We start from the raw sequence: 72,089 nt of genomic DNA, 5'->3' as shown, positions 1-72,089 counted from the left end.
ACACTGCGCCAGCTCATTTGAATAGCCAAAACATGCAATCAACAAACGCAGGATTAAAAAATAAATCGCTCACTAACCTTTTGAAAATCTTCATCAGATGACAGTAATATGACATGTTACACAGTACATATTTTTTTTTTTCAATAATATGCCATTTATATCCATAAATGTCCATTTACAGTGAGTTCACGTTCAGAAATTACTCAAAAATGCCCGCAGGAAATCTATGTAGCGCGGCAAGATAACGTAAATAGACATCATAAACTTTGACTAAATATACATGTTCTACATATAGTTAGAAAGATACACTGCTTCTTTATGCAACCGCTTTGTTAGATTTATTTTTAAGGTTACAGAAATCGCACACTATTCAATATGCTGAGACAGCGCTCAGTTCCAAGCTACATTTCTACGTAATGTTGGAGTCAACAGAAACACAGATTTAAGCATAAATATTCCCTTACCTTCGATGGTCTTCGTTCAGAATGTTCTGGAAGGCTTCATACTTACCCAATACATCGTTTGGTTTCAAGTCTTGCGTCTTTGTATTAGCTACTGCTAATAACATCAGCTGAAATGCACCCAAAACGTCCTCTGGTCCGGAAAAGTTGCGCATCAAAACTTCAAAATTACATATTATATGTCGACTAAACAGGTCAAACTAAGTGCAGAAGCAAGCTTTATGATGTTTTAGACACGCAAAACAAACTTCAATTCAATCGGCCATCGTCTGCCCTTCTCTTGAGTGCTGGAACAAAGGAATGGCTGGGACCATTTCGCGCCCCTACGCACAGCCTATTCTCTCGTGGCACGCACTAATTTCACTCCCATAGGGTCAATTCTCGCGGGATTTGAACGATTCAAAGCTCTACTGAAAGAGGACATCTAGCGGAAGAGATAGAAGTGTCCCCAGAATCATAACTGGTTGGGAAGGGTGGGGGCCATGACGTCAAAGTTGCTCCAACTTTCATGGCCACAAAAACTAGTTTGGAAGAATGCCTGCCCTGTGAGTTCTGCTATACTTACAGACATAATTCCAACGGTTTTAGAATCTTTAGAGTGTTTTCTATCCAATAATAATTTTTATTTGCATATATTAGCAATTTTTGACAGATTTTTTTCTTCAGTTTACTAGGGGTACCCAATCTCTCCAAAGGGGGCATATGTCTGCCATATCCTTAACAGGTTTTAACACAATTTGAATAGACAGAGAAGATCGTCTTCTTCAATGAGCGAGCACCATAAGCTGTTCATGAGATTCATGAAAATAAATGGCATCTCTCTGTTTCCCATTTCAAGCACTCTGTTCTGCAGCTTACAGATCCCCCCCATTACTACTATGATGCAGTGGTTCAATGGTGGCACCCATTTCCAAATCGTCCCCCAGTCCCTAACTCCAAGGCACTTGTGTATACCTGGACAATTTTTTTATAGGTACAGTTGAAGTCGGAAGTTGGCATACACTTAGGTTGGAGTCATTAAAACTCGTTTTTCAACCACTCCACACATTTCTTGTTAACAAACTACAGTTCTGGCAAGTTGGTTAGGACATCTACTTTGTGCATGACACAAGTCATTTTTCCAACAATTGTTTACAGACAGATTATTTAACTTATAATTCACTGTATCACAATTCCAGTGGGTCAGGAGTTTACATACACTAAGGTGACTGTGCCTTTAAACAGCTTGGAAAATTCCAGAAAATTATGTCATGGCTTTAGAAGCTTCTGATAGGCTAATTGACATAATTTGAGTAAATTGGAGGTGTACCTGTGGATGTATTTCAAGGCCTACCTTCAAACTCAGTACCTCTTTGCTTGACATCATGGAAAATCAAAAGAAATCAGCCAAGACCTCAGAAAAAAAGTTGCATACCTCCACATGTCTGGTTCATCCTTGGGAGCAATTTTCAAACGGCTGAAGGTACCACGTTCATCTGTACAAACAACAGAACACAAGTATAAACACCATGGGATCACGCAGCCGTCATACCGCTCAGGAAGGAGACGCGTTCTGTCTCCTAGAGATGATTGTACTTTGGTGCAAAAAGTGCAAATAAATCACAGAACAACAGCAAAGGACCTTGTTAAGATGCTGGGGGAAAAAGGTTAAAAAGTATCTATATTTGCAACTGTTTGCAACTGCACATGGGGAAAAAGATCGTACTTTTTGGAGAAATGTCCTCTGGTCTGATGAAACAAAAATTGTTTGGTCATAATGACCATCGTTATGTTTGAGGAAAAAGGGGGAGGCTTGCAAGCCGAAGAACACCATCCCATCCGTGAAGCACGGGGGTGGCAGCATCATGTTGTGGGGGGTGCTTTGCTGCAGGAGGGACTGGTGCACTTCACAAACATCTCAAGACATCAGTCAGGAAGTTAAAACTTGGTCGCAAATGGGTCATCCAAATGGACATTGACCCCAAGCATACTTCCAAAGTTGTGGCAAAATGGCTTAAGGACAACAAAGTCAAGGTATTGGAGTGGCCATCACAAAGCCCTGACCTCAATCCCATAGAACATTTATGGGCAGAACTGAAAAAGCGTGTGCGAGCAAGTAGGCCTACAAACCTGACTCAGTTACACCAGCTCTGTCAGGAGGAATGGGTCAAAATTCACCCAATTTATTGTGGAAGCTTATGGAAGGCTACCCAAAATGTTTGACCCAAGTTAAACAATTTAAAGGCAATACTACCAAATACTAATTGAGTGTTTGTAAACGTCTGACCCACTGGGAATGTAATGAAAGATTTAAAAGCTGAACTAAATAATTATCTTTACTATTATTCTGACATTTCACATTCTTAAAAATAAAGTGGTGATCCTAACTTTGTCCCTAGGAGAGGTGGGTGTGGAGTCAGGCGCAGAAGAGAGTGAATTGCAAGAAAGGGCGTTTATTTACAAGTCCAAAGAACAGGAACAGGACCACAACATTAGCCACAAAACGACAGGAACGCAGTCCAGAAAAAACTCCTGTTCAACAGAACAAACCAAAACGCAACCCAAACAAATGACAGCTACACGATCAATCCCGCACAAAACCAAGAGGGTAGAGCGAGATTAAATACCCCACTAATAACCTAAACTAGACACAGTTGAACAACAAGACAGACAAAACCAAACGAAAAAGAAAAGGGATCAGTGGCAGCTAGTAGACCGGCGACGACAACCGCTGTGCGTTGCCCGGACAGGGAGAGAAGCCACCGTCTTTGGAAGTTGTGACAGTACCCCCTTGACGCATGGCTCCCGCAGCGCGCCGACGCCGGCCTCGAGGACGACCCGGAGGGCGAGGCGCAGGGCGATCCGGATGGAGGCGGTGGAACTCACCCAGCAGAAATGGGTACAAGATGTCCCCCACCGGCACCCAGCACCTCTCCTCCGGACCGTACCCCTCCCAATCCACGAGGTACTGCAGGCCCCTCAGCCGACGCCTATAGTCCAGGATGGAACGCACAGTGTACGCCGGGCCCCCCTCGATGTCCAGGGGGCCCGGGACGTCCCGCACCTCAACGTCCTGCAGTGGACCAGCTACCACCGACCTGAGGAGAGACACATGAAACAAGGTGTTAATACGATAGTAAGGGGGAGCTGTAACCTATAACACACCTCGTTTATTCTCCTCAGGACTTTAAATGGCACAAACCGCGGCCCCAGCTTCCGGCAGGGCAGGCGGAATTCCTAACTTAAGCGCAAACCCGCAGTCCATAAAACTCCCCGCTGCGCCTGAATCTACTAGCGCCTTATGCTGGGAATGAGGGGAAAACTCAGGAAAGGAAATCAACACATACATATGGCCAACAGGGAGCTCTGGGTGAGCCTGGTGCTGACTCACCTGAGGTGTCCGAGCAGTGCTCTGCCTGCCCTCTTGACTCCCAGACGAGCTCCTCCAGCACCGGTCAGAAGTGTGCCCTCTCCAACCACAACTGGTGCAGGAGGAGGCTCCTCCTCCGGTCGCCCTAGCTGCAGCCCCCCCTAACTACATGGGTGTCGGAGCGGGAGGGCTGGGAGGTGGAACGAACAGAAGCTAGTAGACCGGCAACGCCGAGCGCCGCCCGAACAGGGAGAGGAGCCACCTTCAGTGGAAGTAGTGAAAAACTGACCTAAGACAGGGCATTTTTACTAGGATTAAATGTCAGGAATTGTGAAAACTGAGTTTAAATGTATTTGGCTAAGGTGTGTGTACACTTCGGACTTCAACTGTGCATTAATAATATGTTAATAGTTTCAAATGAACCCCTAATATACTAGTTGGAGTTGTTGTTCACCATATTGCTTCCATCTCATAACCTATAGTTCAGGTGCCTAGAATAGATAGGGATCGATTTAGAAATGGTGGTCGTCAACTTTGATCGAAGAAAACGTCCGTCTGTTTAAAGCATGCACCACATTTATTTGCATTTAAATGCTTCTCTGTTTCTGTAGCATACTGGTCCACTGAATAACATAGAACTGTGCTTAATAGTCATCCCCCTATAGAATGAACCCTCTGAATAACATAGAACTGTGCTTAATATTCATCCCCCTATAGAATGAACCCTCTGAATAACATAGAACTGTGCTTAATAGTCATCCCCCTATAGAATGAACCCTCTGAATAACATAGAACTGTGCTTAATAGACATCCCCCTATAGAATGAACCCTCTGAATAACATAGAACTGTGCTTAATAGTCATCCCCCTATAGAATGAACCCTCTGAATAACATAGAACTGTGCTTAATAGTCATCCCCCTATAGCAGGGGTGTCAAACTCAAATACCCAGTGGGCCAAAATGTAAAACCTGAACAAAGTCACGGGCCAACATTGAACAAATTAACCTTTTAATATGGACCCAAACAAGTTTTGCTTTAACATTGAATATGGAACAAGCATCGCTTATTACCATACAATATATAATTTAATAGTGGAGACATGCAAAATCGAATTTCAAATGAAAAAACACATCAATGGCATTCATTTATTAAATAAAATTTAAATAAAAATTGTATGCCTCTTTTCTATTTGCAGCCTTCTGATTTAAATACCAAAATAAACTTTTTCCACTTGCTAATAATTTTACAAATAAAATGATAATAAATCAATCAACCATTCAAGCCCATGCCTTGTAGCAAGAAAAAGTGCATAAAGAAAACGTTAATTATTGCACACTGGTCTAATCTGATGTGCCCAAGCCAGATACCTGGCATCTCTTCTTGGATGCTAGTTCATCCATGTCTGGGCTCAAGCTCTGAGCTGAAGAAATCCTCAGTATCGAGCGAAGATGTTCATCAGTCAGACGTCTCCTGTGAGTTGTTTTGGTCATCTTCATCGAGGAGAAAAGTTGCTTGCATAGATAAGTGCTGCCGAACATGGAGAGCATCTGAGCAGCTTGGGTGCGGAGCTGAGGCATTGTGTCAGGGATGAACCGTGGAAACTGTGCGGCGCCCACAGCATCATACTTTGACTTCAGCGTGTCGTTGCACTGGAGTTCAATCAGCTCCATTTGGATGTTGGTTGGTGCATTTTCCACATCAACTGCGAAGGGATTACTAAGCAGTTCAAACTTGCATTTCTGGGCATCGAAGTCGGCAAATCGCCGGCTAAACTCAGTGGCGAGAACACTGAGTTTTTCAGCAAACTGTGCGCATGGGAACAAGGCGGTAGAGATCTGCGCTTTTATGGATTGGCAGCAGGGAAAATGGCAAGGGTTTCCTTGCAGCATCTGATTCTCCCACAGGCACAGTTTAGTTTTGAAGGCCCTCACTGCAGCGTACATGTCTGTGATGATGCGCCCCCGCCCCTGAAGCTGCAGGTTCAGCGCATCGAGATGGCTCGAGATGTCACAGAGAAAGGCCAGCTCACACAGGAACTTTTGCTCCCGGAGCTCTGCTGTATCCTTCCCTTTGGTTTCCAGGAATTGACATATTTCCTCACGCAGCTCGAAACATCTGTTCAGTACTTTTCCTCTGCTTAGCCATCTCACCTCTGTGTGATACGGCACGTCTGCGTATTCCGAACCACACTCCTCCAGAAAAGATTTAAACTGGCGGTGATTTAGACCTTTGGCTCTTATAAAGTTAACTACCTGTGTTACTGTGGTCATAACATGTTCCATCTTTAGGGCTTTGGCACACAGTGCTTCCTGATGTATGATGCAGTGGTAAACAGTTAGCTCACCTGCACAGTTCTCTTCCCGCATCTTCTCCCGAACCATGCCCACCAGTCCACTCTTTTTACCGCACATCGCTGGCGCACCATCTGTCGTTAATCCAACGAGTTTATCCCACGGCAGCTTTATTTCAGTTACACATTTGGAAACCTCCTCAAAGATTTCCTTTCCTGTGGTTGTGCCATGCATTGATTTGAATCCTAATAGCTCCTCCGTAACACACAGATTTGAGTCCACTCCACGGATGAAGACTGACAGCTGAGCAGTATCAGATGCGTCGCAGCTCTCATCCACAGCGAGGGAGAACGCAACAAAATCTTTTCCCTTTTCCATCAGCTGGTCATACAGATTGGTGGCAAGATCACATGTGCGATCAGCTACTGTGTTCCTGCTCAGGCTCACGTTTGAAAATGCTTGTTTTTTCTCTGGGCATACGAGGTCACAAACCTTCATCATGCACTTTTTCATGAACTCTCCCTCATTAAAGGGCCGGGGTGATTTTGCGATCTCTGCTGCCACTATATAACTAGCCTTTACAGCAGCCTCGCTTTGTGATGTGGCTTTTTTAAACATATTCTGTTGTGAAACCAAACTTCTTTTCATCTCCTCTACTTTCTGGCTCCTTTGAGTCATGTCCAGGTCCTTGTATTTGTCATGGTGTTTCGTTTCATAGTGTCGTCTAATGTTGTACTCCTTACTTACAGCCACGTTGACTCCACAAACAAGACAAACAGGTTTGTCTTTTACATATGTAAACAGATATTCTGCCTCCCACTTGTCCAGAAAGCTCCTGTTTTCTGCCTTTCTTTTCGCCATTTTTGGGAAGGGTTAGCTCGCTGACAGTTGTAGCGTCTATGTTGCTATGACTACTGTCACAGAGGAGAGAGCGTTTCTGGGTCCTGTCCTGATTGGCGCGCGAAAACAGCAGAGCATTATGGGATTCGTAGTATTAGTGGTGAATGCGCTGTATAATACCGGCGGGCCAGCTCTAGTAGTAATTTGGTATTGTCTCGCGGGCCAAATATAATTACCCCGCGGGCCAAATTTGGCCCACGGGCCAGAGTTTGACACCCACGCCCTATAGAATGAACCCTCTGTATAACATAGAACTGTGCTTAATAGTCATCCCCCTATAGAATGAACCCTCTGAATAACATAGAACTGTGCTTAATAGTCATCCACCTATAGAATGAACCCTCTGAATAACATAGAACTGTGAGAGGACGGGAGGGCAGGTGAGGGTAGGGTTAGGGCAAGTGAGGGGAGGGGAGAGGAGGGGAGGTGAGGGGAGGGCAGGTGAGGGTAGGGTTAGGGCAAGTGAGGGGAGGACAGGTGAGGTAAGGGGGGGGTTAGGGCAGGTGAGGGGAGCGGAGTTCGGGCGGTTGAGGGTAGGGTAGGATAGGTGAGGGGAGGGCAGGTGAGGGTAGAGTTAGGGCAGGTGAGGGGAGGGTTATGGCAGAGGAGGTAAGGGGAGGGTTAGGGCATGGTAAGGGCATGGTGAGGGGAGTTAGGGCAGGTGAGGTGAGGGGAGGGCAGGGCAGGTAAGGGGAGGGTTAGTGCAGGTGAAGGGAGTGGGGGCATAATGAGGGGAGTTAGATTAGGTGAGGAGAGTAGGGTAGGTGAGGGGAGGGCATCGTGAGGGAAGTTTGGGCAGGTGGGGCAGGGGAGGGGAGGGGAGTGTTAGGGCATGGGGATGTTCTGGTCTCCATCCCAGATACCTCTGCTATGGTCTGAATGGATCCTCTTTAAGCCGTCTGCATGCTTCCTATCCAAAACAGTTTGTGCATTATGATGATATTTTGTCACGTTTTTGTTCGTTTTGTTGTTCAGCAAGGGTTTTCTCGACTGTTTGTAGAACGATATTTTATCCTGAGGCATGCCGAAGTTCGTTGATTGGTCAACAGTAGGGATTCTTCAATTAAGTGTTTGTTGTCATTCAACGCATTTTTTCACTTGAGAAATACTGCACCAAACATCAAATTTAGATGTAAAATTACGTGACTAAGCAGCTAAAATGTCAAAATTAATAACAGATTCATTTAGACTATTTTGAGGAAGCATATACTGGCTGTAGCGTCTCAAGAGGGACAAACAGTACTATTGCCGCTTTTTTCTAGTTTTTCAAGCGAACGTTTAAGGGCGTATGCGAGGCACAGACGTTCACTTCGCCTAGCCGAGTTCTGCTAGGAGCAAACCGAACCTAGTATGCAGACGCCACCATGTCCCTAATTGTCTCCTGGCTAGGGGAGGAGGGGTGGGGGGTGCATGAGTAAATTAAATTAGCACATCAAAAACAAATGAAAATGTGTGTGTACATGTGCGTGTGTGCATGTGTGTGTGGGGGGAGGCACACACACACAACTTATAAGGTACAGCCACTGTTAATCATAGCCACATAGACATAATGGTTAATTGCTGGGGGAAAGCTTCTGGGTTTAGCTTAACAATAACATCACTAAACCCCATTCAACACAGGCTGCTGAGAGCTTTTACATGTAAAGTGTTCTGAACAGACGGACATATTGACACACGTAGCAGGCACACACACACACACACACACACACACACACACACACACACACACACACACACACACACACACACACACACACGAACACAAACAATGTAAACCATTGTATCACTGGTACACAGTACACTGAGAAGCACAAGGATGAAAAGAGCAAATATTGTCAAATGGAACAGACCCTCAAATGGAACCTGATTTACATGTCATGCATAAACATCAACATTTTAGAAAGGTCATTGAGGTGTATTTCCTTAGCCACTCCCCTTCCACTCCTCAGATTCCCTTCTCATGTCCTCTATGTGTTATAGGGGTCTGTATGCACCCCGCTAATCAGGGTTTGGCCATAACCCCCCCCCCCCCCATACACACACACACACACACACACACACACACACATACACACACACACACACACACAGTGATAAAGTTGCGTAGCATAAGCCCACTGTGACAGGCCGGTCTTGTTCCTGGTCCTGTAGTCACAGCGTCTGCATTCTGAGCAGCGCTGGTCTTAGAGACAGAGTGAATAGAGCTGCAGGGACCTGCCCCATGGAGATAAGGTTATCTATTCAACCATGGGGACAATATTTAAACCTCACATACAAACACATTTACAAACAAACACACATGCACACACACACACGCATACACACACAGAGACACACATGCACACAGAAAGACAGAAAGACAGACACACACACACACCGGGTGACACAGAGACACACAGGCACACAGAAAGACACACACACACACACACACACTGACTCTCCTCAATGTGCCCCTCAACAACAAGCGTTAGTGATCCCTTGACTTGACAATGATATTAGGCACACTGTCAAACAGTAACAACAAGAAGCTGGTCTCCTTTTTTTGAGACGGGAACATAACAACTGGTACAGGCTGGTACAGAGCTGATGAACCATAGTGTTCATCAGCTCTCAGGATGAATATGGAAACAAGTAGCGTCACAATTCTGTCTCTGTGCATTGTCCCTGCTTTTTCTAGGAATCTGAGTTATTTGGTCGATCCCAAAAGATCTTTACTCCTGACCTCCAACCCCATGGAGGGAGAACCAATGGGATAATCCTCATTTTTATCCCCTTTTGCTGCCTTTTTCAATTAAAAAGAGATTTGAAGGGAGAAAATCATGTTTGTATTTATTACACAGATGTAATATCCTTGAAACCTGTTACTCTTAGTTCAAACCAACCTGGTTTGAGAGAATTTTCTCTGGATAGAGACTTGATCAAGACAAATGCTTCAGACCCTTAATCTTTCAAGTAAAAGGGGCATGTCAAGAGACAGCAAAATGAGACAACTGGAAATAGAAAATAACATTAATGCCGTTCTTCATACTCCAACCCCACAATATGCTCCTGTACTACCTTGAACAAGTACACTTCAGCACATGGCGTATCCAACCTCTAACAGGTGAATGAAACACTCTGTGCCCGTGGCATGCCCATGCTTGCCCGGCATCCCCCCAATCTTTGACCCTCTCTTCCCTCTCACTCTCTATTCCACCAACTCATACTCTCTCTCTTGTGATGTTGAGAGACCAGGTTAGTCTAAGAGACCAGGCTTGTCTGAGAGACCAGGTTAGTCTGAGAGACTAGGTTAGTCTGAGAGACAAGGTTAGTCTGAGAGACCAGGTTAGTCTGAAAGACCAGGCTAGTCTCAGAGACCAGGCTAGTCTGAGAGACCAGGTTAGTCTGAGAGACCAGGTTAGTCTGAGAGACGAGGCTAGTCTGAGAGAACAGGTTAGTCTGAGAGACCAGACTAATCTGAAAGACCAGGTTAGTCTAAGAGACCAGGCTTGTCTGAGAGACCAGGTTAGTCTGAGAGACCAGACTAATCTGAAAGACCAGTTTAGTCTGAGAGACCAGGTTAGTCTGAGAGACCAGGCTAGTCTGAGAGACCAGGCTAGTCTGAGAGACCAGGTTAGTCTAAGAGACCAGGCTTGTCTGAGAGACCAGGTTAGTCTGGGAGATCAGGTTAGTCTGAGAGACCAGGCTAGTCTGAGAGACCAGGTTAGTCTGAGAGACCAGGTTAGTCTGAGAGACGAGGCTAGTCTGAGAGAACAGGTTAGTCTGAGAGACCAGACTAATCTGAAAGACCAGGTTAGTCTAAGAGACCAGGCTTGTCTGAGAGACCAGGTTAGTCTGAGAGACCAGACTAATCTGAAAGACCAGTTTAGTCTGAGAGACCAGGTTAGTCTGAGAGACCAGGCTAGTCTGAGAGACCAGGCTAGTCTGAGAGACCAGGTTAGTCTAAGAGACCAGGCTTGTCTGAGAGACCAGGTTAGTCTGGGAGATCAGGTTAGTCTGAGAGACCAGGCTAGTCTGAGAGACCAGGTTAGTCTGAGAGACCAGGTTAGTCTGAGAGACGAGGCTAGTCTGAGAGAACAGGTTAGTCTGAGAGACCAGACTAATCTGAAAGACCAGGTTAGTCTAAGAGACCAGGCTTGTCTGAGAGACCAGGTTAGTCTGAGAGACCAGACTAATCTGAAAGACCAGTTTAGTCTGAGAGACCAGGTTAGTCTGAGAGACCAGGCTAGTCTGAGAGACCAGGCTAGTCTGAGAGACCAGGTTAGTCTAAGAGACCAGGCTTGTCTGAGAGACCAGGTTAGTCTGGGAGATCAGGTTAGTCTGAGAGACCAGGCTTGTCTGAGAGACCAGGCTAGTCTGAGAGACCAGGTTAGTCTGAAAGACCAGGCTAGTCTGAGAGACCAGGCTAGTCTGAGAGACCAGGTTAGTCTGAATGATGAGGCTAGTCTGAGAGACGAGTCTGAGAGACCAGGTTAGTCTAAGAGACCAGGCTTGTCTGAGAGACGAGTCTGAGAGACCAGGTTAGTCTAAGAGACCAGGCTTGTCTGAGAGACCAGGTTAGTCTGAGAGACCAGGCTAATCTGAAAGACCAGGTTAGTCTGAGAGAGCAGGTTAGTCTGGGAGACCAGATTAGTCTGAGAGACCAGGCTAATCTGAAAGACCAGGTTAGTCTGAGAGACCAGGTTAGTCTGAGAGACCAGGTTAGTCTGAGAGACCAGGCTAGTCTGAGAGACCAGGCTAGTCTGAGAGACCAGGTTAGTCTAAGAGACCAGGCTTGTCTGAGAGACGAGTCTGAGAGACCAGGTTAGTCTAAGAGACCAGGCTTGTCTGAGAGACCAGGTTAGTCTGAGAGACCAGGCTAATCTGAAAGACCAGGTTAGTCTGAGAGAGCAGGTTAGTCTGGGAGACCAGGTTAGTCTGAGAGACCAGGCTAATCTGAAAGACCAGGTTAGTCTGAGAGACCAGGTTAGTCTGAAAGACCAGGTTAGTCTGGGAGACCAGGTTAGTCTGGGAGACCAGGCTAGTCTGGGCCTGACTATGAGTGAGATATATTGTCTTCCCAACTATGAACAAGCTGTTCTTGACCCTTATTGACCAATGGATTGCATCTTTGACTTTCATATGCAGTATGGCAAACGAATGAGATAAAACATCTAAATTGCCATTTATTGCATTGAGGCATGATTGCATTTTGAACAATTTATGAATTACACCAGAATTACATTGAAGACATTGTATCAAGTTTGAGCTGAACTTCACGATTGACTCAAGAAGTACAAGCATTTCATTGGTTCATCAGTTTTCCCAAACAAGATACCTTTTAAAATAAATCATCCTTTTAAAAACATACAAAATTATAGTAACTTGAAGTAATCAATCAGAAATCAATATCACTAAAAGGAAGCCGATCACCCCAGAGAGAGAATTTAGATTTCCTCAGTATATCAATGGGTAGCCTAAACCTGAACATACTCATCGACAGAGTTCAATCAAATGCAAGATTGGCAGAATAAACCATGGAAAACTTGAACAAAAGCATCTGTGCCTGCCAAGGCTGTGGTATTGTTGTCAAACAATGGAGTGTTCAATCTGTGTCATTGCATGTTTTATGGAACAAGGGCAAATAGCATTCTGACGGACAGTAGAGCATTAGAAATTGAAATGTTTTCTATCCTCAAACATACCCATTGTCTCTCATGCTTGGATATTCTGATTGAGGCATTTCAGTTCATTTATGTCCCTCTCTCCACTTTGCCATGGCCTAGGACTCAAAAGACTAGTGCCCAGCCAGACTCTTATCATAGACTCTAATGGATATATATTAAATTGACTACTTGAAAAGCATATTGAAATCTGATCTCTAGGTCCGACTACGACCCAACACCATAAGTGCATCTCAACTTCATTGACTCCTCTAGTCCTCCAGTCTGTGATCAAACCAGAAACATAGATCATCTTAAAGTCCTAAACATACAGTATAGATCTCTCAAAACATGATGACTTTATGATGCTAATGTAGCAAAATAACAGTCTGTATGTAGGTCTCCTGGCCCACTGGTGATGCCTGACTTTCCTGTCCCAGCATTCACTGTAAGAAAGCCGTGGCTAGGGCCTGAATCCCTTGGTTAATGGCTGGCGCAACAGTAGTTGGTCTGTCACAGGTAGGCCTCAGCCCTCTCCCAGGGTTGTATCTCTGAGAAGAATCCTTCACACAGCCCAAAGCCCTGATCCAGAGGGATAGCCTGAGCCTCCTCCTTCATCTCCTCCCAGGGATGCACCTCCTGCTGCTCTGGAAACAGAGTCACCTCCTCGAACTGGTGCAGGTGGCTCTGTAACAACTGATCCTGGCTCAGCTGTTGCTGTTGAACATGATGGTCCCCCATGTTACTGCTGTCATATCCCACTGAGCCACTCAGCTCCATGTAGTCGTAAGAGTAGTGGGTCTGCTGGGTCTGGTTGTCCCCCTCTCCACACCACCTTCCCAGCCCAGCGGAGTGCCTCCCCTGCAGGGTCAGGTCCAGAGAGCAGCCCAGGGAACTCAGAGCAGTGTCGATGTCCAGTTCTTCGAACATACTGCAGTTACCACTGAGGACGTCATCAAACACAGACACCAGGTCAAAATCTCCCCTCAGAACTATATCTGCGTTGTGGGCCTCCATGGCTAACAGCGGGGATTTGTGGGTCCGCGCCATCTTGCCGTGTTGCCTTGGAGAAGGTTGTTTTCGCTTACCGCTGGCTCCAGCTCCTAGGTAGTGGTAGCCATCTTGGCTCCCCTGAGTGCCTCTATGGTAGTCAGTTTCCTGGTTGTGTAGGAGCTTGCTCTGCCTGTTGGTGTTGTAAAGGTTGGAGGACATTCTCCTTCTCTTGAAGACTCCGTTAACGAACATGTCAGCGTACTGAGGGTCGATCTGCCAGAAGCCTCCTTTCCCTGGTTCATCCTTCTGCCGCGGCACCTTCATGAAACACTTGTTGAGCGAGAGGTTATGGCGGATAGAGTTCTGTTAGGGGAGGGGAGAGGAGAAGGGGAGGGGGAGTGGAGAATGGGAGAATGGGAGGGGGTGGGGAGAAGGGGAGGGGAGATGGGAAGGTGAAGGGGAGAAGGGGAGGGGAGAAGGAGAGGGGGAGTGGATAAGGGGAGGGGAGAAGGGGGGAGTGGAGGGGGGGAAGAGGGGAGGGGTAGTGGAGAAAGGGAGGTGCAGGGAAGAGGGGGAGGGGAGAAGAAACAAATGTGTTAAATCCATGTTGCATGTGATGTAAATAATAATCTAATTTGATATAGTGTGTGCATGTGTGTTCATATGCGTGTGTGTGTCAAATAGAGAGAAAAAAAGAGAGGGCCTTCTAAGGGGGAGGAGGAGTTATTGTTGTTGTTTGTGTAGGAAATGTACCTAATGAGGCTTTCTAGTGTAGAGCTCTGTGCATTTCAAACATGATCAACTATGCTTAGCTGCCAAGGGAGATCTCATAGGGATACTCATTAACACACACACACACACACACACACACACACACACACACACACACACACACACACACAACCCCCTCCCTAGAGCAGTAAAGCACTTGTGTCTGACCCCCTGAGATAGAAGCCTGACAGATATCTCTCGGAGGGTAGAAATAGCAGAGATGTCCTCTTATTTGAGACACCTTGGTTTATAAATTATAAATGTAAATTAAAATGAATATCACTAGGATCTAATAAAATACAGTATAAGTTACTGTTGGTGATTATAAGTTTCTGGATGATTATAATAAATAACAGGAACAATGTGTTTTAAATTGATTTTTGTGTATTAATATTCTTACAACAAAACAACAGGTTTAGTATGCATATTGCAACCCTTCTGCTAGCCCTTATCTGGTCTCTCTCTTCTCTCTTCTCTCCCTGTCGCCATTTAGCTCATCAATAATAGAGTGACAGAGGAGAGCCTGGTAATTTACCTGCCAGCTAGGATCTGCGTGTCTGTAGTAGCAGAAGTTGTCTGTGATCCAGTTATAGATGGTGGACAGAGTCACCTTGGGCTTCTTGCTGGCCTGCATGGCCATACAGATGAGAGAGGCGTAGGAATACGGCGGTTTGACTTTGGGGTTCGTTTTATAGTCAATCTCCTCCGGTGGGATGATCTGCGCCTTGATGTGGTGTTCGTGGTGAGGATAATTCACCAAACGCACATCGGTGGAGTTACTGCCAGAGGTAACCGGGCTCCCGAGGCAGCGAGGCATCCCGCAGGCGGCGGTGTCCCCCGCTGGAGGGCTGGACGGGGAGTCGGTTCCACGGGGGTACAGGCGCTGGTGGTAGGAAAGCAGGTGATGTGATGGGCAACCGGAGCCAGTGCCGGTGGGTCTTTCCTGGTTAGCGCTGAGGATGGAGAAGTTCTGCAACCAGTGGAGGCTGGTCAGGCTGTCGTCCAGGTGCACTGAGCCGGCTGCGCTGTCCTGAAGCTCCGGCTGGAGGTTCAGCCATTTCTCCTTAAACTTGGAGGCGATCTCCGGACTCATCAGGACAGGCATTCTAAGCGTGACGCACGGGACGTTCAATCGCGAAGATGTGGAAATTTTGAAGGACTGTTCAATGAGATGTCCTGCAGCAAAACAAATATTGAAATCGACCGAAACCACATAAAAACAGATCGCATTTGAGCCACTACCCCCATTACTGTAGCCTATTAAAAACACACTATATAAAAAAGCCTATGTGTCTCAAAAGTCGAATTCGAGTCACTACTCCCATTACAATAGTCTATTAAAAACATTCTAAATAAAAAAAAACATTTTTTTCTCAACATGCCAACATGTCAAAACATGAAAATTAAACAAGTGATTATAACACAGTAGCCTATATACCCTTACCTCAAAAACAGGTCAGCGATAATGCTCGGGAACAGTGTACACCTGTTGCAGTGGTCGGTGATCGGTCGGTCCCTGTGCTCTATTCTCCTAGGACTCCGGAGAAGCAGCATCTATCTTCTGCGCAACAAGTGCAGAGGGGGAGGGCTCACCTTAGTATGATCCAGCAGTTTATATAGAAATGTAGAAGATGATTTAATCAATTTCAGTCGTTTTTAATAATCCATAATATTTCAATCCCGGCCAATTGCTCACCAGAATGATACATGAAAAGGTCTGGGTGCTGGAAGGTTCTTGGATGCTCATAATAAAGGTGGAGAGACTTCCCACGAGCCCTTTAAACGTCTTAGAGGTCTCTGATTGGTTGTCTGCTCTCCAGGTTTCACTTGTCTTGACAGACAAAGCTGGTGTGCATGAGGATATGAGGAGCGCGCTCAACTGCTCAACCAGGAATGTATCATTATACCGACATTAGGCTGGCCTATGTTAAGATTACATTGCGGAATACAAGGATAACCACAAAATCAACAACAATTGACATCTCTTTCTAAAGGCTATTGTTGTCCCGAGCCCAATCCTGATCCAAGACCTGTTGAGAGCAATATGGCGCGACAATGCCCCCACGGAGCGCTGAAATGTCGCGCCACAAGTCCCGCGCGTGTGCTACACTTTACTCTCAGCATTCCATACCTTTTGTCAACATTTAGCTAACCCCTTATTAACTGTAGGCTATCAAATAGCATCATCCAACTGCAGAGAGGGGAAATATGAGAGGGAATTCCTACACAATAGCGCCATAGGCTATAGTAGACCTTAGGCCTACTATAACATATTACGGTATCTGAATTATTTCATTTTAAATAATGTAATGTATATTCAATTTGTCACCAACTATAATGCTTGTGAAATAGAATACAACATGACTCAAGTTGCACAACTTCACTCCTAGGGAATTAGCGTAATATTGGGGGATGACCTAACAAATGTGCCTACTCCAACAAATTATTGCAATTTTGAGGGATTTTGGACATCTCGTTTTTCTATTTACTACAATCCACAGTTTAAATGACACAAAAAAAACCTGCCTCCATCTGTTGCCAATGGAAAGCTATCTCAGCTCCTCACATAGGGATGCACTGCCGCTCTGTGGAGATATAGTGTACTGCATCTTAATTTGAGTCAATTTGCGACAGCAGGAAAATAATCCTCCAGCAACAAGACATGTGAATTATTATGTGGATTATAATTCATATACATTTTTGTAGTGAATGGTACATTTTTCATATCGGAAAATCAAGTCTGAAATTTCAAAGTGAAAAAACTCAAATGCCAACAAATATAAATGTCCTGTATTTCAGGAAAGTTCTCCTGCTACAGGGTGATCACATTAAGATCCTACACACTGTACCTAGAGAGCTGAATCAATTTGTACTGATATGAGAAAACTGGACAGGTGAAAGCAACCAACAGCAGGTTGGTGCATGTAGATCAATGCAAATGAAGGATAGGGCATGAGCAGAGCAAACCACATAAGACATTGAGATGCTGCCCATGGTGGTTTTAGCATCTTCAAACAGATGGCCCCAGACCTGAGCCAGTAATAGATCAAACATTTTCTAGAGGTTCGCAAAGATTAAGGATCCTAACCTGACCTCACTCTCCCTCACACACAGTGACCTGTCCTGCAATATTTTCCCTTTCACAAGCCTCATTTAACCTCTGTTGCAGTTGCTCTGAATCCATAGTCGTGGGAGGTAGGGGTGCTGAGGGTATTAATATATGAATATGATAAAAATAAAATAAAAATCTCACAAAAGTAGTGCACTGGGTCTTTACTAGTATTAACGGACCGATATAGCAGGCATCTCTGATTTGGCAAGAAAGGTGGTTGTATGATGAAGAACAGTATCTTGCAGGATTCAATAGTTGGAATTGTAAGAGTTGTTGCCCTGACCCCTTCTCTTCTAAATCCATTCTAATAGGATCCAGAAAGAACAAAACCCTGTCTGTCCTCAAATATTTACATCAAAAGGTGTAAAGTTATGGGCAAAGACACAAAACATCCACATCAAATTAAATATTTTTCTTGATCAAATAACAATAATCCACCACTTTTTGTGCAGTATTATTTTACCATTCTTACAAACCACTTAATGTAAATGTACATTACTGTATTGTACATAGGCTGGTCATCTAGGTTTATACCTGTAGACTTTCTGTCACCAAAAACAATGCACAATATAGTAAGTGAGTACATTGAGACATCAAGTGGTTTGCAATGATGTGATGATGTGGTGCAGTTGGTAGACCATGGTACTTGCAATGCTCGGGATGTGGGTTTGATTCCCATTGGGGATCAGTACGAAAAAGTACTTATTTCTATGAGAAAACTGAAATGTTCTATTCATTCCTTTTCCATTTTAGTAGACACCCTTATCCAGAGAAACCTACAGTACTGAGCACATACATTTTCAAAGTGGAAAACATATATCAACCAAGTATTTTTATATCCACAAGTATTATCAGATAATTATCAGACTCAAGTTACAAATGCTTGTAAACACTCAAATACATTTAGGTTTTTAAAAATCACAAATGTAGTGCATCCCCCAATACATTTTTCTAATTAACTGCCAACATGCCTACATTCCATTCAAAGAATGCAGTCAAGCCACAGCCGGTCACTGGCTGAAATCAGTTGATGATAGGACTTAGACAAGTTGTAAATGCAACAGGTACTGACATTGTTTCATATAATAGCACTCATAGTTTTCCCCCACTTTTATTTTTTATTTTGACATTTATGGTCTGTTTACATACATTTTAGAGGCTATTTATCCAGAAAATTGGTATAAAACCTGTATAAACTATATTTATAATTATATGACAATATTCTAGGTTTACAAACATGTTATTACGCAATTTCTGATATATTACATAACTTACGCTACTTTTATTTTCCTGCTTTAAGTAAAATCAGGATTATGCCTCTACTGCCATTCATTCTAATTAGACTGGTTAGGATTTCTCCCTGACCAATATGGCTGCCATTTTCACCCATTCTGGAACTTTTAGGGTTTATGACATAGTCCCTCTAGTAATTTAATAGAATCTCTATTGTGCTTGCCCTGTAACTTGAGGGGTGGTGGTTGGAGCGCCGAGCTGGCTGTTCCCTCTCAGTTGTTACATTGGTGGCAGTAGTGGGAAAATACTGCAGTCTCTCAATCATTACACTGTTAATAGTGGGCATACTAAAGAGCCTTTGGTCCATGCGCTTGTAGAAGAGCAGGTTCACAAACAGTAGGCCTAGTTGCCTGAACAGATCTGGGGCAAAGCAGAGCTGTGAATGCTGGGACAAAGAAGAAGTGGGTCATTTTATGAGAGTGTAGCATGAATGACTGCATGTAAAAACTTAGATAAGCCAGTCCAGCTGTTGCGGGCTACTGTCTGTCACAGGAGGCACCAAATTGTTTCAAAATCCCACTGGGCACAGATGTCAATTCAACGTCTACTCCACGTTGGTTCAATGTCATTTACTTGAAATGACGTGCAATTCACGTTGATTCAACCAGTGTGTGCCCAGTGGGATGTTTCCAGGTTTGTTTCTGGTCAATCACGAAGGGCCCTGGTGAAACAGGGTAAGTGTTTGACCAGCTGTTCTTATGGTTGCTAGAGGCAACAGCAGTGTTTGTCAAGAGAGGCCTATGGCATACAGTACGTCTACAGACGGGGGTCTGTTGTAATAGGGGATGTCTTGTAAGCTATCAGTATTCACCTGTTTTGCATGACGTCTAGCCCACTTTACATGAGGACACTGAAATCAGGCCACGGTATATGGTCTAGCTATGATGTCCTTTAAGGGTGATTATAAAGGTCATCAGACTAATCAAAAAGGGGATTATAGTACTAAAAGCACAACATTGGCCATATTCATAGAGAGTCCAAAACTAGAATTTGGCAGTTTGATTGTGCCCTGAGGATAGCTATATTATATTGATATAATGCACTTTTCAAAGGGACCATTTCACCAGCAGGTGTCTCTATTTCCAAAACCTAACACAAACCCACGAACACACACCCACGGAGAGATTGCGCATAAGAGAGGCTGCACACAGATAACAGGATGTTTACAGTATCCAGTTTCCCACACTCCTTGTAGGTTTATTGACGGTATTGAGGGTTCGTTTTACACACAGTCTACTCCAGGGATCATCAACTAGATTCAGCAGCGGGACGATTTTTCTTGAGCAGATGGTCAGGTGGCCGGAACGTAATTGCAAATAATTTGTCAACTGCAAATTGACCGCAAGAAGCCCAAACAGATATAATATTATACTAAAACAGAATAATTTCAACCCTTGCTGATATTTGTATATGGTCACATACTGTATATCTCTGTATTATGCATGGGAATACTTTGGAACAGATTTCCTAAATTAAAATCACTTGGAGCTGATTTGCTGGTGTTTTTACAGTATTTTACGTTCAACAATAAAATAAACAAATATATATATATATATTTTTTAAATCTCGGAAAACGCCAGCTGGGGAACCGTTGTCTACTCCCTGTGGCTGCAGTGTTATTTTCCTTTCACCCTGCATCCACTTCAATGCAATTTAGGCATTGGGGGCTGTTGTTAATATGGGTCTCATTGGGGCCATTAAATGAAAAATTGTCTTTCTTATGAGAGCTAATTGAGATTAAACAGTCTGCCAAGTAGAGGCTCAGGACATAGGGTGTATGGACAAAGAGAGAAAACGATGGCAGATTCTCAAATCTGCACGAGCAGAATGAGAACAAGTCACGCATGCAGTAGTCTCGCGTTACCATACCTCCAAAATCACGTCGTTGTAACGCCTCCCTTGGAGAAGCCTGGTTCTCGACGAGGCTACGCGTACAGTAATAGAGTCGTAGACAGTTTGAAACATATACATGTATTATAAAGAATTCATAATACAAAACACAGATGTAATTGGTACATGACAACATTTAACAAGTAATTTATAAACATGTAATACATTATTTAATGACTGCATATAGACAATCTAGGCTGTGCTGCATGGTTTTGACTGCAATATTGACTTAAGTGATCTCACTAAAGAAATGCCCAGACACGACGCTTCTGAATGTGGGCTAAAATACACCCGTGAATAGACTGTCCCTAATGTAATTGTGGAAGTTTTGTTTACCATATTTGGCAAGATAGTGACACAGCGCGCATGGGAATTGGACAGGACCGGCCGTCATTCACAAAATCCCACCCCCTAGAACTTTACAAACAAAGCATTGACTCACGGGACTTGTAGTCCAAAACAAACAAATATAATAAATCCTCATTTTTGGGAACATAATCCTCTCATATTTGACGTTACTATTTTATATTTTCATGAACACGTGAACTGTCTAGATTCTAAGCATTTCCATATTATTTTTTGCAATGTACTGACAATTCCTGTCTTGTGATTCGAGAACATGGAATAATTCATCAAGGCCCCCCTAGTTATGGCAGGACTTTTGCGGCATACAAATCCCATTTGCAGTGCTTTGTCTTCACTGGCTGCCGGCTGGCGTCACTCAAGGGGCACTACTGCTCCTACAGTAAATATTTGTGTTTTCTCAACCGGTTGTGATGGTGAACGACTGAAACTGAAAAGAGAGGAATAAAACCACGAATATCGAAGTCTAGACACAATACTACGAGACGCGAGTAGGAATAAAGCTTCAGCGCAAAATGGATGAGCTCAAACACCAAGTAATGATAAACCAGTTCGTCTTGACAGCGGGTTGTGCTGCAGATCAGGCAAAGCAGCTTTTGCAAGCAGCACATTGGCAATTTGAGGTAAGGGGTTAGCTACGATCAGTAGCGAGATGGCTTGCTAATGTTTATGTTTGACTGCGTATGTGACAGACAGTAAATGTAGTTTTGACCGGGCTGCGAAGTTCATTGTTGTTGGTCATGGCCGAAATTTGATGTTTCACAAGAACATTCGAAAAGAAAGATCAGTATCAACACTTAAACTCAACTTCTAACATGTATTTATTTGTATTTTTTTATCGAATTGTGCTATTGTATCTGTGCTTTATAAATATCCGTAGTATCCATTAAGTAAGGCTGAAATGGGAAACGTTTACCCAGTCAATATCCAATTATAATTTACTCTAGAGATTAAATTAACCTGTTCCCATGCAGTGGTTAGGCGAGGCTAGAAAATGCAATTATGCAATGAAGACAACCGTACGGTTTGTTTTGACTGCACATGATTGTTTAGTCTGCACAGAAAAGTGAAATAGATTTTTCACATCACATTTGATTCAGCTCCATTGTTTATGTGCTGAATGTTTTGTAAACACACACTGTGATGACATAAATCTCTAAACATCATGTATTTATAATGATTTATAAAAAAAAAAAAATACATGTTCTGTGTTCTATGTAGTAGAGTCTAAATATAATTGATCAAATTATATTTTATTTTTGTTTTAGACTGCCCTCAGTGCCTTTTTTCAAGAAACGAATATTCCATACGGTCACCATCATCAAATGGTGAGTATGGGCTCCGAATCAGAATGCAGTCCACTCTTCACCTTAACCTTTTTTTAATATGGTGGTGTTTTTTATTTTTAACGGTGTCAATCGTAGTATAGTAGAACTTCTCTTAGTAATTACTTGGAAAACGATAATTATGATGTAGCAACAATAACAAAGCACATGTCGGCCATGTTGCGGAGTCGGGGTCTCTGTAAACAGAGGCATGCTTGCAGCAGCCACGTTCCGTTCAGCCAGCACCGGCTGCGTTCGATCAGAACGTTGGTGATCATGGAATGGACAGAGGAAAGCTGCAGATGGATTCGAAGAATATGTCGGTGATATGTGGACAGCATAGTGGTGGATACACGTGGACGGATTTCACATTCTGTGTGCCACAAACACCATATAATGTAACATAGTCCGATAAATGGAGACACCAGGTAATGTCACTTCCCAGAAAAGGACAGCCAGTCCCTGCTGCTGCAGTTGTCTCCATTTGTCGGACTATGTTACATCATTATGTGTTGTTCTAAGTGTATTACATGTGTAAAGCAATAGAGGAAACGAAATCTCAAGTGTAACATTGTCAGTCAGTCAGTCACTTGTTATGGTTTTGTAAGCACTACACTGCCCACTCAGTGGCACATAGGCCTTTGTGTTGAGCTGCATGTCATGTCACGTTCTGGGACACACCATAGATGAGGATTTGTGGAAATGCTGATCAGTTTGGAGCTGAGCAGAAGCCCATCGCTGTGTTAGTCCAGATTCTCTCTCTGTCAGGTAGCCTCACCATGCTAGTGGACATTTTAGTGTTCATGCTGCTGTGTCAATGCAATGATTGGTAGCAGATATACGTTTTATTGGGGTGCATGGCATGATGCTTACAGTGCAGTGTATTCATACAACGCTGTTTATTTAAGCTGGAGAATATGCTGTTTTACCTGAAGCTTTTGTGTTTGAAAGTACAACACTGTAGCAGTGATTCAACCGAGACCTGATGACATCTATTAGCTGTGCAGAAACAGTACTTCCACCTTCCAACCTTTTTTTTAGCCTATATGTGTGTCACCATGAAATGACTTTTTTATTTAGTAAGTCAACATTCACGCAGATTTAGGTGAACCTGGGTCGTACACTTGTATTTGTGTACAGTAGCCTGTCATATCAGTAGGGATTTCCTATCCATAGACACAGAATAATGAACCTCCATCTCATTGCAGAACAGTTTGCTCTGTGTCTGTGTGTGTGGTAGTCTACTTCATGGCTGGCTGCAGCCATTGCCAACCCCCTGGAGCCTGTATGTGTGGCTTGGCTATAGAGACTTAATCCACTTTGCTCCAGTCTTTCCTCTAACTGACACACTTTATAGTGATTGACAGACCTGATGGAATCAGCTAAAGCTCCGTAAAGGAAACCGGCATAAACCAGGTCCTGAGCAACTGTACTGAATATTAACCATGTCAATGCTCTACAGTACAATACACATGAATATAAATCTACCCCTAACATGAGTGGTAAGATACTTAGCTATGTGTTTGCATGTAGTGTTGTAATGTACGCTAACCTCTTGTCCTCAAGCAGGTGGGATTTCTCTATTCTATGCTCATGAATTCACATAAATGTTTATCCTCAGTACAATGAGATGATGACTGTTCCAGAGTATACTATAAAATATTATCTTTATTCATTTTGACTTTCCTTTAGCTAAGTCTAAATAATATTTACCCTAGCATCAACACATTCCACCTATGAGCTTTTTCCAGCTGGAGATTGATCACCAATTAAATATGGACTGGTCCCAGTAGCGGCATGCAGCAGCCCCTGCCTCTTCTTGCATAATGTTGTGAAAGGTGGGAGATTTAGCCTAACTTAAGCTTTTTAATATTTTTTCAGCAGCTATTGCGAAGCTAGAGGAGTGCCGTGGCCTTTCCCTGGCACAACATAAACAAACGTTAAGCTTTGCACAGACACGGATTTGATGGGTGTGTGTTTGTGTGTGTGTTTGTACACAATCTTTTTTCAGAGAGCATAACAGGCTTCAAATGAGTCGTGTTTATTGGACAGAATACTAATGAAGCATCCTCTGTTTGACAACACAAAGACTAATGGGCGTGAAGCAGACCCTTTACTGTGGACTTCAGTTCTGTGAGCCTGTTACTGATGTAAGGGCCTTAGTTAAAGCCTGTAGTTAAAGTGAGACTTAGCCTAACCGTGGTGGAGTTAGGAGCCTACTACTCAGTAAGGAGCTTAGGACCGAAGTAGCCTTTCTGGTACAGATCTAGGATCAGCTTTCCCTCCCTAAATCCTAACCTTAACCATCAGATGGACGAGATAGACCTTCCAAATCAGTGGCGAGGGGACAAATCAGTGGCGAGGGGAAATTTACTCCTAAACTCCTGCCGGCTGCCTGGGTAGATTCCCTCCCTCCCCTCCACCCTGTTGCCCTGCCCCTCCCTGCCCTCCACTCTGCTTCCCCAGCCCCTCCCTACTCTCTTCCCTGCTCCGCCTGCCCCTCCCTACCCTCCAGCCTCCTGCCCCCCTACCCTCCACTCTGCTCCTCCGGTCCCTCCCTACTCTCTTCCCTGCTCCGCCTGCCCCTCCCTACCCTCCAGCCTCCTGCCCCCTACCCTCCACTCTGCTCCTCCGGTCCCTCCCTACTCTCTTCCCTGCTCCGCCTGTCCCTCCCTCCCTACCCTCCAGCCTCCTGCCCCCCTACCCTCCACTCTGCTCCTCCGGTCCCTCCCTACTCTCTTCCCTGCCCCCCCTGTCCCACCCTGGCTGTCTCTTCCCCCCGCCCTTCCCTATGCTCAGCCATGTTTAGGTTTTCCTCTTTGTTGTGTCTGCTCGGCTCTCCCCTCCGCGGTTTCCCTCTCCACACACTATCTGCCCATACAAACAGTGCCACCGCAACACATTCCAATAGGAAGCCAGACTCCGGCTGTTCCAAATGGACTCTTTCAGAGCAGCAGGGGCCAGCTAGGCTGCAGACACAGAGCTACCTATCTGGCTGTGTTTTGGGCCTAGACCGAGGTCTCACTGCACCTCTATGAGGGTGTGAGCTGGGGGACTTTCTGAATAGGAGGTGGTGGTGAAACCACCCACACTTTGGTGTGTGTGTGTGTGTGTGTTGTTGACTGGCGGCTTTGTTGGAGAGGGGAACTGAAAGTAACTTCTCTTATCTCTATCTGGGCCTTACAGCTGTAGTAAAGTGAATGGAGCATCATGTGACCTGGGAGAAGGAAGTGGGCTGACTTTCACTACAGCACATGTGACTAATCACTAACCTAGAGAACCAGCTACAGTAACAACCAGGAAATACAGTTTATAACGCTTAGACTGATACAATATGCCTGTAGATTTGACTAATTTCATGTCACTATTGTATTATCAAAACCAGGGGATGTGATTCACTCCAACACAAATATACAGTTTGTGGATATGGATGTCATTGTTCATTCATGCCTGGTGTGATATTGTAGGTCTAGATGATCAATGAACCAACCATTAGACTCCATGTGTCGTCTTGTGGTCCAATGAACTTCTCTTTACAATGCTGGCATTCACAGTAGCTGGCTAGCTGTCGTCTGGATACGGTGATGTAGTCAAGAAAGGATTGGACAGCAGAGCAAGTTAATAAGAGTGGGAGAGAGGGAGGAGCAGTGTGGAGGGGGTGGGAAGGAGAGATGGGGAGAGAGGGATGGGGAGAGGGGTGGGGGTGGGAGGGAGAGATGGGGGAGAGAGGGAGGGGCGGTGGGGAGGGGGGTGGGAGAGAGAGAGGAGCGGTGGGGAGGAGAGAGGGAGGAGCGGTGGGGAGGAGAGAGGGAGGGGCGGTGGGGAGGGGGTGGTAGGGAGAGATGGGGGAGAGAGGGATGGGAGAGAGGGATGGGGAGGGTGGTGGGATAGAGAGAGGGAGGGGCGGTGGGGAGGGGGTGTGAGGGAGAGATGGGGGAGAGAGGGGTGGGGAGGGGGGTGGGAGAGAGGGATGGGGAGGGGGTGGGGCGGTGTGGAGGGGGTGGGAGGGAGAGATGGGGTTGAGAGGGATGGGAGAGAGGGATGGGGAGGGGGTGGGAGAGAGGGAGGGGCAGTGGGGAGGGGGTGGGAGGGAGAGATGGGGTTGAGAGGGATGGGGAGGGGGATGGGAGAGAGGGATGGGGAGGGGGTGGGAGAGAGGGAGGGGCAGTGGGGAGGGGGTGGGAGGGAGAGATGGGGGAGAGAGGGATGGGGAGGGGGGTGGGAGAGAGGGATGGGGAGGGGGGTGGGAGAGAGGGAGGGGCGGTGTGGAGGGGGTGGGAGGGAGAGATGAGGGAGGGGGTGGGAGTAGTTTCTGGTAACTATAAGCTTGTGATTTTGTTTCTGGGTGTGGCTGAAAAGACTGTTAGAAGAACTCTGATCAGCTAACACACAAACAAACACTCTTTCACACACGTACATTGTAATGTAATATTGTGGTATTATACATTTTGTATTGCAGAAATGTTGTGGTAGAGTAGTGTGTAATAATGTGTTGTATTGTAGATATGTTGTAGTAGAGTAATGTGTAATAATGTGTTGTATTGTAGATATGTTGTGGTAGAGTGTAATAATGTGTTGTATTGTAGATATGTTATGGTAGTGTGTAATAATGTGTTGTATTGTAGATATGTTGTGGTAGAGTGTAATAATGTGTTGTATTGTAGATATGTTGTGGTAGTGTGTAATAATGTGTTGTATTGTAGATATGTAGTGGTAGAGTAGTGTGTAATAATGTGTTGTATTGTAGATATGTTATGGTAGTGTGTAATAATGTGTTGTATTGTAGATATGTTGTGGTAGTGTGTAATAATGTGTTGTATTGTAGATATGTAGTGGTAGAGTAGTGTGTAACAATGTGTTGTATTGTAGATATGTTATGGTAGTGTGTAATAATGTGTTGTATTGTAGATATGTAGTGGTAGAGTAGTGTGTAATAATGTGTTGTATTGTAGATATGTTGTGGTAGAGTAGTGTGTAATAATGTGTTGTATTGTAGATATGTTGTGGTAGTGTGTAATAATGTGTTGTATTGTAGATATGTAGTGGTAGAGTAGTGTGTAATAATGTGTTGTATTGTAGATATGTTATGGTAGTGTGTAATAATGTGTTGTATTGTAGATATGTTGTGGTAGTGTGTAATAATGTGTTGTATTGTAGATATGTTGTGGTAGAGTAGTGTGTAATAATGTGTTGTATTGTAGATATGTTGTGGTAGAGTAGTGTGTAATAATGTGTTGTATTGTAGATATGTTGTGGTAGAGTAGTGTGTTATAATGTGTTGTATTGTAGATATGTTGTGGTAGAGTAGTGTGTAATAATGTGTTGTATTGTAGATATGTTGTGGTAGTGTGTAATAATGTGTTGTATTGTAGATATGTTGTGGTAGAGTGTAATAATGTGTTGTATTGTAGATATGTTATGGTAGTGTGTAATAATGTGTTGTATTGTAGATATGTTGTGGTAGAGTGTAATAGTGTGTTGTATTGTAGATATGTTGTGGTAGTGTGTAATAATGTGTTGTATTGTAGATATGTTGTGGTAGAGTAGTGTGTAATAATGTGTTGTATTGTAGATATGTTGTGGTAGAGTAGTGTGTAATAATGTGTTGTATTGTAGATATGTTGTGGTAGAGTAGTGTGTAATAATGTGTTGTATTGTAGATATGTTATGGTAGTGTGTAATAATGTGTTGTATTGTAGATATGTTGTGGTAGTGTGTAATAATGTGTTGTATTGTAGATATGTTGTGGTAGTGTGTAATAATGTGTTGTATTGTAGATATATTGTGGTAGTGTGTAATAATGTGTTGTATTGTAGATATGTTGTGGTAGAGTAGTGTGTAATAATGTGTTGTATTGTAGATATGTTGTGGTAGAGTAGTGTGTAATAATGTGTTGTATTGTAGATATGTTGTGGTAGAGTAGTGTGTAATAATGTGTTGTATTGTAGATATGTTGTGGTAGTGTGTAATAATGTGTTGTATTGTAGATATGTTGTGGTAGAGTAGTGTGTAATAATGTGTTGTATTGTAGATATGTTGTGGTAGAGTAGTGTGTAATAATGTGTTGTATTGTAGATATGTTATGGTAGAGTGTAATAATGTGTTGTATTGTAGATATGTTGTGGTAGAGTAGTGTGTAATAATGTGTTGTATTGTAGATATGTTGTGGTAGAGTAGTGTGTAATAATGTGTTGTATTGTAGATATGTTATGGTAGTGTGTAATAATGTGTTGTATTGTAGATATGTTGTGGTAGTGTGTAATAATGTGTTGTATTGTAGATATGTTGTGGTAGAGTAGTGTGTAATAATGTGTTGTATTGTAGATATGTTATGGTAGAGTGTAATAATGTGTTGTATTGTAGATATGTTGTGGTAGAGTAGTGTGTAATAATGTGTTGTATTGTAGATATGTTGTGGTAGTGTGTAATAATGTGTTGTATTGTAGATATGTTGTGGTAGTGTGTAATAATGTGTTGTATTGTAGATATGTTGTGGTAGTGTGTAATAATGTGTTGTATTGTAGATATGTAGTGGTAGAGTAGTGTGTAATAATGTGTTGTATTGTAGATATGTTATGGTAGTGTGTAATAATGTGTTGTATTGTAGATATGTTGTGGTAGTGTGTAATAATGTGTTGTATTGTAGATATGTTATGGTAGTGTGTAATAATGTGTTGTATTGTAGATATGTTATGGTAGTGTGTAATAATGTGTTGTATTGTAGATATGTTGTGGTAGAGTGTAATAATGTGTTGTATTGTAGATATGTTGTGGTAGTGTGTAATAATGTGTTGTATTGTAGATATGTTGTGGTAGTGTGTAATAATGTGTTGTATTGTAGATATGTTGTGGTAGAGTAGTGTGTAATAGTGTGTTGTATTGTAGATATGTTGTGGTAGTGTGTAATAATGTGTTGTATTGTAGATATGTAGTGGTAGAGTAGTGTGTAATAATGTGTTGTATTGTAGATATGTTGTAGTAGAGTAGTGTGTAATAATGTGTTGTATTGTAGATATGTTATGGTAGTGTGTAATAATGTGTTGTATTGTAGATATGTAGTGGTAGAGTAGTGTGTAATAATGTGTTGTATTGTAGATATGTTGTGGTAGTGTGTAATAATGTGTTGTATTGTAGATATGTTGTGGTAGAGTAGTGTGTAATAGTGTGTTGTATTGTAGATATGTTGTGGTAGAGTAGTGTGTAATAATGTGTTGTATTGTAGATATGTTGTGGTAGTGTGTAATAATGTGTTGTATTGTAGATATGTTGTGGTAGAGTAGTGTGTAACAATGTGTTGTATTGTAGATATGTTGTGGTAGTGTGTAATAATGTGTTGTATTGTAGATATGTTGTGGTAGAGTAGTGTGTAATAATGTGTTGTATTGTAGATATGTAGTGGTAGTGTGTAATAATGTGTTGTATTGTAGATATGTTGTGGTAGAGTGTAATAATGTGTTGTATTGTAGATATGTTGTGGTAGAGTAGTGTGTAACAATGTGTTGTATTGTAGATATGTAGTGGTAGTGTGTAATAATGTGTTGTATTGTAGATATGTTGTGGTAGAGTGTAATAATGTGTTGTATTGTAGATATGTTGTGGTAGTGTGTAATAATGTGTTGTATTGTAGATATGTTGTAGTAGAGTAGTGTGTAATAATGTGTTGTATTGTAGATATGTTGTGGTAGTGTGTAATAATGTGTTGTATTGTAGATATGTTGTAGTAGAGTAGTGTGTAACAATGTGTTGTATTGTAGATATGTTGTGGTAGAGTGTAATAATGTGTTGTATTGTAGATATGTTGTGGTAGTGTGTAATAATGTGTTGTATTGTAGATATGTTGTGGTAGAGTAGTGTGTAACAATGTGTTGTATTGTAGATATGTTGTGGTAGTGTGTAATAATGTGTTGTATTGTAGATATGTTGTGGTAGTGTGTAATAATGTGTTGTATTGTAGATATGTTGTAGTAGAGTAGTGTGTAACAATGTGTTGTATTGTAGATATGTTGTGGTAGAGTGTAATAATGTGTTGTATTGTAGATATGTTGTGGTAGTGTGTAATAATGTGTTGTATTGTAGATATGTTGTGGTAGAGTAGTGTGTAATAATGTGTTGTATTGTAGATATATTGTGGTAGAGTGTAATAATGTGTTGTATTGTAGATATGTTGTGGTAGAGTGTAATAATGTGTTGTATTGTAGATATGTTGTGGTAGTGTGTAATAATGTGTTGTATTGTAGATATGTTGTGGTAGAGTAGTGTGTAATAATGTGTTGTATTGTAGATATGTTGTGGTAGAGTAGTGTGTAATAATGTGTTGTATTGTAGATATGTTATGGTAGTGTGTAATAATGTGTTGTATTGTAGATATGTTATGGTAGTGTGTAATAATGTGTTGTATTGTAGATATATTGTGGTAGAGTGTAATAATGTGTTGTATTGTAGATATGTTGTGGTAGAGTAGTGTGTAATAATGTGTTGTATTGTAGATATGTTGTGGTAGAGTAGTGTGTAATAATGTGTTGTATTGTAGATATGTTGTGGTAGAGTAGTGTGTTATAATGTGTTGTATTGTAGATATGTTGTGGTAGAGTAGTGTGTTATAATGTGTTGTATTGTAGATATGTTATGGTAGTGTGTAATAATGTGTTGTATTGTAGATATATTGTGGTAGAGTGTAATAATGTGTTGTATTGTAGATATGTTGTGGTAGAGGAGTGTGTAATAATGTGTTGTAGATATGTTGTGGTAGAGTAGTGTGTAATAATGTGTTGTATTGTAGATATGTTGTGGTAGTGTGTAATAATGTGTTGTATTGTAGATATGTTGTGGTAGAGTAGTGTGTAATAATGTGTTGTATTGTAGATATGTTGTGGTAGAGTAGTGTGTAATAATGTGTTGTATTGTAGATATGTTATGGTAGTGTGTAATAATGTGTTGTATTGTAGATATGTTGTGGTAGTGTGTAATAATGTGTTGTATTGTAGATATGTAGTGGTAGAGTAGTGTGTAATAATGTGTTGTATTGTAGATATGTTGTGGTAGAGTAGTGTGTAATAATGTGTTGTATTGTAGATATGTAGTGGTAGTGTGTAATAATGTGTTGTATTGTAGATATGTTGTGGTAGTGTGTAATAATGTGTTGTATTGTAGATATGTAGTGGTAGAGTAGTGTGTAATAATGTGTTGTATTGTAGATATGTTGTGGTAGTGTGTAATAATGTGTTGTATTGTAGATATGTAGTGGTAGAGTAGTGTGTAATAATGTGTTGTATTGTAGATATGTTGTGGTAGTGTGTAATAATGTGTTGTATTGTAGATATGTTGTGGTAGAGTAGTGTGTAATAATGTGTTGTATTGTAGATATGTTGTGGTAGTGTGTAATAATGTGTTGTATTGTAGATATGTTGTGGTAGTGTGTAATAATGTGTTGTATTGTAGATATGTTGTGGTAGAGTAGTGTGTAATAATGTGTTGTATTGTAGATATGTAGTGGTAGTGTGTAATAGTGTGTTGTATTGTAGATATGTTGTGGTAGAGTAGTGTGTAATAATGTGTTGTATTGTAGATATGTTGTGGTAGAGTGTAATAATGTGTTGTATTGTAGATATGTAGTGGTAGTGTGTAATAGTGTGTTGTATTGTAGATATGTTGTGGTAGAGTAGTGTGTAATAATGTGTTGTATTGTAGATATGTTGTGGTAGAGTGTAATAATGTGTTGTATTGTAGATATGTTGTGGTAGTGTGTAATAATGTGTTGTATTGTAGATATGTTGTGGTAGTGTGTAATAATGTGTTGTATTGTAGATATGTTGTGGTAGTGTGTAATAATGTGTTGTATTGTAGATATGTTGTGGTAGTGTGTAATAATGTGTTGTATTGTAGATATGTTATGGTAGAGTAGTGTGTAATAATGTGTTGTATTGTAGATATGTTGTGGTAGTGTGTAATAATGTGTTGTATTGTAGATATGTTGTGGTAGTGTGTAATAATGTGTTGTATTGTAGATATGTTGTAGTAGAGTAGTGTGTAATAATGTGTTGTATTGTAGATATGTTGTGGTAGTGTGTAATAGTGTGTTGTATTGTAGATATGTTGTGGTAGTGTGTAATAATGTGTTGTATTGTAGATATGTTGTAGTAGAGTAGTGTGTAATAATGTGTTGTATTGTAGATATGTTGTGGTAGAGTAGTGTGTAATAATGTGTTGTATTGTAGATATGTTGTGGTAGAGTAGTGTGTAATAGTGTGTTGTATTGTAGATATGTTGTGGTAGAGTAGTGTGTAATAATGTGTTGTATTGTAGATATGTTGTGGTAGTGTGTAATAATGTGTTGTATTGTAGATATGTTGTGGTAGAGTAGTGTGTAATAATGTGTTGTATTGTAGATATGTTGTGGTAGTGTGTAATAATGTGTTGTATTGTAGATATGTTGTGGTAGTGTGTAATAGTGTGTTGTATTGTAGATATGTTGTGGTAGTGTGTAATAATGTGTTGTATTGTAGATATGTTGTAGTAGAGTAGTGTGTAATAATGTGTTGTATTGTAGATATGTTGTGGTAGAGTAGTGTGTAACAATGTGTTGTATTGTAGATATGTTGTGGTAGTGTGTAATAATGTGTTGTATTGTAGATATGTTGTGGTAGTGTGTAATAATGTGTTGTATTGTAGATATGTTGTAGTAGAGTAGTGTGTAATAGTGTGTTGTATTGTAGATATGTTGTAGTAGAGTAGTGTGTAATAATGTGTTGTATTGTAGATATGTTGTGGTAGAGTAGTGTGTAATAATGTGTTGTATTGTAGATATGTTGTGGTAGAGTAGTGTGTAATAATGTGTTGTATTGTAGATATGTTGTGGTAGAGTAGTGTGTAATAATGTGTTGTATTGTAGATATGTTATGGTAGTGTGTAATAATGTGTTGTATTGTAGATATGTTGTGGTAGTGTGTAATAATGTGTTGTATTGTAGATATGTAGTGGTAGAGTAGTGTGTAACAATGTGTTGTATTGTAGATATGTTATGGTAGAGTGTAATAATGTGTTGTATTGTAGATATGTTGTGGTAGTGTGTAATAGTGTGTTGTATTGTAGATATGTTGTGGTAGAGTAGTGTGTAATAATGTGTTGTATTGTAGATATGTTGTGGTAGAGTAGTGTGTAATAATGTGTTGTATTGTAGATATGTTGTGGTAGTGTGTAATAATGTGTTGTATTGTAGATATGTTGTGGTAGAGTGTAATAATGTGTTGTATTGTAGATATGTTGTAGTAGAGTAGTGTGTAATAGTGTGTTGTATTGTAGATATGTTGTAGTAGAGTAGTGTGTAATAATGTGTTGTATTGTAGATATGTTGTGGTAGAGTAGTGTGTAATAATGTGTTGTATTGTAGATATGTTGTGGTAGAGTAGTGTGTAATAATGTGTTGTATTGTAGATATGTTGTGGTAGAGTAGTGTGTAATAATGTGTTGTATTGTAGATATGTTGTGGTAGAGTAGTGTGTAATAATGTGTTGTATTGTAGATATGTTGTGGTAGAGTAATGTGTAATAATGTGTTGTATTGTAGATATGTTGTGGTAGTGTGTAATAATGTGTTGTATTGTAGATATGTTGTGGTAGAGTAGTGTGTAATAATGTGTTGTATTGTAGATATGTTGTGGTAGAGTAGTGTGTAATAATGTGTTGTATTGTAGATATGTTGTGGTAGAGTAGAGTGTAATAATGTGTTGTATTGTAGATATGTTGTGGTAGTGTGTAATAATGTGTTGTATTGTAGATATGTTGTGGTAGAGTAGTGTGTAATAATGTGTTGTATTGTAGATATGTTGTGGTAGTGTGTAATAATGTGTTGTATTGTAGATATGTAGTGGTAGAGTAGTGTGTAATAATGTGTTGTATTGTAGATATGTTGTGGTAGAGTAGTGTGTAATAATGTGTTGTATTGTAGATATGTTATGGTAGTGTGTAATAATGTGTTGTATTGTAGATATGTTGTGGTAGAGTAGTGTGTAATAATGTGTTGTATTGTAGATATGTTATGGTAGTGTGTAATAATGTGTTGTATTGTAGATATGTTGTGGTAGTGTGTAATAATGTGTTGTATTGTAGATATGTAGTGGTAGAGTAGTGTGTAACAATGTGTTGTATTGTAGATATGTTATGGTAGAGTGTAATAATGTGTTGTATTGTAGATATGTTGTGGTAGTGTGTAATAGTGTGTTGTATTGTAGATATGTTGTGGTAGAGTAGTGTGTAATAATGTGTTGTATTGTAGATATGTTGTGGTAGAGTAGTGTGTAATAATGTGTTGTATTGTAGATATGTTGTGGTAGTGTGTAATAATGTGTTGTATTGTAGATATGTTGTGGTAGAGTGTAATAATGTGTTGTATTGTAGATATGTTGTGGTAGAGTAGTGTGTAATAATGTGTTGTATTGTAGATATGTTGTGGTAGTGTGTAATAATGTGTTGTATTGTAGATATGTTGTGGTAGAGTAGTGTGTAATAATGTGTTGTATTGTAGATATGTTGTGGTAGTGTGTAATAATGTGTTGTATTGTAGATATGTTGTGGTAGAGTAGTGTGTAATAATGTGTTGTATTGTAGATATATTGTGATAGAGTAGTGTGTAATTGCCTTCATCTTGTTTGGACCACAGGAAGAGTAGCTGTGCCTTGGCAGGAAGTAATGCGTATCCTTAATAAATACAAATACACGCACACATTTATTTTGAAGTCTCCATTAGGCTATAACTGGTCATGTGTTAGATGGGAAGATATTTATAATCACAGTCATAAATGACAACATGGCTGACTGACTGCACTTCTGCAATGGCTGCTAGGAGAGAAATGGTTCTATCCCTCTCTGTCTGACTGGCCCTGGACAATGACCATGATCTGTTCATCACCAGGGCAGAGGGAGGCAGGGAGGGAAGAAGGGAGAGAAAAGAGTAGTGAGGCAATAAGGAAGGAAGGAAGATAAAGTCAGAGTATTGGTTTTACTGCAGGGTAGAATAGGGTAATAACAGGGTAATGATGATGAAGTATTTGGAGATGAGAGATGATTCTCCTCAGTTACTAACACATATCATCTTTGTGTCTGTGGCAGTCTGTCTGGCTCGTGAAAAAACTTCCACTTTGTCTCTGGATAAATACCATTGGAGTAAACTGAAATCCACTGTATGTTTCCCGTATTGAGAAAGACAGGTGTGTGTGGGTGCATGACTGTGTGTGTCTGCGTGTGTATTTTTGCTCATAGTTCCAAGTTTACCATCTGTTCAGGCCACGCAGAGTGTATAGTATTTCCCAGTATGGTGTGTGTGGGGTGTCACAGTACCAGGCAGGCTTGGTACACACACACACACACACACATACACACACACGCACACACGCACACACACGCACACACACACAGGTACAACACACACACAGGTACAACACACACACACACACACAGGTGTGTTTACAGCACACACACACAGGTACAGCGCACACACACACACACACACACACACACACACACACACACACACACACACAGACAGGTACAGTGCACACACCCACACACAGGTACAGTACACACACACACACAGGTACAACACCACACACACACACACAGGTACAGTACACACACACACACACACACACACACACACAGGCACAGTATACACACAGGCACAGTACACACACAGGCACAGTATACACACAGGCACAACACACACACACACACACATACAGTGCCTTGCGAAAGTATTCGGCCCCCTTGAACTTTGCGACCTTTTGCCACATTTCAGGCTTCAAACATAAAGATATAAAACTGTATTTTTTTGTGAAGAATCAACAACAAGTGGGACACAATCATGAAGTGGAACGACATTTATTGGATATTTCAAACTTTTTTAACAAATCAAAAACTGAAAAATTGGGCGTGCAACATTATTCAGCCCCTTTACTTTCAGTGCAGCAAACTCTCTCCAGAAGTTCAGTGAGGATCTCTGAATGATCCAATGTTGACCTAAATAAATACAATCCACCTGTGTGTAATCAAGTCTCCGTATAAATGCACCTGCACTGTGATAGTCTCACACACACACACACACCCACACACCCAGGTACAGTATACACACACACACACACACACACACACACACACACACACACACCCAGGTACAGTATACACACACACACACACACACACACACAGGTACAGCACACACACACACACACGCACACACAGTTACAGCACATACACACAGGTACAGCGCACACACACATACACACACACAGGTACAGCACACACACACACACACACACAGGTACAGCACACACAAACACGCACACACACAGTTACAGTACAGCACACACACACACGCACACACACAGGTACAGTACACACACACACACACACACACACACACACAGGTACAGCACACACACACACGCACGCACACACACAGTTACAGTACACACACACACCCACACACCCAGGTACAGTACACACACACACACACACACACACACACACAGGTACAGCACACACACACACACGCACACACACAGGTACAGCACACACACACACGCACACACACACCCAGGTACAGTACACACACACACACACAGGTACAGCACACACACGCACGCACACACACAGTTACAGTACACACACACACACCCACACACACACACACAGGTACAGCACACACACACACGCACACACAGGTACAGCACACACACACATACACACAGGTACAGCGCACACACACATACACACAGGTGCAGCAAACACACACACACAGGTACAGCACACACACATACACACTAGAGGTCGACCGATTAATGGGAATGGCCGATTATTTAGGGCCGATTTCAAGTTTTCAAAACAATCTGTAATTGGCATTATTGGACACCGATCATAGCCGATTACATTGCACTCCACGAGGAGACTGCGTGGCAGGCTGTCTACCTGTTATGCGAATGCAGCAAGGAGCCAAGGTAAGGTGCTAGCTAGCATTAAACGTATCTTATCTTATCTTAAAAAACAATCAATCTTAACATAATCACTAGTTAACTACACATGATTGATGACTTTTCTAGTTTAACTAGCTTGTCCTGCGTTGCATATAATCAATGCGGTCCCTGTTAATTTATCATTGAATCACAGCTTACTTCGCCAAATGGGTGATTTAACAAGCGCATTCGCGAAAAAAGCCCTGTCGTTGCACTAATGTGTACCTAACCATAAACATCAACGCCTTTCTTAAAATCAATACACAAGTATATATTTTTAAACCTACATATTTAGTTAATATTGCCTGCTAACATGAATTTCTTTTAACTAGGGAAATTGTGTCACTTCTCTTGCGTTCTGTGCAACAGAGTCAGGGTATATGCAGCAGTTTGGGCCGCCTGACTCGTTGCGAACTGTGAAGACCATTTCTTCCTAACAAAGACAGCCAACTTCGCCAAACGGGGATGATTTAACAAATGCGCATTTGCGAAAAAAGCATAATCGTTGCACGAATGTACCTAGCCATAAACATCAATGCCTTTCTTAAAATCAATACACAGAAGTACAGTGCCTTGCGAAAGTATTCGGCCCCCTTGAACTTTGCGACCTTTTGCCACATTTCAGGCTTCAAACATAAAGATATAAAACTGTATTTTTTTGTGAAGAATCAACAACAAGTGGGACACAATCATGAAATGGAACGACATTTATTGGATATTTCAAACTTTTTTAACAAATCAAAAACTGAAAAATTGGGCGTGCAAAATTATTCAGCCCCTTTACTTTCAGTGCAGCGAGAGAGTTTCTCTCCAGAAGTTCAGTGAGGATCTCTGAATGATCCAATGTTGACCTAAATGACTAATGATGATAAATCCACCTGTGTGTAATCAAGTCTCCGTATAAATGCACCTGCACTGTGATAGTCTCAGAGGTCCGTTAAAAGCGCAGAGAGCATCATGAAGAACAAGGAACACACCAGGCAGGTCCGAGATACTGTTGTGAAGAAGTTTAAAGCCGGATTTGGATACAAACATTTTTCCTAAGCTTTAAACATCCCAAGGAGCACTGTGCAAGCGCTAATATTGAAATGGAAGGAGTATCAGACCACTGCAAATCTACCAAGACCTGGCCGTCCCTCTAAACTTTCAGCTCATACAAGGAGAACACTGATCAGAGATGCAGCCAAGAGGCCCATGATCACTCTGGATGAACTGCAGAGATCTACAGCTGAGGTGGGAGACTCTGTCCATAGGACAACAATCAGTCGTATATTGCACAAATCTGGCCTTTATGGAAGAGTGGCAAGAAGAAAGCCATTTCTTAAAGATATCCATAAAAAGTGTCATTTAAAGTTTGCCACAAGCCACCTGGGAGACACACCAAACATGTGGAAGAAGGTGCTCTGGTCAGATGAAACCAAAATTGAACTTTTTGGCAACAATGCAAAATGTTATGTTTGGCGTAAAAGCAACACAGCTCATCACCCTTAACACACCATCCCCACTGTCAAACATGGTGGTGGCAGCATCATGGTTTGGGCCTGCTTTTCTTCAGCAGGGACAGGGAAGATGGTTAAAATTGATGGGAAGATGGATGGAGCCAAATACAGGACCATTCTGGAAGAAAACCTGATGGAGTCTGCAAAAGACCTGAGACTGGGACGGAGATTTGTCTTCCAACAAGACAATGATCCAAAACATAAAGCAAAATCTACAATGGAATGGTTCAAAAATAAACATATCCAGGTGTTAGAATGGCCAAGTCAATGTCCAGACCTGAATCCAATCGAGAATCTGTGGAAAGAACTGAAAACTGCTGTTCACAAATGCTCTCCATCCAACCTCACTGAGCTCGAGCTGGTTTGCAAGGAGGAATGGGAAAAAATGTCAGTCTCTCGATGTGCAAAACTGATAGAGACATACCCCAAGCGACTTACAGCTGTAATCGCAGCAAAAGGTGGCGCTACAAAGTATTAACTTAAGGGGGCTGAATAATTTTGCACACCCAATTTTTCAGTTTTTGATTTGTTAAAAAAGTTTGAAATATCCAATAAATGTCGTTCCACTTCATGATTGTGTCCCACTTGTGTCACTTCTGTTGCGTTCAGTGCACGCAGAGTCTGGGTATATGCAACAGTTTGGGCCGCCTGGCTCGTTGCGAACTAATTTGCCAGAATTTTACGTAATTATGACATAACATTGAAGGTTGTGCAATGTAACAGGAATATTTAGACTTAGGGATGCCACCCGTTAGATAAAATACGGAACGGTTCCGTATTTCACTGAAAGAATAAACGTCTTATTTTCGAAATGATAGTTTCCCGATTTTACCATATTAATGACCTAAGGCTCGTATTTCTGTGTGTTATTATGTTATAATTAAGTCTAAGATTTGTTATTTGATAGAGAAGTCTGACTGAGCGGTGGTAGGCAGCAGCAGGCTCATAAGCATTCATTCAAACAGCACTTTCATGCGTTTGCCAACAGCTCTTCGCAATGCTTCAAGCATTGCGCTGTTTATGACTACAAGCCTATCAACTCCCGAGATTAGGCTGGTGTAACCGATGTGAAATGGCTAGCTAGTTAGCGGGGTGCGTGCTAATAGCGTTTCAAACGTCACTCGCTCTGAGACTTGGAGTAGTTGTTCTCCTTGCTCTGCATGGGTAACGCTGCTTCGAGTGTGGCTGTTGTCGATGTGTTCCTGGTTCGAGCCCAGGTTGGGGCGAGGAGAGGGACGGAAGCTATACTGTTACACTGGCAATACTAAAGTGCCTATAAGAACATCCAATAGTCAAAGGTATATGAAATATAAATGGTATAGAGAGAAATAGTCCTATAATTCCTATAATAACCTCAACCTAAAACTTCTTTCTAACCTGGGAATATTGAAGACTCATGTTAAAAGGAACCACCAGCTTTCATATGTTCTCATGTTCTGAGGAAGGAACTTAAACGTTAGCTTTTTTTACATGGCACATATTGTACTTATACTTTCTTCTCCAACACTTTGTTTTTGCATTATTTAAACCAAATTGAACATGTTTAATTATTTATTTGAGGATAAATTGATTTGAATGATGTATTATATTAAGTTAAAATAAAAGTGTTCATTCAGTATTGTTGTAATTGTCATTATTACAAATAAATAAATAATTCGGTGTTGAAAAATCATAATCGGTCGACCGCTAATACACACACATACAGGCACAGTACACACACAGGCACACACACAGGTACAGCACACACACACACACACACACACACACACACACACACACACACACACACACACACACACACACACACAGGTACAGTACACACACAAACACACACAGGTACAGTACAGGCACAGTACACACATACACACACACACAGATGTACAGTACACACACACATGTACAGTACACACACGCACGCACGCTTTGGTTTCACACACACTCTACTTTGTCTCAACTGATAACTGAGAGTGTTGTCCCGCTTGTACACTACATGACGAAAAGTATGTGGACACCTGCTCGTCAAACATTTCATTCCACTCTTCTGGGAAGGATTTCCACTAGATGTTGGAACATGGCTGCGGGGACTTGCTTCCATTCAGCCACAAGAGCATTAGTGAGGTCGGCACTGATGTTGGGAGATTAGGCCTGGCTCGCAGTCGGGGTTCCAGTTCATCCCAAAGATGTTCAATGTGGTTGAAGTCAGGGCTCTGCAGGCTCGTCAAGTACTTCCACACCGATCTCGACAAACCATTTCTGTATGGACTCGCTTTGTGTACGGGGGCATTGTCATGCTGAAACAGGAAAGGGCCTTCCCCAAACTGTTGCCACAAAGTTGGAAGCACAGAATCATCTAGAATAACATTGTATGCTATAGCGTTAACATTTCCCTTCACTGGAACTAAGGGGCCTAGCCCAAACCATGAAAAACAGCCGCAGACCATTATTCCTTCTCCACCAAACTTTACAGTTGGCACTATGCATTGGGGCAGGTAGCGTTGTCCTGGCATCCGCCAAACCCAGACTCGTCTGTCGAACTGCCAGATGGTGAAGTATGATTCATCACTCCAGAGAACACGTTTCCACTGCTCCAGAGTTCAATGGCTATGAGCTTTACACCACTCCAGCTGACACTTGGCATTGCACATGGTGATCTTATGCATGTGTGCGGCTGCTTGGTCACGGAAACCCATTTCATGAAGCTCCTGACGAACAGTTCTTGTGCTGACATTGCTTCCAGAGGCAGTTTGGTAGTGAGTGTTCTAACAGAGGACAGACACATTTTACATGCTACTCGCTTCAAAACTCGGCGGTCTTGTTCTGTGAGCTTGTGTGGCCTACAACTTTGCGGCTGAGCCATTGTTGCTCCTACACGTTTCCACTTCACAATAACAATCACAGCAGCAAGATTTGTGACCTGTTGCCACAAGAAAAGGGCACCCCTCTTTCTCTCTTTCTGTCTCGGTCTCTTTATCTTTCTATTTCTGTCTCTCTCTGTCTCGGTTTCTGTCTTTGTCTCTCTCTCTCACACTCTGTCAATCTTTTTCTCTCTCTGTCTCTCTGTCTCTCCGACAGTTCAGACACTGCTGGGAGTCTGTGCATCATCATGCGTCTTATCAGGTTGCTTTACAGTGGAACACAGAGACTCATCAATTATTCCATTACCTACCATATAATTATATTAACTAGCATATTATTATATTAATTGCAGGACATCCTAGTCACCTAGCCCCAAGGGTCCCTGATAGTCAGAGGAAGTGTCCCAATAGTCTAAAGTTGATTGTTTTGCTTATCTCCTCTCCTGTATTTGCACAGACTGTATTTGCAAAGGACTGGATCTAGACAGTCACTTTCTCCCTCTGTCACAACACAGGTCGATAACTTTGGAACAGACCTCCTCATTGGACAGAATGGATTTTGAAAACAATCCTGCACAATTCTACATTATGCTTCGGTACATTCCACATTCAACCAGTTAAGACAGGTGCAGCTTTTTCATGGCTCTCTCAAAAAACTGTAAATACTTCCCTACCCTGTTTATTGAGCAAGGGACGTCATTGGACAGGGATTCATGCCGCGTTCATGTGCTAGTCGGAACTAGGAAACTCAGAAGTTTTCGACTAACTGGTTGAAGTTATACACATGCTGCGTTCAACCAGTTAGCAAGTCGGAAATCAGTCAGCAAATGAACACGAGACTAGAGGGAATGTTGGTGGAGATATAATGTTGGCAAAATAAAAATCAAATCAAATTTCATTGGTCACATACACATGGTTAGCAGATGTTAATGCGAGTGTAGCGAAATGCTTGTGCTTCTAGTTCCGACCATGCAGTATAATCTAACAAGTAATCTAACAATAGAAAGTTACGCCTAAAAACTGATCTAAGGTCAGTTATGTGTTTCGCCCACATAATGGTTAGCGTTAAGATTTGGGGAGGGTAAACTGATCCTAGATCATCTGTGCCTAAGGGCAACTTCTACCCAGATCTTTGTGGTTCTCTAGTTAAACTCTCATGGGTCTGTCTGCAAGGGGTGACACGAAACAGCCACCGGAAGTAGAGACAGACAGAGACAACTAACATGTGGTTGAATAAAATGCAGGGCTACAGCATTCATGTAAACGTTTGAACCTCTCCAGGCTGGATAGTGATCGGGAGGAATATCTGCTCCCCTTACAAATTCAACACGTTGCTCCCTGTAAACAGGGTTTTATTCAGGAATGTCGTCGGTCAGAGACATTAGTGAAGAGTGAGGACTGGGGCTTAAGCCTCACCACAGTGGAGGGCTGGTTGGACAGAGAGACAGAAAGGCAGGGTGAAACGTCAGATTGGAGTCCACAGTAAACTTAATGACAGACGTCCTACAGCCTCACCACAGTGGAGGGCTGGTTGGACAGAGAGACAGAAAGGCAGGGTGAAACGTCAGATTGGAGTCCACAGTAAACTTAATGACAGACGTCCTACAGCCTCACCACAGTGGAGGGCTGGTTGGACAGAGAGACAGAAAGGCAGGGTGAAACGTCAGATTGGAATCCACAGTAAACTTAATGACAGACGTCCTACAGCCTCACCACAGTGGAGGGCTGGTTGGACAGAGAGACAGAAAGGCAGGGTGAAACGTCAGATTGGAGTCCACAGTAAACTTAATTACAGACGTCCTACACACACAAAAAATGATGGTTCCTCAAGGGTTCTTTGGGAATGGTGATGGTTCTACGTGGGTAAACCTTTGAGCCCTTCAATGGTTCTTTACAGTTCACAAAAGGCTATTTGTTCTTTTAGTGATCATTCAAAAGTAGGGCCGGCAGCTCATTAGCATATTTTGAGGTGTGATTTGCTCAAAGCTCTTTTTGTGCATCCCTGAGTGAGAGTGTCATTCCAGTTGATCTAATGTTGTTGTGTAATGTCAGGACATATTAGTGATGGAAAATCCGGCTCTATTTGCGACTTCAGCTGTTTGACTGCTGCGAGAGAGATTTGCACAATAGGCTATCGTTTGTGAAATGTAGCAGCCGCACAAACTATTGGTTCTGAGTGTTGAGCAGAGGCAGGCTGTGTATGTTCTGGTTCTACAAAGCTGTGTCCATCCATAACATTCAATAATCAATTCATTCTTGCACCATGTAATCATTTCCCAGTTATTTCCCTTGTCTATGCTGCCTGCAGCATGATCTATATTATTACATGATAGACAGTTGGTGGTCGGAGCACGTCTCCGGAGCTGCTGACCCAGAGGAGCACATCTCCGGAGCTGCTGACCCAGAGGAGCACGTCTCCGGAGCTGCTGACCCAGAGGAGCACGTCTCCGGAGCTGCTGACCCAGAGGAGCACGTCTCCGGAGCTGCTGACCCAGAGGAGCACGTCTCCGGAGCTGCTGACCCAGAGGAGCACGTCTCCGGAGCCCCTGACCCAGAGGAGCACATCTCCGGAGCTGCTGACCCAGAGGAGCACATCTCCGGAGCCCCTGACCCAGAGGAGCACATCTCCGGAGCTGCTGACCCAGAGGAGCACGTCTCCGGAGCTGCTGACCCAGAGGAGCACGTCTCCGGAGCTGCTGACCCAGAGGAGCACGTCTCCGGAGCTGCTGACCCAGAGGAGCACGTCTCCGGAGCTGCTGACCCAGAGGAGCACGTCTCCGGAGCTGCTGACCCAGAGGAGCACGTCTCCGGAGCTGCTGACCCAGAGGAGCACGTCTCCGGAGCTGCTGACCCAGAGGAGCACGTCTCCGGAGCCCCTGACCCAGAGGAGCACGTCTCCGGAGCTGCTGACCCAGAGGAGCACGTCTCCGGAGCTGCTGACCCAGAGGAGCACGTCTCCGGAGCTGCTGAACCAGAGGAGCACGTCTCCGGAGCTGCTGAACCAGAGGAGCACGTCTCCGGAGCCGCTGAACCAGAGGAGCACGTCTCCGGAGCCGCTGAACCAGAGGAGCACGTCTCCGGAGCCGCTGAACCAGAGGAGCACGTCTCCGGAGCTGCTGAACCAGAGGAGCACGTCTCCGGAGCCGCTGAACCAGAGGAGCACGTCTCCGGAGCCGCTGAACCAGAGGAGCACGTCTCCGGAGCTGCTGAACCAGAGGAGCACATCTCCGGAGCCGCTGAACCAGAGGAGCACGTCTCCGGAGCTGCTGACCCAGAGGAGCACATCTCCGGAGCCGCTGAACCAGAGGAGCACGTCTCCGGAGCTGCTGACCCAGAGGAGCACATCTCCGGAGCCGCTGAACCAGAGGAGCACGTCTCCGGAGCCTCTGACCCAGAGGAGCACGTCTCCGGAGCTGCTGACCCAGAGGAGCACATCTCCGGAGCCACTGAACCAGAGGAGCACGTCTCCGGAGCCGCTGAACCAGAGGAGCACGTCTCCGGAGCTGCTGACCCAGAGGAGCACGTCTCCGGAGCCCCTGACCCAGAGGAGCACATCTCCGGAGCCGCTGAACCAGCGGAGCACGTCTCTGGAGCCGCTGAACCAGAGGAGCACGTCTCTGGAGCCGCTAAACCAGAGGAGCACGTCTCCGGAGCCCCTGACCCAGAGGAGCACGTAGTAATCCTGCTTTAGAATTTAGATCAAACAAACAATTAAAATGAAAGAGTCACTCGGAAATACAAATCATGACTCACGAGTCAGTTAAAAAGAGTCTGCGAACTGCACACCACTACTGCAGGTTATACTGTATATGACTATGGCCAGTGTCTTGTGAGAGACCCACTTATGGCCTTCTGTCATTTGAAAATGGTTGACAAAATCAGTCACTAGTTGTCAATTCTCCCCTCAGGGACCCCCAGCTGTTCCAGAGGTAACTGACTTGATTCAACTTGTCAATTCATTCAATAATAACACCTATGGAATTTAACAATATAATATGGCTGACCAGAATAAAACAACCATTATGGTTCTTCAAAACGATTTTCAGATTAAGAAAGGTTATTTTATAGAACCGTTCTCCATAAAGATTCTAGATAGAACCATACAAACGTGTTCTATATAGCCCCAAAAAGGGTTGTAGCCATAGCGAAACTCTTTTTTGGTGCTGAATAGAACCTTTTATTAATGGTTCTTTATAGAATTTTAGGACAGGGTTCTTTATAGTACTATACAGGTTCCATTTAGAACCTTATCAGCATGGTTCTTTATATCAAAAAGGGTTCCGCTATGGTTACAAGCCAAAGAACCCCTATCTGGTACATTTTAGAACCTTTATTTTTGTGTGTATCCATCACCACCAGATCTGTCTTCATCATACCAATGGGCCATCCCCATGACAACGCCTCAGTGTTTGCCTATTTTAGAACACTCTCCTTCTAGAACAAATACACTCTCTCTCTAAATAATGGATGCTGTGGTTGGTAACATGCATTTCTCTTAGTGTGTACATACATGCATTTATGCAACCTTTCTCATTTCAAGTGCACATGCCCCCACTCATCCAATCGGATTTGATGCTTTGCCCTCACGCACTGTCCCAGCGCCCATTTCAGCATTACCTGGCTGTGTCCTTCACAGACAGACAGGTCCTCATTTTTATCTTCTGCCAGCCTGATCAAGCTACTATGGCTTTACAGCAGGACGTAATGCTGTAGTCTGCAGTCTGCACAGCCCAGTGTGTGCTGCCTGGCTATGACTGAAAATAAACTGTACACAGACTATTCCTCTGAGCATGTGCTTCCTTCCAGTCTGGATAAACATCAGCACCCTGTCAATGACTGCAAGGTTGAGGACAGACAGACAGACCTCTACAGACACTGACTGCAAGGATGAGGACAGACAGACCTCTACAGACACTGACTGCAAGGATGAGGACAGACAGACCTCTACAGACACTGACTGCAAGGATGAGGACAGACAGACCTCTACAGACACTGACTGCAAGGATGAGGACAGACAGACCTCTACAGACACTGACTGCAAGGTTGAGGACAGACCGACCTCTACAGACACTGACTGCAAGGTTGAGGACAGACCGACCTCTACAGACACTGACTGCAAGGATGACAGACCGACCTCTACAGACACTGACTGCAAGGTTGAGGACAGACAGACCTCTACAGACACTGACTGCAAGGTTGAGGACAGACCGACCTCTACAGACAAGGAGTGTGTTGCAGCCTCTACACTGAGCACCTGTCCTTTTCCCTGTGTGTGTGTGTGTGTGTGTGTGTGTGTGTGTGTGTGTGTGTAGGAGTGAATGTATGTGAGTGAGAAGGGCATATGTGAGCTCAGCAGTAAGACAATCTGGGGTGGTCCATTTAGCGTAGCAGTGTTACATACTAGTGGTGCTAGGGACAGCTGTATGTTCACCCGCAATAGCTAATAACCCATCCACAACCGCCTGACTATATGTGATAAAGTGAAAATCTCAGGCCCACTCCCGACTCTAAACCGCTAATATAGAAAATGCGCTGTAGGCTACAGTCAGACGGCGGAATATTTTTTTTGACAGGGTGCAGGATTTAATTTTTCTTAATATATAATTTCTGACATTTTGGTAGGCTATTTGTTAGTCAGCTTGTCTATAATTAGATACATGCAGCTTCTCTCCTGTCATTATATGTTGCCCTAGAAGACTAAATAAACTCTCACGAGAATAATGTTATAAATTGAAATAATGACCGCTTCAATCTAGTTGAAATCAGTAAAGTTTTTTCTGTCATCTCAGCTTCTTTGGGGCTCCCAAGTGGCACAATGGTTTAAGGCACTGCATTTCAGTGCAAAAGCAACACTACAGTCCCTGGTTCAAATCCAGTTTGAATCACATCTGCCTGTGATTGGGAGTCCCATAGGGTGGCATGCAATGGCCCAGTGTTGTCTGGGTTTGGCTGGGGTAGGCTGTCATTGTAAATAAGAATTTGTTCTTAACTGGCTTGTTCTTAACTGGCTTAACTGGCTTGCCAAGTTACATATAGGATAAATACAATTATTTCTTGGATGTTTAGGGACCAGGGGGAAACAGGAAAGATTTTTCTGCGCAAAATGTCCAAATGACTTCAGTTTGACGGTTGTAAGGAAATAGAAAGCTGTGAAAACGACCCAACATGTTTCTGATCAGATTTCATTTCGGCTTGGATGCATATTTTATGTGGATGAAATGCTATCAGCTTTTATGATGCTGATAAAGACAGCACCTCTAACTGCACATTCACATTCTCTCAAGATGCTGATACAAAGAAATCATATTTCTCCACTCCTGTTCCCAAGTCAAAATTTTGCCTACATTTTGGTGTATAATTTTACTGCATGAAAGGGCTATTAATTCTGCAGGAGTTAATATTAAGGCTATGTGAGCGGTTATAGGCCTATAGTCAGTGTCCAGATTTCAGTTTCCATTTAACCCATCTCAACAATAGACTACAGCTCGCTTGCCATCCCATAGGCCTATTTGAAGTCCCCATCTTGTGACTGTGAAATTGGTATAGCGCCTCACAATCATCACCAAATCTTTCCCAAACATTACTTTTCTGGCCCTCACTTCTCTTTTTTTGTCAACTCTCCATTTTGCAGCTTTTTGCCTCTGTGAATCAACGTTAACCTTTTCTGACTGGCGATTGGTGTGTAGGCTATTTGGTGGGAGTACAGTTAGCCCCTAAAGCTTAGGGTAATGCACTAATGCCAGATAGCCTAAAATAAAGAAAAACCTAAATGTAGCCTATAGATATAAATTGCACAACAATGATACATTTATGGATTTTTCAAGGTATTGTTTTCTCTTTACTCAACCTGCCCTTCATCCTCCCTAAACTGTGGGTTATGAGTCAACACGCGTATCACTATTTCAATACCTAAGTAGAGGAAATAGGGAGGAAGTAGAGGGGTTAACCAGGAAGTAGAGGGGTAACCATGAAGGAAAGGGTGTTTCCTCTCGCTGCAGGGTGTCTGTACATACATGGCATGTATTTTGTTATAGGCTAAGAGTGTTGTGTAGACACAGTACTCGTGACCCATTCTCAAAATTAGCATTCATCGTCACAAGTTGGGCTATTCTTGTTTACCTCCGGTCCTGCTGTTGGGAGTTGAAGGCTGTGTAACGTCTTGTTGTAGTTCAGGAATAGATAGTAGCTACAGTGGGGCAAAAAAGTATTTAGTCAGCCACCAATTGTGCAAGTTCTCCCACTTAAAAAGATGAGAGAGGCCTGTAATTTTCATCATAGGCACACTTCAACTATGACAGACAAAATGAGGAGAAAAAATCCAGAAAATCACATTGTAGGATTTAATGAATTTATTTGCAAATTATGGGGGAAAATAAGTATTTGGTCACCTACAAAACAAGCAAGATTTCTGGCTCTCACAGACCTGTAACTTCTTCTTTAAGAGGCTCCTCTGTCCTCCACTCGTTACCTGTATTAATGGCACCTGTTTGAACTTGTTATCAGTATAAAAGAAACCTGTCCACAACCTCAAACAGTCACACTCGAAACAAAATTGTAGACCTGCACCAGGCTGGGAAGACTGAATCTGCAATAGGTAAGCAGCTTGGTTTGAAGAAATCAACTGTGGGAGCAATTATTAGGAAATGGAAGACATACAAGACCACTGATAATCTCCCTCGATCTGGGGCACCACGCAAGATCTCACCCCGTGGGGTCAGAATGATCACAAGAACGGTGAGCAAAAATCCCAGAACCACACAGGGGGACCTAGTGAATGACCTGCAGAGAGCTGGGACCAAAGTAACAAAGCCTACCATCAGTAACACACTACGCCGCCAGGGACTCAAATCCTGCAGTGCCAGATGTGTCCCCCTGCTTAAGCCAGTACATGTCCAGGCCCGTCTGAAGTTTGCTAGAGAGCATTTGGATGATCCAGAAGAAGATTGGGAGAATGTCATATGGTCAGATGAAACCAAAATATAACTTTTTGGTAAAAACTCAACTCATCGTGTTTGGAGGACAAAGAATGCTGATTTGCATCCAAAGAACACCATACCTACTGTGAAGCATGGGGGTGGAAACATCATGCTTTGGGGCTGTTTTTCAGCAAAGGGACCAGGACGACTGATCTGTGTAAAGGAAAGAATGAATGGGGCCATGTATCGTGAGATTTTGAGTGAAAACCTCCTTCCATCAGCAAGGGCATTGAAGATGAAACGTGGCTGGGTCTTTCAGCATGACAATGATTCCAAACACACTGCCCGGGCAACGAAGGAGTGGCTTCGTAAGAAGCATGTCAAGGTCCTGGAGTGGCCTAGCCAGTCTCCAGATCTCAACCCCATTGAACATCTTTGGAGGGAGTTGAAAGTCCGTGTTGCCCAGCAACAGCCCGAAAACATCACTGCTCTAGAGGAGATCTGCATGGAGGAATGGACCAAAATACCAGCAACAGTGTGTGAAAACCTTGTGAAGACTTACAGAAAACATTTGACCTCTGTCATTGCCAACAAAGGGTATATAACAAAGTATTGAGATAAACTTTTGTTATTGACCAAATACTTATTTTCCACCATAATTTGCAAATAAATTCATTAAAAATCCTACAATGCAATTTTCTGGATTTTTTTTCTCATTTTGTCTGTCATAGTTGAAGTGTACCTATGGTGAACATTACAAGCCTCTCTCATCTTTTTAAGTGGGAGAACTTGCACAATTGGTGGCTGACTAAATACTTTTTTGCCCCACTCTATATGGGGCTGCCTGTGTAACGTCTTGTTGTTGAGGTCAGGAATAGACAGTAGTCTATAATAATAATATTGATGTGGAGTACAGGAAACTGGCCCTGGAACAACTAGGCCTCTGGGAGTGAGATGCTGTGTCTTGTTGCTACAACACTCTGAGGAGTGTGTTATGAAGACAGTGTTTACGCCTGCCTGGCTCGGCTCCTGAACTGCAGGGAGGTGATGGTTGGCTGGTGTTGTTTTTTGCAGGGTAGGGGGTTGTACTGTAGATGTTGTGACATTGTCTTCACCCCCACCACTATCATCTTCACTGAAGGAATTACTACCAGAGATGGCGCCGTGACAATGGGGAGGGAGGATGGTGAGGATGGGGGTTGGCAGAGAGATATGTCAGGGTACTGCTAACAGGATGTGAGGTCGTGGAGAGGCTGAACCCACACACAGGTTGTTAGGAACCGAACAGAGAAAAGTGTGGGAGGAATGTTGTCAGGATCTCCAGGGAGAGAAAGGATGGGATTCCCCTACATTCCCCTCTATTTTGGACTGACCATATACAGGCTTAGATACTGGCCTCCTCATCCTGGATGCAGTGATGGTGTGTAACATATAGTGATGGTGTGTAACATATAGTGATGGTGTGTAACATATAGGGATGGTGTGTAACATATAGTGATGGTGTGTAACATATAGGGATGGTGTGTAACATATAGTGATGGTGTGTAACATATAGGGATGGTGTGTAACATATAGGGATGGTGTGTAACATATATTGATGGTGTGTAACATATAGGGATGGTGTGTAACATATAATGATGGTGTGTAACATATAGGGATGGTGTGTACCATATAGTGATGGTGTGTAACATATAGGGATGGTGTGTAACATATAGTGATGGTGTGTAACACATAGGGATGGTGTAGTGATGGTGTGTAACATATAGTGATGGTGTGCAACATATAGTGATGGTGTGTAACATATAGTGATGGTGTGTAACATATAGGGATGGTGTAGTGATGGTGTGTAACATATAGTGATGGTGTGTAACATATAGGGATGGTGTGTAACATATAGTGATGGTGTGTAACATATAAGGATGGTGTGTAACATATATAGTGATGGTGTGTAACATATAGGGATGGTGTGTAACATATAGGGATGGTGTGTAACATACAATGATGGTGTGTAACATATAGGGATGGTGTGTAACATATAGTGATGGTGTGTAACATATAGGGATGGTGTGTAACATATAGTGATGGTGTGTAACATATAGGAATGGTGTGTAACATATAGTGATGGTGTGTAACATATAGTGATGGTGTGTAACATATAGTGATGGTGTGTAACATATAGGGATGGTGTGTAACATATAGGGATGGTGTGTAACATATAGTGATGGTGTGTAACATATAGGGATGGTGTGTAACATATAGTGATGGTGTGTAACATACAGTGATGGTGTGTAACATATAGGGATGGTGTGTAACATATATTGATGGTGTGTAACATATAGGGATGGTGTGTAACATATAATGATGGTGTGTAACATATAGGGATGGTGTGTACCATATAGTGATGGTGTGTAACATATAGTGATGGTGTGTAACATATAGTGATGGTGTGTAACATATAGGGATGGTGTAGTGATGGTGTGTAACATATAGTGATGGTGTGCAACATATAGTGATGGTGTGTAATATATAGTGATGGTGTGTAACATATAGGGATGGTGTGTAACATATAGTGATGGTGTTTTTACATATAGTGATGGTGTGTAACATATAGTGATGGTGTGTAACATATAGTGATGGTGTGTAACATATAGGGATGGTGTGTAACATATAGTGATGGTGTGTAACATATAGAGATGGTGTGTAACATATAGTGATGGTGTGTAACATATAGGGATGGTGTGTAACATATAGTGATTGTGTGTAACATATAGGGATGGTGTGTAACATATAGTGATGGTGTGTAACATATAGGGATGGTGTGTAACATATAGTGATGGTGTGTAACATATAGGGATGGTGTGTAACATATAGGGATGGTGTGTAACATATATTGATGGTGTGTAACATATAGTTATGGTGTGTAACATATAGGGATGGTGTGTAACATATAGTGATGGTGTTTTTACATATAGTGATGGTGTGTAACATATAGTGATGGTGTGTAACATATAGTGATGGTGTGTAACATATAGGGATGGTGTGTAACATATAGTGATGGTGTGTAACATATAGAGATGGTGTGTAACATATAGTGATGGTGTGTAACATATAGGGATGGTGTGTAACATATAGTGATTGTGTGTAACATATAGGGATGGTGTGTAACATATAAGGATGGTGTGTAACATATAAGGATGGTGTGTAACATAGTGATGGTGTGTAACATACAGTGATGGTGTGTAACATATAGTGATGGTGTGTAACATATAGGGATGGTGTGTAACATAGTGATGGTGTGTAACATATAGGGATGGTGTGTAACATATAAGGATGGTGTGTAACATATAAGGATGGTGTGTAACATAGTGATGGTGTGTAACATACAGTGATGGTGTGTAACATATAGTGATGGTGTGTAACATATAGTGATGGTGTGTAACATATAAGGATGGTGTGTAACATACACCATCACTATATTATATACAGTATGTACAAGAACAGTGTCAATAACAATATCAGTGATAGATGAGGTATATATATATATGCATACAATCAGGGGTAAAGTGGCTGAGCAGCAGGATAACAAAATAAATTGAATCAACAACGTTTGGTGTGTGTTAGGAGAGAGTCATTTGAATAGAGGCACTGCAGATTGTGCTGATGACTGGTCCGTCCGAACCACGCATGAACAAGGAAAACTATATTCGGAGAGCCTGTTTCTGTCCTGCCCTTGACTTTGATGCAGGGCATCTGATGTCCATAGCCTCTTTGTTGCAAAACTCCCTGATTTTCTCAAAAATATAAGTTTGTCTAGCAGTGTCCAGTCCAGGTGGTGCTTGTACAGGCAGAACATCTATGGGAGGAAGGATGTCGGCGTTGCGCAGCAGCTAAAACCTGGTCCCGACTGAGTACAATGCTCCTTGGTGACAACAACACCAGGCTTCAGAGCATCGAAGCTGTAAAACAAGAAATAACAAAAAGACATTACAACCTTGAACTACATCAATTCACCTCCCAAGTTTAGATAGGAAGAATAAGCTCATACAATTCAATGAAAATGCTATTCACCTGAAGAGCTGGTACTGCTTGAACTGTGGCAGCGACCTAAAGTACGCAGTCAGGTGTTGTTGCCAGCCATAGCGTTCCACCAGCACCGTACCATCCTCCAGTCCAACCAGCTGTGGGATGTTGACCCATGTCACCGTGCTGTTCTTCACAACACCGGCAATCTCAGACAAAGTGTTCACTCTTGTCTTTCTGAAGTGCTGTTTGATGAGGCTGAAGCACCAGTCAGGGGCAACTTGGTGTGGCCTGGGATCAGGAAGTGAAGGTCCAGACTGTGAGCTTGTGCATGGTCCGCCAGGCACAATACCAGAGCACAAACGTGTTCTTGTTTTGGCCACTGCAGTTATCACAATTCAGGTCCACATGTGTTTCCCCAACTCCGTAGTTGGTGAAGAAATGGTGCATGCAGTTGATGACCGCGCTGCTGCCTTTGCTGGATGACATGCTTTCATCAATCAAGTAGTTGACTTGTTGTGGTATTCCTTCACAGCAGACACCAAACAAGCCACACTTGCGAGGAGTTATTAACAATTCGATGGGACTTGGCTGCATAGAGCCAGAAGGATAGTGCACCTGCAAACAACAAAATAACATTAAGATAAGTTCATGAAAAGAAAATGTAAAGTAAAACTTAATACCATTTTTTTAATGCATCATTGTCAGCTAAGTTTAACTTACCTACAAATGTGCAGAGCTGCAGAACTGCATACAGGAACATCATCTTGGAAACGGGACGTTGAAATAATAACACACACAAATAATGTGAAATCAATAAAAGTAATGACAATCATATTGGAGGTCAATTAAATAATAAAGACGTGTTGTTTATGCTTTACATACCAAGGTGTAACCTGTGCTTGCTTGGTCTTTTTGATGGGAGGTATTAGACCATTCTCCTTGTATGACTGGTGGAGGAGAGTCAGGTGTGTTCTACAGGTCTTTTTGATGGGAGGCATTAGACCATTCTCCTTGTATGACTGGTGGAGGAGAGTCAGGTGTGTTCTACAGGTCTTTTTGATGGGAGGCATTAGACCATTCTCCTTGTATGACTGGTGGAGGAGAGTCAGGTGTGTTCTACAGGTCTTTCTGATGGGAGGCATTAGACCATTCTCCTTGTATGACTGGTGGAGGAGAGTCAGGTGTGTTCTACAGGTCTTTTTGATGGGAGGCATTAGACCATTCTCCTTGTATGACTGGTGGAGGAGAGTCAGGCGTGTTCTACTGATGCTGAAAGACAAATTCCAGATACACATATTTTGTCATTTTTATTCAATAGATAGCCGTAATCACCATCAGACACACCTGGCTAACTTGATGGGTTGTGTAATCATCTGGCAAAGTGGAGTCTTTTTTGTTCAGACATGCTAGCTAAACAATGTAGCATAATGCCAATCCATAGAGTACTAGCCATACAAACCGGTTGTCATAGCTAGCTTGGCATTCTGAGATAACATTACTACACACAGATCATAGATGTAATGTTAGCTAGCGAGCCAGCCAGCCATCTAACATCAGCTAGCTAGCTAACAGTAAGCTTTAACTTGGTCTTTTATTTTTATACCTGAAGCTAGCTAGCTAAACAATGAACCATAATACCAATCATTAGAGTACTAGCAATACAAACCGATTGTTGTAGCTAGCTAAAGTTAACCAAATAGGTTAACGCTTTTTTGCCGTGTTTACTGACACCAGCCATATTCAACCGGTGTTGAGCGTGTGTACATTCATCAGTTCTTCTGTGCTCTGGCACACTCGGACAGAGTGCTCTGACACAGTTGTTTGTGTTGACGTTCTATTGAAATGGATACTTGCATAGTGGAGTCTTTTGTTAAGTTTTACTACACAATACATTTTTTATAAGCAGCGTTAGACAGGATTACCTACACATACTGACCAGCTCAAATAGACAGAAGCATGCTATACGGCAGACCAGTCCAAACTCTCAGCGTATGGGGCAGCGGGTAGCCTAGTGGTTATAGCGTTGGTCTAGTAACCGAAAGGTTGAAAGATCGAATCCCCGAACTGACAAGTTAAAAATCTGTTGTTCTGCCCCTGAACAAGGAAGTTAACCCACTGTTCCCAGGCTGTCTTTGAAAATAAGAATTTGTTCTCAGGTAACTTGCCTAGATAAATAAAAATTAAGGCAATTGAAAATTCACAAGGCATTTCTGCCCAAAAAACTATTTTGATTTTAGAGTTCAAACAGCTCTCCTGTGAAGTATTGACCATGACATACGCCTAGTTTCCTGAAACGTGTCACACACAGTGATGGTGTGTCACACACAGTGACGTTTATAAACAGTATGGGCTCCTCTTCTGTCCCTCTAACATCTCTGTCTCTCTCCTCCAGATGTGCACCCCAGCTAACACACCGGCCACCCCACCCAACTTCCCTGACGCCCTCACCATGTTCTCCCGGCTGAAGGCCTCAGAGAGCTTCACCACCAGCAGCCCCATGGCCTCCATGGCCACCTCTCCCCCTCCTCCACACGATTGCTGGGGCGTGCCACCGCCCCCCATGCCCATGAGCGGCCCACAGGGTCAGGGACTCTGGATTCAGAGGGAGCCACCCTCCCACCCCGCAGCCTGGCCCACGGGGGTCACCATTAACCCCCACACCCACCAACACCCGGCCACCGAACAGAAGGCGAGTGTGGCCATGGAGGCCGAGAGATGAGGGGCCAGGACTGGACGGCCCTGGGGGGAGGAAGGGAGAGGAAGGGATGGGTGAGGAGGAAAGGAAAGGTGAAGGTGTCTCTTTCCAATTGAGGATGGGAGGGTGGAGACAAAGACAGCTACGTAAACCAAGAAAAACCAAGCAACTACATAATGTGGACATTTCAACAAGAGGTGGAGAAAATGATTCAAATAAGGAATCAAAAGGAAAACATTTTAATGGAAAAAGCAGTGCACACACTTAGCAATAAGAGAGCAACTGAAATCTTTGTTAGTTTGTTTTTCTTCTCTCTCAGTAAATGTATAGATAAGACAAAGAAATGTATGGCACTAAAGGTAATCACCATCATGCTGATGTTTTCTGACATTTAAAAGGCAGCAACTGTTCTCTTGTTCTTCTTCTTTTCTTTTTGTCTGTCCATCCAGTGTTTTCCCTCTACTGGGGACCTGTGATAAGATGTGTTTGTGTTGCATGGAGAGAGAGTATCTGTCCATCCAGTGTTTTCCCTCTACTGGGGACCTGTGATAAGATGTGTTTGTGTTGCATGGAGAGAGAGAGTATCTGTCCATCCAGTGTTTTCCCTCTACTGGGGACCTGTGATAAGAAGTGTTTGTGTTGCATGGAGAGAGAGTATCTGGCAGTGTAATGTTTTACTCTAGTATTCTCAACATGTGTCTGTGTGCAGTGTAACTGTCACGCACACTTACACACTCAACTAGCGAGCAGAAGAAACAGTGACATAGTTTTCATTACCCATCGGAAGGTGGAACTCTTCTTACCTCACCTGGTGGTCACCTGACTTTTTTCAGCCTATCAGGGATTCTCAACTGTTTGACAATGCAGAACATTTTTTTTAAACTGATTGTAATTTTTCAACTCTGGTATTTTGTCATGACGATGACACTGTTCACTGCTATAGCTTTTCTTTCCAACGAAGGGTGATGCTTTACTATTAACCTGTTCTGGAAGATAGAACTGGCCACTGCAATGGTTTTGCAGATTTGGGTATTATATAAAAATCATGGTTTGATATATTAAAGTTCATGCTTTTCTTGGTGGGAGGGATGGGTGGGGTTTTGGAGGATTCGAGAGTGGGCGGGAGTTGTTTATGTTGTGTTTGGGAAGAGCCAATCGGAGAAGCTAAAAATAAATCTACAGAAAAAACAGACTACTATAAATACATTGACCATTTGTAAAGCAGATCTTGACACTTTGCATGAGGGATACTGTCTTGTAGCAAACACTTGAAACCGAGACGTGTTTCTGGCTGTTGGCGCAGGGGATACTACATGGTTTATCCCTCTGATTTATCATTTGTATAGCAGCATAACATACAACTGGTTATGATCACACGTGTACTGTGATCCTGCCTACAGCAGATTATGTAAAGCATTGATTAAGACATTATTCACATGCAGGGTCAGCCCCGTTCAGTTTTGTTGTCCTTGGGTTATTTCAATTGAATAAAGAATATAAAATAAACCCAGCTAGAAATCTTTGTTTATGTAAGTTCTTTTTTTAGGCAAAACATTTTCAGGAAAATATAATTATAATTCTGAGTAAACCATCTTTAATTTTACTAAAATAATGTTTCAGTTCATCCCTTTTCCATCATTTTTGTTTGAATCTGGGAATCTTGGGATGGCCTATACCTGATTGGTTTCTCAGTGTATGTTTCCCCCTGTGTGACTGTATTACCATTCCCACAATATTTGTGGACTACCTGATAATTAACTTAGCATTTTTTGTGTTCCTAAATAAATAATGTATGTCAACCTACACAGTATTATCTCTCTTTAGTTGTGACTGAACTGAATGTAGCCATCAGTTGGTGAAAGATATAGAGATAGATTTAGAGAAGAGATGGGTAGATATAGATAGAGACCGTGTCTGTGCCTCGATCTAGGTTGGGCAAAACTAAACATGGCCGTGTTCACTTTAGCAATCTCACTGGAATAAAGACCTCCTCCATTCCTGTCATTATTGGAAGACGTTATGATATCTCACATCTAAAAATAGGGCTACTTAATGTTGGAACCCTCACTTCCAAGGCAGTTATAGTCAATTAACTAATCACTGATCAGAATCTTGATGTGATTGGCCTGACTGAAACATGGCTTAAGCCTGATGAATTTACTGAGTTGAATGAGGCATCACCTCCTGGTTACACTAGTGACCATATCCCCCACTCATCCCGCAAAGGCAGAGGTGTTGCTAACATTTACGATAGCAAATAAAACATCTTTAAAAACGACTGGGTTTTCATCTTTTGAGCTTCTAGTCATGAAATCTATGCAGCCTACTCAATTACTTTTCATAGCTAAAGTTAACAGGCCTCCTGGGCCATATACAGCATTCCTCACTGAGTTCCCTGGATTCCTATCGGACTTTGTAGTCATGGCAGATAATATTCAAATTTTTGGTGACTAATTTTCACATGGAAAAGTCCACAGACACACTCCAAAAGGCTTTTGGAGCCATCATCGACTCAGTGGGTTTTGTCTAACATGTCTCCAGACCTACTCACTGCCAGTCATACTCTGTCCTATGGAATAAATGTAGTGGATCTTAATGTTTTTCGTCATAATTCTGGACTATCGGACCACCATTGTATTGCGTTTGCAATTGCAACAAATAATCTTCTCAGACCCAAACCAAGGATCATCAAAAGCCATTCTATAAATTCTCGGACAACCTAATGATTCCTAGATGCCCTTCCAGACTCCCTCCACCTACCCAAGGACGTCAGAGTACAAAAATCAGTTAACCACCTAACTGAGGAACTTAATTGAACCTTGTGTAATACCCTAGATGCAGTCGCACTCCTAAAAGCAAAAAACATTTGTCATAAGAAACTAGCTCCCTAGTATACAGAAAAAACCTGAGCTCTGAAGCAAGCTTCCAGAAAATTGGAAAGGAAATGGAGCTACACCAAATTGGAAGTCTTCCGACTAGCTTGGAGAGACGGTACAGTATCGACGAGCCCTCACTGCTGCTACATCATCCTATTTTTCCAACTTAATTGAGGAGAATAAGAACAACTCAAAATGTATTTTTGATACTGTCGCAAAAAGCAGCATTCCCCAAGAGAGGATGGCTTTCACTTCAGCAGTGATAAATTCATGAACTTCTTTGACGAAAAGGTCATGATCATTAGAAAGCAAATTACGGACTCTTTAAATCTGCCTATTCCTCCAAAGCTCAGTTGTCCCGAGTCTACACAACACTGCCAGGACCTAGGATCAAGGAAGACACTCAAGTTTTTAATACTATATCTCTTAGTCATGGCCTCTAAACCTTCAAGCTGCGTACTGGACCCTATTCCAACTAAACTATTGAAAGAGCTGCTTCCTGTGCTTGGCCCTCCTATGTTGAACATAATAAATCAAATCAAATTTATTTATATAGCCCTTCGTACATCAGCTGATATCTCAAAGTGCTGTACAGAAACCCAGCCTAAAACCCCAAACAGCAAGCAATGCAGGTGTAGAAGCACGGTGGCTAGGAAAAACTCCCTAGAAAGGCCAAAACCTAGGAAGAAACCTAGAGAGGAACCAGGCTATGTGGATTGGCCAGTCCTCTTCTGGCTGTGCCGGGTGGAGATTATAACAGAACATGGCCAAGATGTTCAAATGTGCCTTATCTGGTCAAATAATAATAATCACAGGCAGAACAGTTGAAACTGGAGCAGCAGCACGGCCAGGTGGACTGGGGACAGCAAGGAGTCATCAGGTCAGGTCAGGTAGTCCTGGGGCATGGTCCTAGGGCTCAGGTCCTCCGAGAGAGAAAAAGAAAGAGAGAAAGAGAGAATTAGAGAGAGCATACTTAAATTCACACAGGACACCGGATAGGACAGGAGAAGTACTCCAGATATAACAAACTGACCCTAGCCCCCCGACACATAAACTACTGCAGCATAAATACTGGCGGCTGAGACAGGAGGGGTCAGGAGACACTGTGGCCCCATCCGATGACAGGGCCAAACAGGAAGGATATAACCCCACCCACTTTGCCAAAGCACAGACCCCCACACCACTAGAGGGATATCTTCAACCACCAACTTACCATCCTGAGACAAGGCCGAGTATAGCCCACAAAGATCTCCGCCACGGCACAACCCAAGGGGGGGGCGCCAACCCAGACAGGAAGATCACATCAGTGACTCAACCCACTCAAGTGACGCACCCCTCCTAGGGACGGTATGAAAGAGCCCTAGTAAGCCAGTGACTCAGCCCCTGTAATAGGGTTAGAGGCAGAGAATCCCAGTGGAAAGAGGGGAACCAGCCAGGCAGAGACAGCAAGGGCGGTTCGTTGCTCCAGAGCCTTTCTGTTCACCTTCACACTCCTGGGCCAGACTACACTCAATCATACTGAAGAGATGAGTCTTCAGTAAAGACTTAAAGGTTGAGACCGAGTTTGCATCTCTCACATGGGTAGGCAGACCATTCCATAAAAATGGAGCTCTATAGGAGAAAGCCCTGCCTCCAGCTGTTTGCTTAGAAATTCTAGGGACAATTAGGAGGCCTGCATCTTGTGACCGTAGCGTACGTGTAGATATGTACGTCAGGACCAAATCAGAGAGATAGGTAGGAGCAAGCCCATGTAATGCTTTGTAGGTTAGCAGTAAAACCTTGAAATCAGCCCTTGCCTTGACAGGAAGCCAGTGTAGGGAGGCTAGCACTGGAGTAAGATGATAATTTTTTTTGGTTCTAGTCAGGATTCTAGCAGCCGTATTTGGCACTAACTGAAGTTTATTTAGTGCTTTATCCGGGTAGCCGGAAAGTAGAGCATTGCAGTAGTTTAACCTAGAAGTGACAAAAGCATGGATTAATTTTTCTGCATCATTTTTGGACAGAAAGTTTCTGATTTTTGCAATGTTACGTAGATGGAAAAAAAGCTGTCCTTGAAACAGTCTTGATATGTTCTTCAAAAGAGAGATCAGGGTCCAGAGTAACGCCGAGGTCCTTCACAGTTTTATTTGAGACGACTGTACAACCATTAAGATTAATTGTCAGATTCAACAGAAGATCTCTTTGATTCTTGGGACCTAGAACAAGCATCTCTGTTTTGTCCGAGTTTAAAAGTAGAACGTTTGCAGCCATCCACTTCCTTATGTCTGAAACACATGCTTCTAGCGAGGGCAATTTTGGGGCTTCACCATGTTTCATTGAAATGTACAGCTGTGTGTCATCCGCATAGCAGTGAACGTTAACATTATGTTTTCGAATGACATCCCCAAGAGGTAAAATATATAGGGAAAACAATAGTGGTCCTAAAACAGAACCTTGAGGAACACCGAAATGTACAGTTGATTTGTCAGAGGACAAACCATTCACAGAGACAAACTGATATCTTTCCGACAGATAAGATCTAAACCAGGCCAGAACTTGTCCGTGTAGACCAATTTGGGTTTCCAATCTCTCCAAAAGAATGTGATGATCGATGGTATCAAAAGCAGCACTAAGGTCTAGGAGCACGAGGACAGATGCAGAGCCTCGGTCTGATGCCATTAAAAGGTAATTTACCACCTTCACAAGTGCAGTCTCAGTGCTATGATGGGGTCTAAAACCAGACTGAAGCATTTCGTATACATTGTTTGTCTTCAGGAAGGCAGTGAGTTGCTGCGCAACAGCCTTTTCTAACATTTTTGAGAGGAATGGAAGATTCAATATAGGCCGATAGTTTTTTATATTTTCTGGGTCAAGGTTTGGCTTTTTCAAGAGAGGCTTTATTACTGCCACTTTTAGTGAGTTTGGTACACATCCGGTGGATAGAGTGTGCGTCACTTGAGTGGTTTGAGTCGCTGATGTGATCTTCCTGTCCGGTTTGGCGTCCCCCCCTTGGGTTGTGCCGTGGGGGAGATCTTTGTGGGCTATACTCGGCCTGGTCTCAGGATGGTAGGTTGGTGGTTGGAGATATCCCTCTAGTGGTGTGGGGGCTGTGCTTTTGCAAAGTGGGTGGGGTTATATCCTGCCTGTTTGGCCCTGTCCGGGGGTATCGTCGGACGGGGCCACAGTGTCTCCCGACATAGTATGTGTTGGGGGGCTAGGGTCAGTCTGTTATATCTGGAGTATTTCTCCTGTCTTTTCCGGTGTCCTGTGTGAATTTAAGTATGCTCTCTCTAATTCTCTCTTTCTTTCTCCTTCCTCTCTCTCTAATTCTTTCTCTTTTTCTTCCTCTCTTTCTAATTCTCCCTTTTTCTTCCCCTCTCTCTCTCTCTCTCTATGAAAAGCCAACTGACATATACTCCTGAGGTGCTGACCTGTTGCACCCTCTACAACCACTGTGATTATTATTATTTGACCCTACATCTTGGCCATGTTCTGTTATAATCTTCACCCGGCACAGCCAGAAGAGGACTGGCCACCCCTCATAGCCTGGTTCCTCTCTAGGTTTCTTCCTACGTTCTGGCCTTTCTAGGAAGTTTTTCCTAGCCACCTTGCTTCGACACCTGCATTGCTTGCTGTTTGGCGTTTTAGGATGGGTTTCTGTACAGCACTTTGTGACATCAGCTGATGTAAGAAGGGCTTTATAAATTTATAAGTAGACTACTGTCTGTCTGTTGGTCCCTCCAGACTCCCAACTCTTGTTTAATCAGTAGACTACTGTCTGTCTGTTGGTCCCTCCAGACTCCTAACCCTTGTTTAACCAGTAGACTACTGTCTGTCTGTTGGTCCCTCCAGACTCCTAACTCTTGTTTAACCAGTAGACTACTGTCTGTCTGTTGGTCCCTCCAGACTCCTAACCCTTGTTTAACCAGTAGACTACTGTCTGTCTGTTGGTCCCTCCAGATTCCTAACTCTAGTTAGGAACAAGATTAAAGGAGTGATAGAGAAAGTGACAATTGATTTGATAGAGGGTTGGATCAAGAAGGCAGTCATCCCCCTGTTTATCTCCCAGAATGAGAGTTGTTCATATAAACGCAAACACCAGCTGTTTCCAAAACAACCACGCCCCTCCCATCATCTTAGTAATGGAGGGGTCACTGGGTTCTGAGCGTGTCCTCAGCTCACCTCTGCCTGCCTCACACTCCTCAGCAGGAAATGAGAGAGAGCGGCTTTGATTCCTCTGTGCCCTGCCCCTCCCAACACAGCGGTGTGTGTGTCCTTGCCGCCATGTGTGTGTGTGTGATTGAAAACACTGCCAACTTGGCACTGGGCTGCGGCTCTGAGCCTGTGGAAGCAAACATGAGACCCAGCCTAACAGTACCCAGAGTATTCTGTCTAAAACACAAACACACACGCACACCGTAACACACACACACACACACACACACACACTGTGGTGTCTACCGCATAGCGCAGCACAAAACGTCACAACCTGGTACAGTATGGTGCAGGGGAGGTTGCTGGCCAAAACACACTCACATGACGAGACCTGAAGACTTACATCAAGGCTTTAGCTCTGTGTGCTAACATGGCCCTGAGTCACGCGGACCAGACCACCCTGGTTGGATACCTGTTTAGTTGCTATAGAAGAGTAGGCTGTGGTGTAGATTTTCCATGACTCATCCAACAACATGACATGGGACTAAAGCAGTAACACTTCTCACAGAAACTCAGTACAGCATAGAGAATGTTAGAAAAAAAACAGGAAAGCTTATGGGAAAGCTTTTTATTTATTTATTATTGAACCTTTATTTAACTAGGCAAGTCAGTTTAAGAACAAATTCTTATTTACAATGACGGCCTACACCGGTCCAACCAGTGACCCTGTAAGGGATCTCGTCCTCCTCTTCTGAGGAGGAGAAGCGAGAAGGATTGGAGGACCAAAACGCAGCGTGGTAAGTGTCCATAATGTATTTATTCAAAAACACAACTGAACACTGGAACAAAATAATAATAAACGTGAAATATACAAAACCGAAACAGCCCAAACACTCACACGGAAACAAACACCCACAAACCAAAAGTGAAACCCAGGCTACCTAAGTATGATTCTCAATCAGAGACCACTAACGACACCTGCCTCTGATTGAGAACCATGCTAGGCCGAACACAAAAACCAACATAGAAAAACAAACAGACTGCCCACCCCAACTCACGCCCTGACCATACTAAAACAAAGAATAAAATAACAGAACTATGGTCAGAACGGAACAGTACCCCCCCCCCCTCCCCCCCCCCCATAGGTGCGGACTCCGGCCGCAAAACCTGAACCTGTAGGGGAGGGCCTCCGCCGGACAGGCGGGAGACTCCAGCAGCTCCTGGCTGACTGACGGCTCTGGCGGCTCCTGGCTGACTGACGGCTCTGGCGGCTCCTGGCTGGCTGACAGCTCTGGCGGCTCCTGGCTGACTGGTGGCTCCTGGGTGACTGGCGGCTCCTGGCTGACTGGCGGCTCTGGCGGCTCCTGGCTGACTGGCGGCTCTGGCGGCTCCTGGCTGACTGACGGCTCTGGCGGCTCCTGGCTGACTGGCGGCTCTGGCGGCTCCTGGCTGACTGACGGCTCTGGCGGCTCCTGGCTGACTGGCGGCTCTGGCGGCTCCTGGCGGCTCTGGCGGCTCAGGACAGACTGGCGGCTCTGGCGGCTCAGGACAGACTGGCGGCTCTGGCGGCTAAGGACAGACGGGAGACTCTGGCGGCTCAGGACAGACGGGAGACTCTGGCGGCTCAGGACAGACGGGAGACGCTGGCGGCTCAGGACAGACTCAGGACAGACGGGAGACTCTGGCAGCTCAGGACAGACGGGGGACTCTGGCGGCTCAGGACAGACAGGAGACTCTGGCGGCTCAGGACAGACGGGAGACTCTGGCTGCTCAGGACAGACGGGAGACTCTGGCGGCTCAGGACAGACGGAAGACTCTGGCGGCTCAGGACAGACGGGGGACTCTGGCGGCTCTGGGCAGGAGGAAAGCTCTGGCAGCGCTGGACAGGCGGGAGCACCTGTAGGGAGAAGACGGAGAGACAGCCTGGTGTGGGGGACTACCACCGGAGGGCTGGTGCCTGGAGGTGGCACCGGATAGACCGGACCGTGCAGGCGTACTGGAGCTCTTGAGCACCGAGCCTGCCCAACCTTACCTGGTTGAATGCTTCCCGTAGCCAGACCAGTGCGGCGAGGTGTAATAGCCCGCACTGAGCTGTGCTGGCGAACCGGGGACACCATGCGTAAGGCTAGTGCCATGTAAGCCGGCCCGAGGAGACGCACTGGAGACCAGATGCGTAGAGCCGGCTTCATGGCACCTGGCTCGATGCCTACTCTAGCCCGGCCGATACGAGGAGCTGGAATGTACCGCACCGGGCGATGCACACGCACCAGGGATACCGTGCGCTCCACCGCATAACACGGTGCCTGCCCGGTCCCTCTCGCTCTCCGGTAAGCACGGGGAGTTGGCTCAGGTCTCCTACCTGACTTAGTCACACTCCCCATGTGCCACCCCCCAATACATTTTTGGGGCTGCCTCTCGGGCTTCCAGCCGCTCTGCCGTGCTGCTTCCTCATAGCGGCGCCTCTCTGCTTTTGCTGCCTCCAGCTCTGCTTTAGGGCGGCGATATTCCCCTGCTTGTGCCCAGGGTCACTTGACGTCCAAAATCTCCTCCCAAGTCCAGGAGTCTTGTGTCTCTGCAGCTGCTGCCCGTTACCACGCTGCTTGGTCCTCTTGTAGTGGGTGTTTCTGTAAGGTATCTCGTCCTCCTCTTTTGAGGAGGAGAAGCGAGAAGGATCGGAGGAGCAAAGCGCAGCGTGGTAAGTGTCCATAATGTATTTATTCAAAAACACAACTGAACACTGGAACAAAATAATAATAAACGTGAAATATACAAAACCCAAACAGTACCGTGTGGCCCAAACACTCACACGGAAACAAACACCCACAAACCAAAAGTGAAACCCAGGCTACCTAAGTATGATTCTCAATCAGAGACAACTAACGACACCTGCCTCTGATTGAGAACCATACTAGGCCGAACACAAAAACAAAGATAGAAAAACAAACATAGACTGCCCACTCCAACTCAAGCCCTGACCATACTAAAACAAATAATAAAATAACAGAACTATGGTCAGAACGTGACAGACCCAATCCCAATCACGGCCGTTGTGAAACAGCTTATAGGAAAGCTTATAGGAAACCTTATAGGAAAGCTTGGAGGAAACCTTATTGGAAACCTTATAGGAAACCTTATACGAAACCTTATAGGAAACCTGCATATAATCTAATAATGACAGTCAGAGTTTCATGCGTAGGCTTCTGTGATTCAGCACGCACACCATTTACAAGGCCACCAAAATGAGAAAGCAGCCTTTGAGACCAACCACTCTAGTCAGGAATGCTGGACTTTAGTGTACTCTTTCTTACACTGTAACTGGCAGCTGGTCCTGGACCACACTGAGATTGCTGCTTCAGCACAGATCCTGTATCAGCCCCCCCCCAAACACTTTCCTTTCCCAATCCTAGGATGGGAAAAACTAACCTTAGATCAATGTCTAGGGAGAATTTCATCCTCTGCTGAGTTGGCCAGGTAGGAGAGAGAAAGGGAGATAAGGGAGTGAATTTTTATTTATAATAAGGGTTACATTGTGAAAATTGGAGAGGAGAGCACAGGAGAGGAGAGCAGGGGAGAGGAGAGCAGAGGAGAGTGGAGCAGGGGAGCGGAGAGCAGGGGAGAGGAGAGCAAGAGAGAGGAAAGCAGGGGAGAGGAGAGCAAGAGAGAGGAGAGGAGAGCAGGGGAGAGGAGACCAGGGGAGAGGAAAGCAGAGGAGAGCAGGGGAGAGTAGGGGAGAGCAGAGCAGGGGAGAGGAGAGCAGGGGAGAGGAGAGCAGGGGAGAGGAAAGCCGAGGAGAGGAGAGCAGAGGAGAGGAGAGCAGGGGAGAGGAAAGCAGAGGAGAGGAGAGCAGGGCAGAGGAGAGCAGGGGAGAGGAGAGCAGGAGTGAGAGAGGATAGGAGAGCAGGGGAGAGCACTGGTATTGGGTACATTGGTAACCTGTCCCCTATGTCTCTCTGGGTGAGGCTGAGGAAAGGTTTGTTGCTTAATGAATGGCCATGAGTTAGCAGGAAGTGTGACAAAGGTAACAATCTGGGTGGGAGGGACAGGAGGGAAGGAGGGAAAGAGAGAAATAAGATGAAGGAATGAGAGAAATAAGATGAAAGAAAGAGTGTGAGTGTCCATGGAATCCAAAAGAGTTCTATCTGGAACCCAAAATAGTTATTTCTGGAACCCAAAAGAGTTCTATCTGGAACCAAAAGGGTTCTCCTATGGAGACACTCTTTTTTCTTAGAGTGTAGTGTTTTGTAGTGTTGATACTCAGGCATACTGTAGAGGACACCTCACTGCCTTCATACTCACTAATGACCAAAATAGACATTCAGATGAACAGCAAATCACAGTTCCAAACACTAGCCAGGATAACATGAAAATGTACTGATACACAAATGAACAGATATATATAACTCAAACACATAATAAGTACAATAGGTACAGTGCTTTATTGTCCATGTTTGTTAAATAGATGGTGTGCCAGGTTTGAAGCGTCATACCCAAGAAGACTCGAGGCTGTAATCTCTGCCAAAGGTGCTTCAACAAAGTACTGAGTAAAGGATCTGAATACTTATGTAAATGTCATATTTCAGCTGTTTAAAAACCTGTTTTTGCTTTGTCATTTTGGGGTATTGTGTGTAGATGTATGAGGGGGAAAAACGATTTAAACAATTTCAGAATAAGGCTGCAATGTAACAAAATGTGGAAAAAGTCAAAGAGTTTGAGTAGTTTCCGAATGCACTGTATATAGCCTACCACGTGTATGAGCTGTTCCATCTATTCTCTACAGCAGCAGTAGCAGTAACTATAGTAGCCTGTACTAACTGACCTTGACACGCACCCTGTGAACCTACAGTAGGATGACAATGCCCCATGCAGCTTCAGCCCTTCCATGGTCCACTTCCTAAGTGGGGCACAAAAGGCTGGTTTACCATGCCTCTGTTCTGCGTGTCAGTGCTGCCTGAGTAAACACATTAGAAAGCCTCTTACACTGCAGATACAGGCTGGACATGGACACACACACCAAGCACATACACAACAAACACGCACACACACACACCGAACACACACATACACGCAGTGTAGACCTGTGTAAAACATTATTTCATCTGCTTGAGTCTTCCTAGAAACAGGAAGAAGCCTCTGCCTCACTTTGGTGTGTCATTGGAACTTTTATGCTGAAATCTGGTGAAGTGTTTTGTACAACCTTAGTAGCTAATTGCTGTTGTTGTGTGTGTGTGTGTGTGCGTGTGCGTATGTGTGTGCCTACACTGACAAAACAGGTCAGACAAGGCTAATAACAACAAAATGCATCAGCGAGCACATTTATTCCTCTGTGCCTCTATCTGTGGCTCTATCTGTGCCTCTATCTCTCCCTCGCACTCCTTCACTCCCTCCTGTGTGCGTGATAAAGCTCCACCCCCCTGCGGCTGACAACACACAGACACATTCCAGTGTCCCCCACCCAAAAAACACTCACACTCAATCTGAGAGAGAGAGAGAGAGAGAGAGAGAGAGAGAGAGAGGTTCCTAAGCTACACTATGTACGAAGACACTTCTGACCTCTGGTGAAGACATTCAGCTCTGTCTCAGAAAAGGATGTTGATGCTGACTTGTTTTACTACGGCAACTCCCAATCTGCCTTCCACGTTGCACCACAGACAGTGTGTGTGTGTGTGTGTCAGTGGTGCAGTGGACCAGTCCGTCCGAAACCACGCATGTCCTGGTATGATGACATCACTGCAGCTCACGTTTAGCCAATGTGTCGGTGGGGAGACGGCTGCTCTTCTGTGTCCTGAATATGCTGCAGCATGAGAGAGAGAGGGAGGGAAATAGGGAGGGGAGAGAGGGAGAGAGTGAGAGGAGGAGATTGATAGAGAAGGGACGGAAAGAGCAGAAGAGGGAGAGAGAGAGAGGAGGAGGAAAGCTGAACAGTGATTAGTGGCTGTGAGTCTCTCATCATGTCATGTGTCAGTTCTTTCATTCTCCCGGCATTACTCACATCCACAGGCCAGCTGCTCAGTGCTACATGGGAAATAGCCTCATTCAGACAAATATTGAGAACACACACACATATACTTTTGTGCAGCTGAATTTTTGGAACGTGACGCAACTATGAAATCACTGTGGAGAGCACTTAAAGGGTTAGTTTAGCCCTAACCCTAGCTTTATGTCTACATCCCAGATCAACCCTAAACTTAGCCTCAATCCTAATCCAAACCCTCAACCCTAACCCTTGCATCATGTCCACATCCCAATTTAACCCCAACCCTAGCCTTGAATCCCCCAAGGGAAGGGGAAAATAAATATTTTGGGTGTTCCGTTGAGAAAGGCACTTGGCGCCAACTGTTTTATGGTACGCTGTTGATGGGAATTTTTGCCATTTAGTGACCACTAACAAATATTACAGGGAACAACCCTGTGTTCTGGTTGGAAGTTTAGAGTTTTCTGGGACCACTTCATCTATTTTTACAGTGGGTTAGAATGGTACCTTGGTTTTAACTAGAGGTTCATAAAATGAGTGGGGTAATTGTATTAAGTGCCCGTGCACCCTGTATCCCTTGAGGTTAACAGTTTTTGTCCCATTATTTAACCCCAACTCAAACCCTAACACTTCACCTTAACCTAAACCCAGCACTTACAGGTTACCAAGTCATGCCCTTGATCCTTGACCTAATCTTAACCCCACCCTTTACTAAGGCCCTAACCTTAATCCCACCCTTTACTGAGGCCCTAACCTTAACCCACCCTTTACTGAGGCCCTAACCTTAACCCCACCCTTTACTGAGGCCCTAACCTTAACCCCACCCTTTACTGAGGCCCTAACCTTAACCCCACCCTTTACTGAGGCCCTAACCTTAACCCCACCCTTTACTGAGGCCCTAACCTTAACCCCACCCTTTACTGAGGCCCTAACCTTAACCCCACCCTTTACTGAGGCCCTAACCTTAACCCCACCCTTTACTGAGGCCCTAACTTTAACCTTCCTTTGGGAATGTTTACTCACCTCATATAACAACTTTTATAAAGATGTCTCCCTAGGAGCAATAGAATTAGAGAACACGTGCCCGTGCATTGCTTTCACCTAACCTTTAACCCTAACCTTAACCCGAACCTAAACCCTAACCTTAACCATAGCTTCATGTCCACATCCCAGCTCAAACATATCCTCAACCCTTAACCCTTAACCCTAACCCTTAACCTGAACCTAAACCCTAACCTAAACCCTAACCTTAACCCTAACCTAAACCCTAACCTTAACCCTAACCTAAACCGTAGCTTCATGTCCACATCCCAGTTCAACCATAACCATAACCCTAACCTTAACCCTAACCATAACCCTAACCTTAACCCTAACCTAAACCCTAGCTTCATGTCCACTTCCCAGTTCAACCATAACCATAACCCTAACCTTAACCCTAACCATAACCCTAACCTTAACCCTAACCTAAACCCTAGCTTCATGTCCACTTCCCAGTTCAACCATAACCATAACCCTAACCCTAACCCTAACCATAACCATAACCATAACCCTAACCTAAACCCTAGCTTCATGTCCACTTCCCAGTTCAACCATAACCATAACCCTAACCCTAACCCTAACCATAACCATAACCATAACCCTAACCTAAACCCTCGCTTCATGTCCACATCCTATATACCTCCGGTGTACTATTTCTCCATGTGTTGTGTGTCCCTCCCTGGGTGGTAACACTGAGACAGCTGGCACACTGACATGGATCCTCTCTGTCTGTCACGCCATTATCAGTGCATTCAAAAAGTATTCAGACCCCTTGACTGCCCATGCAACCTAACAGAGCTTGAGAAGATATGCAGATAAGAATGAGAGAAACTCCCCAAGCTTGAAGTACCATACCTAAGAAGACTTGAGGTGCTTCAAAATAAATCTTTTAAAAATCTGTTTTCTCTTTGTCATTATGGGGCATTGTGTGTAGATTGATGAGGGGAAAAAATCATTGTATACATTTTTGAATTGAATACTTTCCAAGTGCACTGTATGTCACATCTCACAGGAGAGTGTAGGGAGCAGCAGGACACTATCACCCGTGTGTGTGTGTGTGTGTGTGTGTGTGTGTGTGTGCGTGTGTGCGTGCGTGTGCGTGTGTGTGTGTGGTAATGAATGGCGATGAGTGGACCCTCTGTGCGTGTGTGGTAATGAATAGCGATGAGTTGACCCCCTGTGGGAGGATGCCTGAACTATGTTCACTCATGTCACCTGGGAGAGAGAAAGAAAATTGAGTGAGGGGAGGAGAGAGAGAATCAAGGAAGAGTTGGAAAAATAATCAAAAGAGCAAATCGAGAGAGAGAGAGAGAGAGAGAGAGAGATAGAGAGAGAGAGAGAGAGAGAGAGAGAGAGAGAGAGAGAGAGAGAGAGAGAAAGAGAGAGGAAGATTAGTTGAGAGTGGGGTGTGAGGGAGGAAAGGAGGAAGTAGGGAAGCGAGGCGGGCAGATCTCTTCGTCTGGTAATATTTTACCTCTGTATGACGCAGCGCGGCAGAGCACATATAGAGCTGTTCTACTGACTACTTCATACCAGAGAATTATTCAATATGACAGGCCTCAGGCTGCCTGGGAATCTGTGTATGAGGCTGCTCTCTAGTGGTGGTTTACCTGAATAACAACAGCATATACAGTGTCCTAAGTCAGTGGTTCCAAAACTGTGGGCTGGGGTCCACAGATAATATAATAAT

General features: G+C 43.5%; 2 protein-coding genes across 2 annotated transcripts; one reads left to right on the top strand and one right to left on the bottom strand.

The window, feature by feature from the left end:
• Window positions 1–12,142: 12,142 nt before the first annotated feature.
• On the bottom strand, window positions 12,143–16,305 carry LOC110502895 (forkhead box protein J1-B). Its single transcript, XM_036960653.2, has 3 exons — window positions 15,853–16,305; window positions 14,944–15,584; window positions 12,143–14,000 (listed from the first exon to the last, which is right to left on the bottom strand). The coding sequence occupies exons 2-3, from the start codon at window positions 15,511–15,513 to the stop codon at window positions 13,158–13,160; spliced, it is 1,413 nt and encodes a 470-aa protein (XP_036816548.2). The 5' UTR covers window positions 15,514–15,584; window positions 15,853–16,305; the 3' UTR covers window positions 12,143–13,157.
• A 4,992-nt stretch (window positions 16,306–21,297) lies between these two features.
• Window positions 21,298–58,183, top strand: LOC110502894 (UBA-like domain-containing protein 1). Its single transcript, XM_021581241.3, has 3 exons — window positions 21,298–21,689; window positions 22,335–22,394; window positions 56,078–58,183. The coding sequence occupies exons 1-3, from the start codon at window positions 21,582–21,584 to the stop codon at window positions 56,402–56,404; spliced, it is 495 nt and encodes a 164-aa protein (XP_021436916.1). The 5' UTR covers window positions 21,298–21,581; the 3' UTR covers window positions 56,405–58,183.
• Window positions 58,184–72,089: the final 13,906 nt, after the last annotated feature.

This window comes from Oncorhynchus mykiss, chromosome 23 (assembly GCF_057628025.1).
Source record: "Oncorhynchus mykiss isolate SJ-2025 chromosome 23, ASM5762802v1, whole genome shotgun sequence".
In the NCBI taxonomy this organism is placed as follows: domain Eukaryota; kingdom Metazoa; phylum Chordata; class Actinopteri; order Salmoniformes; family Salmonidae; genus Oncorhynchus; species Oncorhynchus mykiss.
Note: the sequence above shows the minus strand (reverse complement) of the source record. Positions and strands in the feature narration are given on the sequence as shown.

Excerpts from the sequence above, each read along its gene's own strand:
- LOC110502895 (XM_036960653.2), bottom strand. The coding sequence starts at position 15,513 with ATGCCTGTCCTGATGAGTCCGGAGATCGCCTCCAAGTTTAAGGAGAAA. Across the intron at positions 14,001-14,943 it reads ACGCAGATCCTAGCTGGCAG|AACTCTATCCGCCATAACCT; the intron begins GTAAATTACCAG and ends CTCCCCTAACAG.
- LOC110502894 (XM_021581241.3), top strand. The coding sequence starts at position 21,582 with ATGGATGAGCTCAAACACCAAGTAATGATAAACCAGTTCGTCTTGACA. Across the intron at positions 21,690-22,334 it reads CAGCACATTGGCAATTTGAG|ACTGCCCTCAGTGCCTTTTT; the intron begins GTAAGGGGTTAG and ends TTTTTGTTTTAG. Across the intron at positions 22,395-56,077 it reads ACGGTCACCATCATCAAATG|ATGTGCACCCCAGCTAACAC; the intron begins GTGAGTATGGGC and ends TCTCTCCTCCAG.